Here is a 72,089-nt window from a genome sequence, read left to right as displayed (position 1 = left end):
AGGTATGATGAGCTGTTGGGGGGGGACGAGCCGTGAGTGTGATAGACGGGGATATCTGGTCCTGGTCTCTACTGTGTCGGGTTGTGGAAGATTGATGTGACAGGTTGTGAGAGATCCAGAGACGGGTTATGGAGGATATTTTTTTTTTATTATTATTTCGGAGGTTAGACGGATATTTCTTGTTAGACGGGTCCAAGGGGAGATTTTTACCCTTTTTTGTGGTTAGATGAAATGTTGATTATTTTCTTCTTGTTAGACGGTGTGTGTGAGAGAGTTATTGTGTGGGGGAACTTTTGTTATTTCAGTTAATGAGGGTTTTGTCTCTGGTTTAAATGACTTTTAGAAGACTTACTGTTCCTGTGTTGGGAATTAACACCTTATAACACTTGATGATCAATAGATACGGCAAGCACCTTGAAATTATTGTTAAGATGATTTTATAATCGAAACCTCAAACATACAATCACATGCGCTAATTTCGAAAAAAAGGTGGATTAAATTTTAACACTCCTTTGAGCGCCACGATGAACTACCACAGCCTTCATTATATGACCACTGCCAGACGCAGGATTCTCTACGTTATCATTTTTTTAATTTGTAATTTAAATTGCATTTGTACGAGAAATAATTACGAATAATTGTTATCTTCACACCCAGTATTTTGCATCAGGCACGCAAGTCATACCTCCCCATCCATAGATTTAGTCAAATTATCTGATGTATGATAACATTTCCATTCACCATCACCCCCCTATGGCTGCCGGGAGTAAGACGTGATGGAGTTCTCCCAAATCACCTGCATTGGAGGCCGCAAGAAAATACACCTTTCTCATTTCACGGCTTTTATCACTTCCGTGAAGGGCAAACACAGCATTAGAGTCTTATCGTGGAGCCCTAATTAAATATCTACTCCCTAATTAACCGCAATCAATTTCGTGTGGAGATCGCGATTGTTCACCGGCCACACAGGCTGGAAATAAATTTTCGTTCAGTAAATTTATATTGCAGCCGGTGTGTTGGTTCAGCTCATAGTTTATGGTTTGGCGGCCAAATATAGTTTATTTATATTCTGGCCACACCTTCCTGTATTCATATTCATCGTACCGTTGAAATTTTTAAGATAAAATCTTCGATGAAAGTCAAGACCAGCAATATATGTTATTATATAATCCATGAAGACCTGCAACACAGTGAATACTCAAACTCAAAGTATATGTTTCCCACGCTATTTGTTGCTCTATTTATCAGTTCATGTTTTTCAACTGTCAATTCAGATTGCAAAATGCAATTTCTTGACCTTCATACGTCACACTTACTAACACTAATTTATTGATCATCATTTATCTTACAGTTACACAACAACAACTGATTCGTAAATCAGATTCAGCAGAGTAGTGTAGTATTCTATATCTGCAAGTCCTGTTTCTGAAATGTCCATACGTTAATTTTTTCTCAAACTGGAGATGTGAGACTCACTCAAGTGTTGGTACAATGTACAACCAAAGACAAAATTCGTGTCGCGGTTTTGTCCGAAGATTAAATATAACCCGTGAAACATTATGAGAGCCGTACCACAAGACAGAGGGCACCAAAAGTTTAGCCCTTCGGCATATGTTTTCACCAAATTCACGACACGACTTTTGTCTTTCACTGTACACACATGGCAGCCAAAACAGTGTCGAACTAGCAATGGGATTCTTCCGTAAGGTGTGTCCTCACACACTCCAATTAGAGATAAAAAAAATATCTACATAGAAATTTTTGAGAATTCAGACCCTTCTCCTCCCCCCTCCCCTGTCATGCTGCAGCTATTGTTCCTCTTTTGTTATATTTTTGTAACGATACCTTTTGTTTTATCTTGTCGATTGATACAGTTGCTTCTTGTCGTAGATGTTGTAATTGTTTTTCCTGTCGATTTTGTGTCTCTCGGCGGTGTCACTGGCTTCGGCTCATGGCCCATTGGCTGTTCTTGCTTGAAGGTGGCCCAGTGTATTATTATTATTATTATTATTATTATTATTATTATTATTATTATTATTATTATTATTATTATTATTGTTATTGTTGTTGTTGTTGTTGTTGTTGTTATTGTTAGAGTGTTTCAATGTGTTAGATTTTCGTTTTCTGATTTTGTCATTTTGTCAAAGCTTACCTTTTTTTTGTCGGATATATTTGGTCGGTCATAACGTTTGTGTTTTGAACGCGTGTGTGCGTGTGTGTGTGTGTGTGTGTGTGTGTGTGTGTGAGTAATTGCATATGAATTTATTTGTATGTATGTGTGTTTGTCTGTCTGTCTGTCTGGCTGTCTGTCTGTCTGTCTGTCTGTCTGCCTGTCTGTCTGTAGATGACACATAATTACAAGAGCCATAAATTACCCCCCCAACAATAAGACACCAGTGACGCGCTGACAGCATAAAGCAAAACAAGACGGAGAAGTTATCATATCTGACCGCTCGTCCATCACCATTAATTACCTGCCGCCTTTACCATTGTCATTAATTGTGCTGCGTCACTTGTACAAAAATAAGAAATACGGCCATTTTGTTTTTCTTTCTGCCCCGTTGTAGTAATTGAAGTTTGTGTAAGTGTTATTTATTCCTTCCTGGGGAAAAAATGAGGATAAGTTGTAATGTATTAAATTAGACCAATTATAAGCTGGTTTTTTCGGGACAGGAATTACGAGATGGTAATTGTTGTTGATGTTTCGTATTCATGTGTTTAATGGGTAAAGTTGCACCTCTGTTACTTGGTGGTTGTTGACGAAGGATACACACACACACACACACACACACACACACACACACACGAGTGGCTGTCCGAGTATTATATTAATTGTGTTTGTGGTTGTGTTTCACACTGTCTCTTATTATTAATGATATTTATGCTTGTCGGCTTCATTATATGCGTCTGTCTGTCTGTCCTTGTGAAGACTGTAATCATGGTGGCTACTTCTAGCTCGTCACTTGTTTTATTCTCTTGTTCCTCGTATGTTTTCACTCGTCTTTTTTATTTACTGTTCGTTGCTTCGTGTTCCAAGGAGACAAACAAGGCTGGAAATGTGTCTGCTTATGTTCGGAAAGTTAGTTGTGTTTTTATCTCGTTTTAACTGTTTTTTGTGAATTATTTTTACATCAGGGACAATAAAAAATGGTCGTTCAAATTCTCATGGAATAAATATACAGTGTAACATGTTTATCTGACTCGAGATGTGATTACCTTACGTTTCGGCTTCACCAGTGTCCTCACACCCCCCCCCTCGCCCCCCCTCCACCCTCTCCTCCCAGGATGTCAACATTGCAACTCCATTCTCAGAGCCGCAAAGTTCCTTGAGCTCTGAGTCTGTCTACCAGTCCATCTTCACTTCCTTGTACCAGCTCATCAGGGTAGCGGGATATATGTACACACTGACTACTGTTAATAAATATAAAAATATAACCCAAAGGATATCTAAAGAAATTGTCTTAATAGTAATAAGTAAGTTTATTGTACCCATTTCTGCATTAGATAACTAGGTAGAATTCTATACGTATCATACTAGAAGGAAAATAATGCTTGACTGAACCAAAAACCATAAAATCTACATACGAACTAAACTATCTCACCAAAAGTTAGTTACATCTTACTATTATTTACTTATGATAAAAACAATATCTTAATTATTTTCTATGTACTATTATCTATATATCTATCATTGAAGTACTATAAATGTACTTAACAAACTTATAGATCAATTCTGTACATAACTTTACATATATTCCCTATCGCTTATCTGTTCCAACTCCTCTTATGATCGTGCACGACACTTGGTTGGAACACAATGTCTCTGGTGACTTGGAGATCACAGGAAGCTTATCCTCAGGTCCCTCATGAAGTACTTTCACTCTATGGTGATTAAAAACACTTAAAATATTACATTTTCCATACCTCGGCATAGTTGTAAATCAAGTATATTTTTCATCGATCTTATTGTCTTCATATTTGTTGCTCAGTGTTGAAACAGTATATAAAAGCTGTATTAAACGACACACCACAGATCACATATAATATTTCAACATATATTCGTTTCATAATAACTATCTATCATATTAATTAATTTGACTGATATTAAAATGACTATGAGGAACCGGTTCTTGAGCACTGATTTAGTCGAGCAACAAGATTAGCGCTTCTGTTTTGGGAGATCAGTTTTCCGCTAAACCGGTTTCTGTACAGTACATTAGGGGTGGCGTGTGTCGACCGCCAACCCCACCTAACCAACCCCCTCATCTGTGAAAGAAAATTGATGGCTGAGATCTAAGATGATGTTTTTTTTTTTTTAGATTTTTTTTTAATGTATCCTGACAGGTTTTGGTGATTTAATAGAAGTTATCCTTGATTTGTATGTAAACTTAATCTGGGTGTTTTATTTAAGATTTTTTTTTCGTTTTAGGCCCCCAACAGTTACCGTGTGAATTCCAGTAATATTTGGGCAAGGGTGAGACCAAAAACAGTGATAAAAATGTTTAAACACTCATTCGGCAGATCCATTTTTGGAAGGCTTGCGTGGTGCGTCTTTCTACTGAGTAAACCGAAGTAATACTACACTAAAATTGAGTTCATTAACTGAGAAGACTCAATTCGCCAGGTCACCAACGATGACACAAACCTAGTTATCACCAATGAGGGAGTCGTAAACCGTACAGGAGCCACAACAGTTCCAGAGCCTCTTGGTGCATCACCTCGGGCGTGACTTCCCTCACCATTTGACGAATTAAAGTTTATGACGAAGAAAAAAAAACTTTTACAGTCCAACTCCTGCCCGCCGTGCACATTACACATTGGCGCCGTCTTTGGTGGGGACCTTTATGCCGCTTTAGTTCGCTCAATACTTGTTGAATGCCGCTTCAGTGGGCCGTAACTTACACTGCAAATCAAAAGTACCGTTTATAGTGGCCACAAACTTATTTACACTTGGAAAGATAAAATTCTGAGAAGTTGCTCCCTGGCCATGAGCTGAAAAAAAAATATGTAAACGGTGGTCTTAAATGTCATTCTTTTCTTCGATGGATGAAAATAATGAGCGGTAAACTGGAACTGTGGCAGACGCGTGGTAGTCAGGGGGTAGACTTAACTATTCCATCTGGTCATCATACTCTGGATTGCAACCCTCTCTTCATCCGCTCAGTCTGTTTATCTCAATCTCTATTTGCTGTCTCGTTTTCACAACCTGTTTCTGGGAGTAGGAGGAAAACTCAAACACCCGTGATGCTGGTGAGGACAGGAGGCGAGGAGAGGTGAGCTTTGAATCCACTCGACCGCCACGCTGCTCCCCTTAAGTATAACTGTAACGTTTTGTAAGGCATCAGTAGAAACAAGTCTGTGGAGAAATATTCTTTAATTAGTATATCATCCAACGGTGCAGATGACCTTGGGTGTCAAGAACAACTAAAACCAGAGGAGGAAAATTATAATGGAGCTGCTATCTGATCTTTTCCTCTGAGCTTGTGCCATTGGCAGTGAGTTTATCTTTCCCTGCAACATTACCCAAATAATCCTCTCCTAAATTGCCAACCTACTTAGCAGTTACCCACCGCCTTGCTAATAAAACACGATAATGACGGGCGTAACGTAGTGTAGGCCAGCCAACCCATGGTCTGAGCACACCCAAACTGGTCAATTTCCAATTACTGTTTTGCGTTATTTGGCAGGGAGCCCAAAATTGTAAGAGTAAAATGAGTTCATGTTTTATCTGGTTTATTTGATTTATTTGTATTTACTGTAGTCTATTGTAGTTGTATTTTTTGTAGTTTAATCCTGCTGTTGTAAAAATATGTCACAGATGCAGATCATATAAACAAATCTGATCTCATAAATGACAATAATTATTATACTTTGGTAAGCCTTGCTATTGGTAGTAAATCTCTTAAAAAATAAAATGTGAACGGGTCCTAAGAGACAATATGCCAAATTAAATTGAATGAAAAATAAAAATTGTATCATTTTAGGAAGATAATAAGGTGTATAATCTGCATGTTGGTCGCCTCTCATGTCTTTCTGGAACACATGACTTACGCTGGTAAATTCTCTCCTTCTGGATCAGTGTTACGGGTAGCTGCTATTTCTACATAAACATTTAGTTTTTAGTTTTTTTACTTGGCACAACCGTTGTCTCACGTTTATCTAATATTTCAGATTTGTGTTAGTTAATGTTAAAATTATAAACAAATAATAGAAACAATAACTGTAAAAGGTGGGTTTCCCGTAGTCCTTTAAGGATACCGTTGTCTTCTCTCCAGCTTTTTTTTCTTTCTACGTTACACAAACTCGTAAACCTTAAAATTCAATTACTGCGATTACTGAGAAAATCGAGTTTCGTCAATTTTCTAATTATATGTAGTTAGTTTACATTCACAAGTTTATATTGTAGACAGAAGCACTTGATCCTATAATCAAGTCCAAATTAAATTGTATAACGTCAGTAAATTCGTTTTGAAAATTAATATCCATAATGATGATGGGAAGGAGTCACCCGTATCAGTTCTGTCAAGATAATTATATGCTTACAGTAGCCGGAGCGTCCTTGACGAATTGTGTTTATACCTGAACATTACGTCACATCAGTCTCATTAAATTAAGAGATCCAGTAGACGTGTGTATAGTCAACCCCAAAAAACTGCACCTTTATGGTGTTATAAAATATAACACACCGGACCAATAATTCTAAATACTAATTTACACGGGTGATTCCTGTTAATTTCTCTGTATTAACTATATGTGATATAAAAAATACATCATACTGGTTATACAATGCATCACACAACCAGAAATACCAACCTTACCAAATTAACATGGCCTCAGTCAGTGATCGTTGCAGAGGTCATCAGACCAAGAGGTGCAGAACATTTATTTCATGACTGTAAATGACAGCAAATAAAGAAAATTATAGTATACAGAATGAAAGGGTCGCACCTAAAGTGGCCACATAATGACTCACGAAGAAGATAAGAGTTGAGCCAAAGATTAAAGATGATAACAGGAGGAAGTTTCGAGTGTTTGGATGTTGTGTGAAGTAGGAAGAAACCCTTGGGGGGGGGGGGCGGATTTACCCCAATGGGTAAAGAGAGGTTCTGGAAATTGTAATATTGACAACAAAGGCATGAACCTTTTCAAATGTTGTCGGAAGGCAGTGTTGGGTGCGAAGTGGTGGTACTTTAGGCGTGACTAGAAAACGAGATGAGTTACCGTGAATTCAGCACTGCTGGAAACTGCCTGAGAAAGTTGTTTTTCTTGGTTGTTTTAAAATTTTCCCCAAACATGGAGTCCCCCAAACCACATCCAACATAAAGGCAACACACTGCTTCTAGCTTACAGGAATTAATAAGGATAATCATAAAGCTGCTGTATTATATGACCATCCGTTGAGTCCGTCCGGTGTACGACCAATTTGCACCCTACATGCAGTGCATTAACCACTAAAAGTAAACTTGCGATAAAAAATGGTGTTTTATATTCTAGCTGTATGTTATACTGAGTGGAGGTTACAACACACCAACCTAATAATTACAGTTAATGGTGTTGAACTGCACGGCCCTGGCCCGTCGGAGGTGCTCTCGACCCAAGATTATCTTGTGACTCATAACTGCTAGAAGCTTGGCTTCCGGCTCTCGGGGATTTTTTCAGTACCAAAACTCTGGGCAGTTGGGTTTGAGTTTAACTCTTAATGTCAGTATTTACTAATGCGGATAATTGAGTTTTTATAAGAGATTTACTAAAGTCGTTCTTGCTCCAATTCTCGACTAAGGTTAGAACACATACGGCATAAGCTAAGGTGCTCCAGTGCTTCCCGACTGTAAAAAAGGAACCAATAAAATCAAGTAGATAAGTGTTGCCAGTTGAAGGGCTATTTCAGCTCAGAGGGCCTGAGGAGCGAAGTGCCGGTAAGTGCCTAAGGAGGAGTTTAGGATGTCCATTATTAACTCCTCAGCACGAGCGGCACTTACCACCTACAGCCAAGCTCTCTCAGGTCATTTAATGTCCTCATGAACACGTCTGAGGCGATTTTCATGATGGACAATATCCCATTGGGTTTGTTTCCTGTCGTTTGGGGCGTTGATTTGACTGGCTGCATGGGGTGTGACTGTCCTCCTTCTCCACAAAAAAAAAAAGATGTGAATTATCAAAATGAAAATCTGTAATAAATTAAGATGGAAGAAATCTGCCATATCAGACATTCAAAAGTTTATTGGCAGAAGAAGAAATTGTTTCATTATGTAGTTTCCATTATCAGGGTTGATGGGGATAAAAACAGTGATGATTCTTTTGTGTAATATATATCGTTTTGTACAGGAGAAGTGTGCAGTATATTGTAAAGTTTTCAGCAATTAGGAAAGACAGCAGACATTACTGGAAATCAAAGAATGATTTTATGGCTCAAAGGAAATTCTAGGACACTTCTTCCATTTTATACACACACACACACACACACACACACACACACACACACACACACACACACACACACACACACACTTATAATAAATGAACCCGAGGAATAAGGTCACGATAACATGTTGCCAGAGCACTCCACCTAGCATTTTTTTGCCGCAGAGAAATAATTACACAGTTGCTTGTTTATAAGGCAACGTTTCCTTAGGCTTCTGGTATTTATAAGGACGTCATCACAGAAGAAAGAGCACCTGCTTCTTAAGATAATCGTATTGCATATGACTCCACAAGAACTTGCTAATGGAGTAGAATTAAAACAACCATAAAGTTATATTGGTTTTGACTTTTGCGTCGTCTACGTGTGAGAAACTCGTGTTATTGGGGAATATTTTTGGCGTGTGTGTGTGTGTGTGTGTGTGTGTGTGTGTGTGTGTGTGTGTGCGTGCAGGTCATTCTGTGTGAATAAGGTGTATGTGAGTGCGCATGTCTGTGCTCATATTTGCAATGGGTCTTATAATCATAGTGAAGGTTTGAGTCTTCTAATTATAACTTAAATGTATGCAGACAAGTTAAAAAACAAAAGATTTAAGTGATTTTTGTATCCTTCTCTGGACACGATTTAATTAGTTATTAAGGTATAATGAGGAGTGTTGACTACCTCATTAAACACATAAATTATTTTCACTAGGGTTTGATACACAGCTCACGAGATGCAAAAGCCAGTAAAGGTAATCAAGGAAAATGACCGCAGACGACGTATATCTTCAGAACATGGTAGAGACATTTGTCACAGTAAGCTTTAATAATGATGCACAATGCAGTGATTCTGGAGATGAATGTCGGGGAAATGATATACAGTAGAGCAGTGATACATAGCTCTTATGCCACGAGGCCAGAAGAGACTAACCTAGCATGATTTATTTACGTAGAGAGACTTATTAAGCCTCGTCTAATTAAAGGAAAGTTGCTTATTTGGGCCTTCTTACTAATTAAGTTATTACCCTCGAAATGAAGTTTCGACAGAGCCAATTAAATAAAGACCAAGTTCATTAGTTGCAGAGCCCGCCAGGTAGTGGTGTTGGCCTAGGCCGTACTCAATAATCACGTGTTTTTCCTCATCAGTCAACCTTTGTCTGGCACCACACTCAGTCATCATCACCATCATCACCACCACCACCATCATCATTATCAGTATCCATTACAGGGAGCCGACGGAAGAAAGTAGAGCACTCGTAGTTTATAACATCAAATTTAGTGTTTTTACACAGAAACACTTTAGGGCAAATTCAGAAACTGGCACACCTACTGGTACACCTCAGGTCAGAATATCTGTTGACCGGTGGTGCAGTTAAATGGAATAAGTTTCGAATCCCCGTGTACATGAACTAAACAAGTAATTTCAAGAGAAAATTTTTAAATGTGAATGTGATTTGCATTCTATATAAAGTTTCCATTAAAATATGTGTAGCTACTTCATTTGGAAAATAAAAGCTGCCGCTAAAAAGCATCTGCAGGTTGGCTAGATAGCTGACGATAGCACAAGCGTAAGGGAGATGACAATAAACTAGCAATCGTAAATTATCGGAAAAGTAAACGTTTTACAATTTCATACTGTTGAATTATAGCAATATATTCATTACCTCAGTCATAAAACGTAAGTTCTACAGAATTAGAGGGTTGGCTTATGGGTAGCGTTACCGAAGGATATGTATCTTATGAAATGATCTTTTAATTTCTAAATGCCACAGTGTAAAGATATGATTTAATGACCAAGGCATTTGAAGCCCCTTTATAAATTGAAATAAAAACAAATCATCAATACCGTATTATTGATTTTCTCGGTCATTATTTTTAGGCTGGAATATTATAATTCAGAACAAATACATAGTAGGAAATGGTTGGCAATTTTAACTAGTCATCTACAATAAAGTTAATTTAAAATGCCAGATTAAGTCCATGTTATTGTTTTCTTTGCAGGTGAGAACAGGGACAGGAGACAGTTCACGACCATCACTCAGGCTTAGGCTACCCGCACCTCCCTACCAAACTTCAGCTCTCTTTCAAAATTGTGGAAATGCATAAGGAACACACACACAAACACACACACTAATATGAAGGTGGCCAAGGCTGAATAGTGTTTTGCCTTTAATATACTAGTCACCCTTCATTTATGACCTCATCCTCGCTAATCAAATCTACTTCCCAGTGAAATTACAAGTTTTAAATATAGGTCTCCAGTTTAGCCCAGGGGAGAACCCAACGAGCGAGAGTGGCAGAGCGTTGAAAATACAGCAAGTAAATAAGAGTCGTCATCATAGTGACTGTATTATTTGGTTGAATGTAATACAAACTTAAATTACAAAATTACCTGTTATCTAAAAAGCAGTTGTGTAATTGTGGTTGGTTACTTTGGCACTGGTAACTTTATCATCTCCGGGTATTATTTTTCTCACTGTTAGTATGAGTGGGAAGCAGTTTCTTATTAGCCTCGGCAGTGGAGTTTTTATATCAGGTGACTAGCTAATAGCAATGGGTTTTGTGGCCTGGATGAGGAGGCTTCCAGAGGAGTGTATCGCTGTTTTCAGATGTTAAGTGTTGCTTTTGTTCTTACAACACTAATAAATGTTTGTGTGAAATTGGTTAAGTTATTGGTCTTGGCGCTTGACTGTTTATTTCTTTTATTTATTTTTTTACGAATTATATTATTTTCATAAGGAATACGGTTTTTAAGTTCAGGGGCCTTCTATTTATCAGAGGTTTCTATGGTTGAATAATAAGGGTATAATGTTTTAAAAGCAGACATAGATACCGTAAGCCTTAATGTACAAAAAACAAACAAAATAGTTATATACCTGATATTCCACCATTTAGTAAACACACACACACAAAAAGTAAATGTAGGCAGACGTGTTCTCCCTATACAGTGTTTACCACAATTTATCCCGTCTGTTTATATAGTTCTTGATTTGAAAAGTTTATCTCATAATAGTTGACAGTTTAACTTGGGTTTCCACACAAGTGCTGCCAAAGCTATTCCGAAATATATCGAACAAAAAAACGTCAGATAATTACAAACATCCTGATAGTATATTGCGTTTTTAGTGAGTATATTTCATCCTTACGATCACTATTACATTTACCCTTTACAGCATAACTATTACCTTTCATAAATTAAGTAACCATTAGGTGAACTGTCATCGAGATCATATTTGTGGATCTCACCTTGTCATTATCACTTCATCGCCTTCATTTCTCCTCGTAAACAATCCACTACATTACGGTCGATAGCCACGGGCCCCATCGTCTTTGTCCTCGAGGTCAACAACACAGCTCTTACGGTACTCACCTCTGCCGGTATATCGCATTTTGGATAGTTCAGAATCATTGTCATCATTTCCTAAGGTCTTTACTGCCGCTGCCATCTCAAACCTGGATATTAAAGTGCAATAAGCCTGTGGTTGGTTGGTCCCATTTAACGTTGTTCTTTCTTTTTTTTTATTATTATCATTATTCCTAGTGTGAGCGTTACCTTTTGTTTTGCTACTTCTAATTTATCTTTTTTCGTTCGCTTCGTTTCTGTATTTCCTTTTTTTTCTTCTCGCCTTTTGTTGTCTCAAGTACTACAGAATCTCTCTCTCTCTCTCTCTCTCTCTCTCTCTCTCTCTCTCTCTCTCTCTCTCTCTCTCTCTCTCTCTCTCTCTCTTATGTTTGTCTTCTCATGGTTATTTCGTTTCTTTTTCTCTTGTTATTTTCTCTAGTTTGTCTTTTCTTATTCTTACGTTTCTTCTTTCATTTTCTTTTTGTTTTGTCCCCACCTCCCCCCACCCTCTTTTTTTCTCTTGTCTTTTACTCCTTTCTCTCGATTATTTTTCCTCTTCTCTTTTCTATGCTATTCTTGTCTACTGTCCTCTCATCTTTATCTCATAATATCTATTGAAAAAGTTTATGAGTAGAATGGATGATTTAAGTTCCGAGAGCCACTTTGTTTACGACAGTGTGGAACATGATTCATGGTGTAATATACTACTACTACTACTACAATTTTTACTACTACTACTACTACTACTAGTAGTAGTACGTCATTATGCTATCCTCATATAATAGTTCCAACGAAATACAAACGAAAGAAAAAAGTGCTTACAATTGTGATTATTTACAAGACGAAAACCCACTCCCGCTGTGAACCAGCCATGAGCGAGTGGCCATACAAGGTGGGGCCACCCCGAGATTTTATTTGTTAAGCGACTGTTCAACAGGGCGGCAAATATAATTCTCGCTGGTGGAGACTGGTGTGATATATAGATGTGCCCGTGTTTATGTACAAATCCCTGATATATATATGTAAATATATTATGCCGCAATTGTGTAATATTATATAGTCACCTGTATAATGTTGATTATAAGACTCGTAAATCCAACTCCTTGTGACAAGTAATTTACTATCTTAGATCCCAAGAACTAAAAACACCGACTCTGTTTATCTTTCAGCTAGACGATCATCATCCATCTTTTTTTTTAACTAAGACAGGTTAATCTATCAGTTACAGTTCAAAAAGTTAATTATGACTTGATTGCAATCACTTGAGTACATTAACACACTCATTGTACATATCTTTTTAATCTTGTTTGCAGCTTGTCTCATAAATCCTTGTTGTATTAAGTGAAGGCAAATTCCAGTATAAAATCGTGTAAATCTCTACCCTTATGTCTTGTGATCTCTCGTCTGGTTATACTTGGGTACAGAACGTTGAACAAGAGTGACCACGGGTTAACCATAACTTGCTGACAGTCCTGTTCATCAAAAGTTTATCTGTATGACTAAATGAGTTGGTCTGTGTGATTGTTCTTCATAAAGCTAAATGGCACAGCTAAATATACCATGATATCTCTCTTCATTTTTAGTATAATAAGATTTGTTTGTTACGTTGTCTGCAGGTGATTTACTGTATAACGAGATACAGTATTATGTGACAAACTTGTTGCATTAGTCGTCTGCAACAGTCATATCACATCATCATTATCATTTGAGATAATTATTGTATAGATTATGGTCACAGATTATGAACTCGCATCACAACTATCATATAATTACTGACACGCTACACCAACCACGAGCTAGGTCTCTACTTTACTGGTATCTCTGATCCAGGAGGCAATTCTTGTTGGTAAGAGGTTGCATCCCTTGTGTAAGATAACACTTCCGTAAAGGGGGTAACCTATCTCACTCCTTCAAAACTCACTCACTTGTCCGGTAGGTCTAACAGTTTCGAATAGGACGGTGTATTTAACGTTTTTTTTTTTTATATTGTTATTTCTGAACATTATTGATAACCTATTATTAATATTCAGCCAGATTGACACTAGGCCTTTGGGCAGTGGATATAAGATCTCAGATAAAAGGGAGACGTATATATAGAGACTAAGGTGTAGTTTTATTTGATTTAAACCATATAACTTCAGGGGGAACTTATTACCCACGAGCCTAAACAAAACATAGTCTGTTTGGCCCGATTATACATATCAAACAGATATCTTTCGTGGTTTTTTTTTTTTGTCGGTTAAACCCGTAAGGACGCGATCTGATAACAATCTGATTATAAGTGCTACTGATCATACCTTTTATGGTGCGGATGAAGGTATAGATTGCCAGACGAGTATATGTCTTAGGCTGGGCACATATACTTATTGTCTATGCTGATAACCATATAGATCAACATATACATGGATCACGCGCACCTACAGTGATTTATTTGCTTATTGTTTTAGTTTGTTGATAAAGCTCATAGCGGATATGGGGTTAAGACCCTGTTGTTTAACTCGTTGTGTTTATTATAGTGATTCTTGTTAACGGGTTGATGTCCAAGATGGTGTGTGAGGACAGTGCCTTTACGACAACGACCATGTCACTATCTCACTCGATCAGGACCAGCTATAAAGAAGGTTGTAGTCCTTGAAGTTTTTATGATAGGCACACACACACACACACACACACACACACACACACACACACACACACACACACACACACACACACACACACATAAATACAAACCCATCACGATTTCTAAGCCAAATCTCTTGCTTATGATTTTAATTAGGGAAAAAATAAGGAAAGAGAACCTAAACTAACCTAACCTAACCAATAAATTACTAAACAATGTGGTGCGGGCGGCGAAACGAAACACTATACGAATCTTGGGAGGAAGAGTCACCTCTGTACTGCATATTATACTCTAGGAAAGGGAAAGTATTACGTACCTAAGCCAAACACTCGAGTTAAGTATCGACCAACTTCTCACAGTCTTGATAGCCACTTTTACCCGTGTATTGACAGACGAAGCTCCTACCGAAAGCCTCCCTCTACAAAAAAACGTAAGTCTTAATCCAGCGGCCATAAAACCTGGGCCTCAGGAGGTATGGTGGAAAGGGTTTGATTAGAGGTCAGTCTGTCCTTTGTGGTCATGACTCTCAGCCCGTTAATAACACCTGGGTTACGACTCCAATTAAGGGATTTGCCAGTGTCTTACCTCAGTTGGTAGCACTTTATCTAGATGTTATCGTCCACAAAACTAATTGACGAAATGACTGTGGTTGAGGAAGACAGACCCAGGGACCCCAACCAGACACATCTTCAAACTCCCATCCTCTTTTTCTTATGTTTCGTATCATCCTTTTGGAAGTTTTGAATTACTATAGACTTTGAAGTGTGTGTTTTAAGTATATCATTATCATCTGGTATTTTCCTCTATATAATATTGGCTGGATTATAGAAAAATTAAGGGTTTAGAGTGAATTGAAATATATGAGATCCATTTCTGATAATATTGACAACGAGAAACCAAAGAAGTACAGTACATTAATTGCATATAGAAGAGTTAGCTAACGTGTGAAACATAATTTAAGGATTTGAAAACCTGCATAATGAACTCGTCTTGGCTCCTGTGTACCCATGTAAAGTATAAAATTAATTGACCAGTTTAATAATCAGACGAATATAAAAGGTGATAAGAGATATTGTACATTAAATTGCATCTACTGTATGACGAACAGAGCGTTAAGAAATTTAGATACAGCGACAACACGAATAAACGACGAGTAATAGTCGCAATATATTTAATTAGTCGCTGGAAAAGGTTAATCCGTGCTGAAGTTATCAAGGCACAACAAGTTTTTCTATCAAATATCACAAACTAGATAAATCTTATAACTTGGTGTAATTCTCTTTTACTAATCTATTACTGTGCCAAATGTACAAAATATATAGCTAGACCGTAAGAAATAACTCTTCTGGTGTTGTTAATTAAAATAAATCGAAATAAGGTTATATTTTCATATTGTTTATTCGTTTCAAATTGATATATTTCGTATTGTGTTATAATTTTTAGTGTTTTATGTGATACTGCCGTCTTTCCAGCTTATGCACTACTGTATACGGTACAGTTGAATGCCAAAGATACTGTAAACAAAACTGTTACGGTAAGCCTTGTCTTGCTTCCCATTACACCATTAACTTTATGACTCTCCGTTCAAATAGTTTATTGCATACTGTATTTTTTTTAAGTTTATAATCTTACAATGATGAATTTAAATTAACCTATATGAAGCATTACTTAAAATACACCTTATCTTCAAAACCCTTAAATTTGCCTTTACTTTACTTTCGAAGTTTATGTGTCAGTGTAATTGTACGATCTCTCTGATATCGCCGAATCTTCATCAAACACGAAATATGTGCGATGTTTATTCTTATTTAGCCAATTATACTTTTCCTTACACGGTACCACACAACAGGTTCCGAGAGATAATCAATTATTCTCCATTATTGAGTTGGCAGGTTGAAGTTTTAATAATTTTGAAGAAAATGGTTATTACTTAGACTTTTATAATTGTATTTTTATCCCATATTTAAATTAAAATGTAATGTGCATATTATAAAAATTACGCTGAGTGAATTATCTTTATCATCGTTTTTAGGCTATTTTCCACACTTGCATAGGTTAGTCCTAATTACCTGATATCAGTTCTCAAAGTCTCTATATTATGCGATGTTTTGCAGTTTCTCTCGTCAGTTTCATATCTCTGAGGACAGTATGGCATGAGACATTGCTGGAATTACTGTAGTTTACTCTAAGTTATGATTACTGAGACTAATATTATCCGACTTAATTAACTTTTTTTTTTACTCCTGTTAAATGTGCTGCAGATCTGGGGAATGGTTTTCATCATCATCATCATCATCATCATCATCATGGCTGTCATGATATAAACCATTAAAGAAATTTATTTTATAAGTACCGTATTAAAAATAAATCCATATCGTTTGTATGTAATTAAGGAGAGAGGAGGTGGATGCGGATAAGGAGTATGAGAATGTATGCTCTACCTCCGTCAAGTCTGAGAGATTTGGATGCAATTTGGAAAAGACAGTCAGCAGGCATGCTAAACCTGCGTATGTTAGCATGTCAGCGGGTAAGTTGGATCAGCTACCGAATACTGTATTGTAAATCATCATAAGCCTATCGATGTACTTTATGTTGCGACTCTAATGCACACTGAGAGATGGATAAAACTGGTCTTTCAGTGTTTCCAGAATATGAATGGTTGAAAAGGCAAAATAAAGTCATTATAGAAAAATATCACAGATTTCGGAACCCAAAAGTATAGAGACAATTAAATTACCTTTGTGTTCAATAAAGAATCACCAGATACATATTTTCCTATTTTAAATTAAGCGAGTCACCGTTCCTCACCATAATGTTTCATAAGTCTTATCAAATATGGCGCTATCAATACCCTATAATTTGTGTGATTACAGTGTTACAACCTGCCTTGTGTATCATTTACAGTGGTGAGGTCGGTCACACCCTGAGGCTCTTGATGCCATACAGCGAACAGCAGTCGGTGTGAGACCAAAGTCACCGTTCCTTGATGTATCATCATGTGATTGTTCACGAGCTCTCCCTCGTTAGCTAGTCTTCAATAACGTAGGAAGGTGTATTGTTGACACATTTGTTAACTCCTGGTTAATGGTTGCCGAGACTGACACTTGTTTACCTTTGATCAACTGCAGGGCTGTGAAGTCCCTCTCTCTTGAAGACAGGTGTTGAAATTTCACCATGTGACTTTGGATAACTTTACAACATAAGAAAGAATATATGCTAAGTAGAAGTGTTTACGGTAATGTTGTAGGCCTTTGTGCTCTAGTTTCTTCAGCTGCCAGTTTTTGTTGCTTCACCTGCCAGCATCATTACGGATTGGGTAACCTTGAGTTTAGTATTTGAGTGGTAAGAAATATCTTGGCGCATATCTTCATCCAGGATACAACTTGTTATATAGTGTCTAGACTCTGGAGATGTGAGACCTTCACTGTTTATTAATTGACGGCGAAGTATTATCCATAATATAAGATGTTAGTATTATCAAAGTACACTTTAACTGAGGCTTTAAACACGTACTCCTAGTTAGATCCAGCGTTATCAATAGTTAATCCTATATAAATTGGCTTATATATACTTGTCTTGGTAGCTTTCTGCTGATGACTTTCACTGAATTTGATTTCACTCTCTTTGTTGTTATTCGTTTGTTCCACTACTGATAAATATCACAAAAAAATTATGTGATGCCAGATAATTATTGTAGAATTTCAGCTTGTACTAGTTTATATAGCTTTCTGATTTATGTGCTAGAAATTGAAATTATATATTTTCCCGGTTATAAACGAAACAATTAAGATGAAAGTATTAGATATTTATCCATCGATGTTAGGCGCTAAAAAATACAATCATTAATTCCGGTTACAATCGCAGTGTAATCAGATTTAGATTCAACTATTAAAATGGAAATGATAAAATGAGTCTCTCTTCAGTTTTAGCTAGTTAATTGTATCGTAGCTGTTAGAGAACCAGAACTTTAATCCTGGGAGTAAATTTATATAGCTAAAACCAAGTTCACTCCTGTACACAACTCAAAGAACCACACTTAGTTATTTCATTCTTCCAAGCTGAAATCACGAGCAAACATACACACTTTGTCTGTATCTTCCTGTTTCCCTGTCATGTATGTGTTGGTAATACTGCAATAGATGTGCTCTGCCTCGGTGCTCTCCATCCACAAGAGGTCACAAGTATCTTATCTGGTTTACTCCCGACGGTTTATACGATCCATCAACAGTAACCATTCATGCAAGTCGCTGCTTCCTGGATCTTCCTCTCTCCCTCCCTTCCTAACACCCCGCCTCCACCCCAACCAGCCCCCCACCCCCACATCCAACCCCACATCCACCCCAGCCCCCCACCCCATCCGCGTGTTTCTTGTATACATCCTCCTTCACCCACACCCCCCCCCCTCTTTTTTTTGTATCTCTTTCTTGGTCTCCCGCTCTCCCTGCCGTTATCCACGTCTGCAGTATACACGCAAATTTTACCATTGTTTCAACTACCTTTCTCTCTGCAGTGCCCTTACTACCTGCAACAATATTTAAGATTTTGCGGATTGTCTATTATATATTTATGTATTTTCACAATTTGTATAATTTCAGTAATTCACAAGTCTTACACGTGTTAATTAATGGGATTCGCGATTAAACTGAGAGAGAACTTTATCGACGAATGTGTGGGAAAAATAAACGAATCATAAATGTCTATCAAAATATTTATCCATGTATAATTGATATTAATTACGGTATGTCAAGATTTTTTTTATTTGGGTTCATTTTACATTTATACCTAAGCTATGTAAAGTGACACTAACAAAGGCCACCTGTAGCTAGATCACCGTATACCCAGTTTTAGTTTTCGGAGATATGCATTATTCGTGAATCGGGTTCTTGTGGTAGCGAACCAAGAGAGACCGCTGCCTTCCTCCACACTCCAGTGCCCACGTAAAAATATGAAGAATGTGCATTGTTCTTTAACGCTGCCGTGTTGATATATTTGGACCCTGGTCTTTGAATATGATTTTATGCAGCTCCATTTTTCAGACCCTACCCTCTAGCTCATTATTATGATATTAGATTATATTAAGAGTTTTTATATTCGGTTTCCCCTTAATTATTATTATTTTTTGTTATTGCAACATAAAATAAGGAATGAATATGAAAATGGGGTGATTAAAGTAGGATTAGTTTATGCATTAATCCTGATACAGATTTATCTTTTGAGTATAAGAATGTTAAAATTGCCTAGTGACTAAAAATTTATCCCACAAAATATTCTCCCGAAGATAAGAAAAAGTTTACCTATTAAGTTAACTAAAGAAAATTACAACGAAATTAACCTTCCACAGCTTATATAAATATGTAAATATATATTGACTGCTAATAACATGTTATTCATAGGACCTATATCATATACCGTTTATTTACACGTCTTAATGGGTAGGTATGTAAATGTAATAACGTTACTGATATCATTTGTAATAAACTCTCTAAAGATGAGAGGATAATAATGGTGTTCGTTCCAATACGCTCACACTATTCACTAAAGCGCTGTAATTGTTCTGAGGCTTTAGCTTATCATATTAAGTCTGCTGTTGTTAAATCCCTACACCCGTATACATGTTTTGATTACTAATTATCAACAAGGTATACTCACAGATTTCCTTTCACTTTATGTTCGTGAAATATGTCTTAATTTTAAGTGACTGTAGCCATAGCTGTTTTATTTTGGGGTCTAAGAACACCTATTATATTATTAAGTTGTTTAGCTGTCAGAGAATTGATGTAACAGCAGATCTGAGAGTCATGTTGGCAGAGAATTCAGACAAAACCCTCAGTTGTACAATGTCCCTCTGGCGAGAACCTTGACCGAACTGCTGATGCTGCCTCTGGGGATCCTAGGCAAAGACGTCTTAATTAATTTGCATAATGTAGTGTAATGCAACTAAACGAACTGATGTTATGTGTTTGTGTCTTCCATTACTGTATTATGACTTGACAAGGAGCGAAATTGAAGTGAAATTGAAGGGATTTAGTAATGGAGTGATAGCTATGTGGATAAAAAAAAATAATTATTGAAATGAGATCAAGGGAGGGATTAAATACATGGAACCGAGAACAGAAGTTAGTAGAAGTTTTAAGTAAGATATATGGAGATGAGGTCAGTTGAGTTGTAACGAAGTTCTTAGTTAAGATACAAAACAGTTTTAAAGATTATAACTGCAAAGGTTTTGTAGGCAGGTGTTTAAGGGGAGGGGTTGCCCCTAACATAAGCCGTCCCTCCCTGCTTTTGTAATAACACTTCCTTTCTTGTAATCCTTTTGGGTTAGGGTCACCAGGTAGCTACTAATGCTGAGATGCGGTGTCAGTTTTGCCATCAGTTTGGTGGCGAAATAAAACATCATTCGTAAACATAGAATAAATTACCGACCACCATGATCTCGAATGAACAGCTTGTGCAGTGGCCACCTTACACCAGTGGCCACCTTACACCAGTGACCATCTTACACCAGTGACCACCTGGTGTAAGTATCAGTCTATGAACAACGTTATATTTATTTTTTACTTTTGACTTTCCTTCAACACAAACAAAACATGGTCAGTAATCATTGCCATTATAGGTGTGAGTATCGCGTTAAGACGATCCCCTTTTCTTGATAACACAAACATCCAAACTATTTTTAGTTTCTTTACAAACATTGTTGGCAGAAATGCGTGTCCTCTGAGCTTAGTTTCTCATGCCAGTGTCAACATTGTGAGTGTCCACAGCCTCAGCCAAGGCAAACAGAGGTGGTAGGTGCAAGCTGGGAGTTCATGGAAACCGAGTACTGACTGGGTCGTTAATGTTCCTTATAACCCGACATAGACATGTGTGTATCGTGTGGGCAATTAATAAGATCGTGTATTAATTCTCATGGAAGGTGTTCTTACCTTTAAACTTTACATGACCCACAAATTTGGTTCAGTTTTACCTGATTAGTAAGTCTGTATTTACGGGTGAGTAACATTTCACTCTTGGTGTTCAAAATACAGTACGAAGAACTAGTTATAATTAGTGTGGAGAGAAAGGTTCAGTGGCTGGGTACCTGAGTTATGCTTTGACTGTTTTCAAAGTTTTTTTTCTCGTGAAGTAAGGGAGGCAACGAGCCGTGTCTAGATGCTTGCCTGTCTCCATATGTGGTTCTCTGTCTCGTGCCATAACACACACACACACACTCACACGCACAATTTAAATGTATCACTTGGTCTGTCATTTTGTCGTCATTAATAAATATAATTAACAGTAGATTCCCATTTGCATATTCCAGTCTGACCTAAATAGAAATGGCGAAATTAATAAACTCTTAATACGAGGGATGAATTAAAACTAACACTAAGAATCACATTAAATATTCTCACTCTCAAGATCAGATAAAAAATATGGGTACAATTATATACTATAAAAGGTTAATAAGTTGTGTATGACTGATCTTCCCTCCCCTCCACCCCTCCCCTCCCCTCCTCCCCTCCCCCCTTCCTCCCCTCCCCTTCTCCAGTTACCGCTAATGGCACTTTGAGTTTGACGTCAAGCATTTATTCTCAAGTCACATATCGACCAGAGAAAGTGTTAGTTGTTTAAATTGTACTGTTAGATCCAGAGGCAAGTGATTTTCTATTCTGGAGGTGCGTTGGTGTGTTGGTGTGTTGGTGTGTTGGTGTGTTGGTGTGTTGCGCTATGATTCGGTGCCCTGAGACAGTTTCCTTATCATTGGGAAATAGGTTTTTGGTGGTTTCCAGTTCTTAAAAGAGGTCGCGTAAATCATAAAGGTCTTAGTATACTTATGTTGAAAGTGTGTGTGTGTGTGTGTGTGTGTGTGTGTGTGTGTGTGTGTGTGTGTGTGTGTGTGTGTGTGTGTGTGTGTGTGTGTGTGTGTGTGTGTGTTTTAATTACCTGCAGTCGACAGTTTCATATATACCTTAGGGCACACATCATTTAACTCGAGTCATTACAACACCTCACATACGTCATCATCATAATCATTAAACTCCTGAGCTTGGCCTGAAGCCCAACACGTACAGTGCACGTGTGTTCTCTAGATACCTAATATCCCTGACAAGCCTTTATTGGATGCAATTACTGGCCGATTAACGTCAATTATTTATGGTTTATCAGGTGATATTTCAGAATGTGAGATGTGTTCAAGTATATCGTCTTGATTACTTAAGCCTTAGTTATGCATGCCATGGAGGTTATGTAGTTGATTTAGACCGTTGGTATGATATCTGTGGTATGACGTTTCAATAAGAGTATAAGAAGTTGCATAAATTACTGAATAAAAAAAATTAACTATATTAAGAAGAAATAAGAGTATTATTGTCTTCTTTTATAAATCATTTTAATGACATTATCTCTGAAAGGTGGTTATTTTTTATTATTATTATTTTTATTATTAAACTAAGAAATTGATTGGGAAAGGAAGAAACCTGTATTTTTCACTTTAGGATTTCATTACTGCGACTCATAATTAGGTGAAAATTAGTCTGAATTAAACCTTGACGCTTAACATTAGAGTAGATAACTATTGTGAAGTGCCGGATGCTGTGTTTTGTTCAGTTATTACATGATGACATGTTTGTGGTCACTGGTATGATCTAGTTGTGTGTGTGTGTGTGTGTGTGTGTGTGTGTTAAGAAAATATATATATTACCTGATGAAGTAAGTCTGGTGAAGTGACGCCTCGACGCTGATGGTATCCCATTTTCTTGTTAGTTTCGGGCAGGAACATCCCTTAGAATTTAATGGTTTTGCCTCGAGGCGTGTCTTAGTGGCGAGGGATATTTTTGCTCTCTCTCTCTCTCTCTCTCTCTCTCTCTCTCTCTCTCTCTCTCTCTCTCTCTCTCTCATTTTCTCTGACCTCATTCTTTCTCTCCCATCTCATTTTCTTTCTGATCTCTCTCTCTCTCTCTCTCTCTCTCTCTCTCATCGCCCGCCATTAGCGTATTTGCGTGTCTATTGTTCATTGTATTTCGCTCATGACTAAAGCGTCTCCATTTCGGTTCATTAGCGCTAATTTTTTTCTTTTTAATTACCAGGTATATGATCCATTCAACTCACCCCCCGACCCTCCCTCCTACCCTTCTACCCACTTCTACCCCTCCCTCCCTGCCTCCCTCCTTTCCCTCCACCATTCCTCCCTCCCTTCTACCCCTTCCCTTATGCTATTTGTTTATACTTTATTAATCGAATTTTATTTATTACTATTTCGTATTTTTTTAACCATCAATTTTCATTTTCTTATCATCAATTCTCTTATTTTTTTTATCTTTATTTTTGTTCCTTTGTTTTTATTTCTCAGCTATTGATTTAGAATTTTATTATTATTATTATTTGTTTTTTAATAATTGTGGTTTAAATGTATGTAAAATTAAATATGGTTTTAGATTTTATAAAAAACTTGATAAAAAAAAAGGTCTTTTATTGTTCTTGGTCATCATCAAACAACAAAACTCATTCTATATAAGATTGGAGGGAATATGGCCTTAGTGTTTGATGACTAATAATTACCCCCATTGTAAGACTCAGCTGACGTGTTATAAAAACCTGTGATTAATGAGTGAGTGTGTGTGAGAGTCGAGGGTGTACAGGTGCTTGCGAAGGTAGTGATCAGGGCGAGGGGGATGGAGAAGGAGGGGAGGGGGAGAAGGAGGGGAGGGGTAGGGAGTGGAGGGGGAGAGAGAGTGGAGGGGGGAGGGAGGGAGGGGGAGGGAGAGGGGAGAGGGAGGGAGAGAGAGGAGTTAATTACGTAGGGAGTGACCATCGCCTATAATTTCCTAATAGGCGTGAGGATGTGTCATTATTTTCCTCCATTAACTTGATGAATGGGATTACTTTTGTGGGATTTATAGATGTGTTAATGACTGGATTTGAATGGTTGTTGTTGGAGCTATACACACACACACACACACACACACACACACACACACACACACACACACACACACACACACACACACACAAAATTTATTATAAAGGTTAAATTATGGTTGTTCCATTTAAGAAGAAAAAGGAGAGAAGGAAAACAAAGATGGGAAGGAGAGAGGAGAGGGAGACTTAGATGAAAAAGGAAAACATTAAGAGAGAAAGAGAGAGAGGGGGGACACGGGGGGGGGGTAGAAGCAGCAGTAGCGTAGGGCAAGGTGGTCATGGCTAAGCAATTAGCGAGGTGACCGTGGGTATAATGCAGGCCAGGTATGCTGAATGTAAATCTTGGAGAGCGTCTTCCCCACACCTGTCTTCCACTTGATTACCTCTAGGCGGGAGAAGGAGAGAGGGAGAGAGAGGGAGAGGATGGTAGTGATAGATGAATGGTGATAATGTTGTAGAAGGAGGAAAGAGCGTGTGAGAGACGAGGGGGGATTAGTGATGGGAGATTAATTATAGGAAGACTGAGAGATGTGAGGGAGAGTTGGTGAAGGGGTCAGGGAATGCTATGACTGGTGTTTCTTCAGGTAAATATCCCCTTTTAGGCCCCGTCTTATAAACATTTTTTTACTGAATGATTAATATGAATTAATTATTATAGCTAATCAAAGTTTCACCATTTTCTTTGTTGTATCACATTATTAAAGTTTAAAATAAAGTTAATATACACAAGGATATTTGAAGAGGACTAACAGGTACCTCTAAATAAATTACCTGTCGCTAATTGTGCCAAAATGCTTTACATCTAATTACCGTACCTTAATTTGTGAAAGTGCTCGGCTACCGCTGGTCATTAGAAGGCGGCGAGGAGCTGTAATGAAAAGTAAATGGGCTGAGGCTGCTAAGGTGATAATACTAATGACCACCGAGGCGGCTGCTGGTCCACCTCCAGACACAAGGCCTGGTGGTGGCTGATGAATGAGAGAAAACTGTATATGAATTAACTAACTTGTAAGGCGTAATAAAAGCTAAGTTTTGTATCTTTAATTTCACTAAAGGTTATTAGCCCGGCGCTCTAGGCGAGGGGCTCCGTAGTCTGTCCTTCCGCCAGCGACTATTTATGCAATAATTTTCCCAAGTTGGTCAAGTATTAACCAGGTTTGTTTAAAAAAAAATGTGTGTTTAAACGCTGGAAGAAGTTCACATTTCAGGGAATTCGGTTTACATTTGATAGTTACAACCCTTTAAACGCCAGAAATCGTACGTCATGATATAGTGTGTGTGTGAGGGAGTGAATACTGTTTTTGTTTTATGTTTTATCATTAAAGCGAATATAATATGGGATTCGTAGCTTACGACCTGTTACGGGAGTGAAGATACTTTCTGAACACGAAGCTTTCTGTACACAACGAATTATTATGATTGGCACTGCACTGGACACCCAACACTCCCAACTGGTAAGTGGACCAAGTGCCCATTCACATCTCACTGGGAAACACGACAACGACCCCTTAGGCACGAGGTGAGCTATGTATTCACTCGGCTGTTGACCTTTACCCTCACGATGAGAGTGAAAGTGGGTACAATAGGCATGATACCCATTAGGGACAGTGTGGATAACAGCATAGTCGGCACTGCAGTCGACCGACCTCATTTCCGTAGCTGTTAAATCGGTTACTTATTCACAGTTCACTTCGAAGCAGGAAAAAACAACTCTTGAGGGCACAATGCGAGCGCTGTATCACCTCGGCCACCGCACCCCTTGTGATAAGCTTCCACAAATTTCTGATATAAACGATGGACTTCAGTTTTATTCGCCGAGTATCCTAAGTCAGTGCTGCAGACTCCTAACTAAAGTAATTATGGACGTAGAGGTCCAAATAAGGTGGTACACTACACCCACCTTTGGTATTATCACTCCAGACATCTTCCTCCTGGACATTACACTAAACTCAATACTCTTATCTCCTTTCAGCTAATTGACTAATTATGTTTTAATAGGTGACAAGGAAATGTACTTCATTATAAGATTTATTTTATTTTTTCGTCTGGTCATTTCGAACAGTAAAGGGCTGGATCCTTTGACCTTCCTACCGTTAGGATATTTTGGTCCTCTGGGCATGTGCTTGACCCCTCCGGCAGCATCGTTTGACCGTTTCGTAGGATACATGGCTTAGGCTTACAATGGTATTTAGATTGTCTTGCAGAATGTTTTAACGCTTGCCCAGGATGTAGACGTGTGGTGGGATGTGTGAACAATACTTCGTCCGAGGAGATTTAATTCGTTTTTTATTTATTTTTTTTAATGTCTTATTTGCATATTTTTATCTCTATTAGTTTAATTTTACTAATTTGTGTAGTGTAGTTGGCCTTCCTGATGGTGTGACCCGTTATGTTGCCAATCAATTTGTTCTTGTTTTTGTCATATGTGTTTGTTACAGTTGAAGTCTTATTATGACGTATGAACCAGTAACTAGGGTGAAGTATTGAAGAGAGATAATTCGTCTCCGGGAACAACATGAAGGTAGATAACAAAGGGATACACTGATGACTGTAAAGACAAGGTCAGGGAAGGCGGTGGGAAGGTAAGAGGCTGATGGTGTGAGGTGGCCATAAAGATAATGAGGTATTAATGCACCTGCCAACACCACAGTCGGTAGCGCTGTGTGCCAAGACCTGCCAGGGACGCCCACTCGCTCCTCATTATTGTACCCCATCCCCTCCCCTCCATCCATCCTCTCTCTAGGTGTTGCACTGAAGGGAAGACTCTCAGAGGTTGTTCCGTTTGTTTGTTTTCATTATAGCTTCCTTGCTTGTCTGGGTTATATATCTGATACGTAGCTAAAATTATGGACACAATATTGACCAGGTGCGTTGGCAATTTTTTTTTACTCGTATTTCATGAATGACTGGGGAGGGGGTGGGGCGGTGCGCGTTAAAGTTTGCTACTTGATGGATTTAAGATGTAGATAAAATGGAGAGTAAATTAGGGTTAAGTTACCCCCCTTTTGTTCTCTTATACCTGTATTTAAATAAGCTGTTGGCAGGACCATTGTAGTGTGAAGCTTCATCATCAAAATATTTCAGCTTTGACTGGGATGCCTATGTACCTGACACGACTTTTAAACGTTAATTTACCAGAACAAAATAATTGTTAATTGTATTCTCAAACACGTTCGCGGCATATTGTGGAATCTCCCTCACCGCCCTGTCCATCCATGAAATCTCTTCAAACTTGGAAGGGACAATATTCCTCCCAGTAACATAGACGTGTATAATAATATCCTCGGTCCCGTTATTTCAACCAGAAAATTTCGTGTGGAGATATTTCATGTGTTTTTAACTTCACGGCGGTGGACAATTAATATCTATTGAGTTTAATTATAAAGCTTTTTGACATACATAGATTTTGTTGATGGTCTGTCCATGTATGTGTGGAGGATATGACAGTGAATGAAAACCAACTACAATCTGAGTGAAATGGCCAAACGTTTGTATGTGAGAGACGTGGTGACTTCCTACCCCTCTCTCAAAGGACGTAGGAATAAATTAATAACTCCTGTATTCATGTACTGGCGATTAACAGAGCAGAACAATGGGGGGATACAGAAATGCCAGCCGAATATTTCTACATAAATTGGCTCGGGGGTCATGTTGCGTGTCCAGGGAGGAGCGTGATTTCTTGTTGCTAGAACCTCAACACATTTATATATTGGTTTCTTAATTGATTCTATACCGTAATAAAGATAAATATGGTGCAGGGTAATTCAAGTCCTGTTGGAGTATGTGTGGGTCTTAGGAGTATCGGAAAAGTATGAAAAGATTAAGTTTGGCTCATTTGTTTTGTCTTTAAAAAAATAAATTAAAAAAAAAAGAATTAAAACTGAAAATGAGTAGGAACGTAAAATAGCCAAATTCTTTAATAAATGGGTGAATGTAATGCTTATTGACCATAAAACAAATTTTCAGTAATTTTTTTCTGCTTTAATAACCAGTGTTTACGTATTCGATAAAAAAATACGATGCGATTATTTGTTCATTTCTTTAATACATTGGTAGATTTGATAAGAGCAGGAATTATATGTGAATTTTATTTCCTTGAAGCCGATATTCCTGAGTGGGGGAGGAGAGGAGGAGAGCCCGGCGAGGACCATTGTTGTGAGGCTAATGGGGAATGCTAATTGTAATGGGTGTCTACTGGGAGGGCTAATCTAATGGGTCTGCTACTAAAGAATACCAAGTACCACAACACTCTATTTAGATTTATGGATACTAATTTGTCTCTTAGAATAACTCTGGTTTCAACTTCTATCTATCGTTAGTATATGATGTCAGAATAATTTATGAAGCAGAAAGAAGAAAGAAATCCCAGTATATACAAAGCCACACCCATTCTTTCCTTCTGTGTGACTTAGCCTCCATCATCCGACCAAACCTTTCCCCTGTCAATCGTTAGGTGATTGTTCTCTTTTGTTAGTGTCTCCTGCAACATGGCCACGGTTTGGATGTCTGTTCGTGTTATGTCAACCTTAGTAATTTAAAAGAACATAGATACTCAGTGTATTATAACCGTAAAAGGAAAAACTATTATCAGCAGATATTGTTAAAATAAAGGTTGACTATATCGTACAAATTCTGACGTAGCTGCACTTACATACAAAAAAAATTATAATTCTTAAAAGAAAAAAAAATCATAAAATTTTCCAGCTCTGTGCCCGACGTTAAATTTTCGTCTCCGGAATAGAAGTTTTTCAGCCATTTCACTGATTCGACTTTCCTCACACTATCTGTTTACACTCAATACCCTCAAATATCTTGAGCCTCGATAAAAGAATTGTGCATTTCTTTTATTGTATAAGAATTGCACATTTACGCATGATTCATTGTTAGACTTGACTCACTTAACTATCTAGTAAGTGCGAGTTAAATACTGTGGAGGAGGAGGGTGAGTGTGTGTCCCTACAAGCGGCTGCCACCCGGCTGGATGTAGTGGACAACCCAACACCCAGTTGATGCTTCGGCGAGACTGAAGGCTCGAGTAGTAGCGTTTTATTCTTATTTTTTCCTCCTGAATTAAGGTTCGTACACATTCAAATACCCTGAAGTAAATTGGAATGAATTTTGCGCGGAGTGATTTATTTACTTACTTACCTCGAGAGAAGGAAGCATTTACGTGTGCTGAAGATGACCCATCCCCGGAATGTCCAATGGCTGAGTGAAACATCCCATTTCAGCATTGCACTATCTTTTCCATGTCCCTTGTTTGGAAAGCATCTTTCCTAGGAGGCCTCATGACTGCAATGCCCCTTCTCTGGAATGCCCCATCCTTAGAACACCCTATTCCAGGACTATCTCATACTTGGGACGATAGATATGTAGAGGGACCTGTGTGTGTTATGTGGTAAACTTGAGATGATACGAGACCTCAGACGTTTACTTCCTGGAATGACATCTGGAACTTGCCGTACCGGAGGAAGCTCTTGCCTAGAGTAGCTATCTCAAGCATAGAATCTACAGTACAGTACAATTGGCATATCACTAATACTACAGTGCCAATAATCATCTTAACTATATGAGTAAAGTAACAACCCCTTGAGTACGATGACTTAACTCCTTAGGTACGATTACATAATTGCGTTCGAGGGTTGATAATGAGGAGTAAGGTAGTCATCGGTGATTTCAATGCATCTAAACAAACGATCTGTCTTCTTGTAGTGAGGCGGACGGCAGGCACAAGACGCGTTCCATGGAGACCTTACTGACTCTCTTTCTGATAATTTACCTTAAAACGCAACAGACTCTGCGTCACATGGATAGTGTTTCGTTTGTACTGTCATAACTCCATGAAAATTAGTGTACATTTGTTAACTTTTACCCTATTTCATTTAAGATATCCTTTTCTGTTCTAAACATAACCCATCTTTATGTAATATGTTGGATAAAATCAGTATAATTTAGGTTGGGTTAGGATAGATTAATGATGATGCTATTTATTTAAAGTACATATTAAGTTATTTATATTATCGTCCCCATCTATATAACCTATGTAGTTATGTCGCTTGTATCCTTTAGACGCCCATTTTTTTCATATATTATTACTTCACAAACAACCCGTGTAATCAGAGGCTCCATATACAATGTACACTGCCCTGGGGACTTAACATGTAAGGTACACCGCCTCAGCACTTAACGTGTCTGTCAATCACTGGAGATTATAATGATTATTGTATGTTACAAGACATGACTAACCCACCTCGCCCGCCTTCCTCCTCCACTCCATCTCCTCCCCCAATAGCCCACCTCGCGCTAGCCCACCTTCATCTTCATCATCCACTTCCAACCCACCCTCTAGCACCACTTTTCCAGCCCACCACCTATCTGCCCACTTTTCTCTCAAGTAGGCTTACTACTCTCCTCTAGCCCACCATATATTTGCCAGTCTTCCTCTAGCTCTCCTCCCTCTTATGACCCTCCTCCCTCAAACCCAACTTTTTCTAGCCCACCCCACTCTGACCTAGCTTCTAGTCCATATTCGTCTAACACACCACCTTCAAACCCAGCTACTTTCCTACCCATATTCTTCCAGTCTACCTCTCTTTAGCCCATCAGTCCACCCACCTATCACTCACTCACTAACACACACACACATTTAGTTTCATCATCCCTCTTGTCCATCCTCAACTCCACTTTCCCGGCGCGTTTGTTGATTTGCGAGTCATCCAGAGTTCTTGTGGGAGCATTTCCTCGAACTTCCCGCCGCAAAATTAGACAAAATAAAGACCGAAAATTGTTGAACAGTGTACCAGTATTTCAAACTCTTAAGGCAAGGGAGAAGGTTTTGTCAAGATCTGTCATTGAGGCGACGATGGAGAAGATAGAGAGGTGAAAAGGTATCAGCGTGGGGATAGGAAAGGGTAAAGGGGTGTAGGGTAGAGTAATGGGGTGTAAGAAGGGGTGGGGGGAAGGGAAGGAGAAGAAAATCAATGGAAGGTGGGCGAGGTGGTGGAACTGCGCCCTGAGGGAGTAGCTCAGGGTGATGACGGCTCTCCATTGATTTGTTGATCTGCCAAGCGAATGTAATGAGCGCCGTGGTACACTCCCTGGCAAGACACCCTGGACCTGTTACTAGGACCCTCGTGGTGGGGGTGTGAGTGTGAGACTGGTCCAGCTGTCCACAGGTTTGTTTGCTGTGGTGACTGGTTTGCCTGCTGGTGCTCGTGGGTGTGACGGACGCCTAGAGGAAGACCGAGAACAGTGCAGGGAGGATGTAAAGCGGGTGACAGGAGGGACGTCACACACGTCTCCCACTGCCGCCGTCCGTCTATCCCCAGGCACCGGCATTAATCAACGTCAGCGGCGGTAGGGGCACGCTCACCTTGTCTACACCTACCGCACTCGCCTCATCCTGTCATCCGTCATCGAAGGCCATCCGTCAGGGGCGTGGATTAGGTAGTTCGCGAATCTATACACACCTACACTTTACCATCCTGGTGCATCACTCTCCATGCGTTGAATTTTCCTTCTCGTCCAGTGTGTTGGTCATTTGTTCTTGCATCCATATAATACTGTCCACTTGTCTCATCCAGTGGTAGTGGAATAGAAGGGAAGATATGAGAATGAAAACAAAACAAAACAAAACAAGCAATCAGGTTTGTAGAGAAAGAAAGAAAAACTTACACGCTCGAATAGACAGACAAATAGGTGGAGATAGAAAGAGACATGAAAGATCTATTCATGATAATTACTACTGATACTACAATAATAATAATAATAACTAATATCTTCAATAATAACACCATTAACCACCACCAACAACAACCAACAATGATAATAATAATAATAAAAAGAATGAAAACTAATGAGTACAATATTCAGATAGCTTTGATATGCATAACAAACACGTTTTAATTATCCGCCAGATAGCATTTGACAGTTAACTTAAGTAAGATTAATTACAGCTCGTGTAATGATTAGGTTGGGTCAGCAACCTTTGGAACCACGGCGAGTGTTATTGTTGGCTTCTCAGTGACTTCTAAAGCAAAGTAAGTGTCCGCCTAACGGTATAGGCAGGCTCCGAGAAGTTCTGTTTTTAGAACTTGTGTAAATAAATGTTGGTTATACTCTGAAGCTTGTGACGTGAGACTTGACGGTATAGATAAAGTGTATTATTTAAATCTCGTAACAATGCGTTATCATTATGTGCGTTTTCAGTATAATGTATCGTGTTCTATTATATTTTTGCATCTGTTCATCAATCAACATAATTATGACAAGGGGGAAATTCGAGTGAATATAATTTTGTATTACTTCAGGAAACAAAGTCGAAGATACTCATACGCTATATATTTCTTGATGAAAAAAGTGCATCATCAATCATCCCGAGTGTTGTGCAGCTGTGAGTTACCGTTTAGAAATGACTGATTAGTACGCCATCAACATTTAACACGTAAAAGAATACAAATACAAAACAGAAAACACCCTCCTCCTCCCACCGCATTCTCCCCCTCCTCCACCTCTTTCTTCCCCTCCCTCTCTTCCCCCCTCCCTCTCCCTCTTCCCCCCTCCCCCTCTTCCTCACCTCCTCCTCCTCTTCTTCCTCCACCTCCCTTCCAAAAATTAGTGTACTCAAACTTCTCTTTCCTGATATTAGTTGTTGTTAATGACGACAAAGTTTTTAGTGAAAAGATGATTGACAGGAATGATGGAAGAAAACTTAGTACCCATTAAGGCTTAATTATATAGCGAGTAAGTACATTGTATTGATATTTTTAAGGTAAAATTTATGTAGACAGGTAAATGAAGTAGCTATTGGACATGTTTATAAAAGTTGGTGTTCAGTTTATGATCTGGTTTTATGGTACACAGTTCAGACCTCAGTTGTTGAAGCGCAGTAACACTTTATTTTATTAACATTGTGTGGTGTTACTTTGTAGTGTTGATAGATATCTTGTGTAGAAAATTATAAGAACTTAGACGTTGTATATTATATTCTTAACCTCAAATATCTAGAATAAAGTTGCTTGAGCGATGTTTGGTTTATGTATGAAATTATCGCTTTCTCATAAATTTGTAGTTTTCTCCCTGGTCATGAGATCAAACTAAATATCAATGAGTGTTTAACAAGATATTTACTGCAGAATGACTAGATTTATCAAGGAGAAATATTCAGGGTAATGCACACACGTATACAATATGACCAACAACTTGTGCAGCCAGCAAAAAAAATAAAAAACTCCTGACCACAAACACTTAATAGTCCAACCAACCATCTTTTAGCTGTTAGTTTGGAAGCTCACCAAATCATGATTTATTTTCTTATTCAGGTTTTCCCTGTTTGAGCATCACTCATGTAATTGCTTTCCTGGTGTGTATCCATTAATTGTTTATACTAACAGAGAGCCGCTGTGTCTCTGGAACAAAAATGAAGACTTCACCATCAGCTAGTGTTGATGTTTGAAGGTTGGTGACCGTGGCAGATTATTTTGTTTAGCTAAATTTTGTTTATACGGAGGAAGGCTTGCGTCCCCAGGTTTAAGTCTTTTAGCAGAGGTTCAAAGGACTGTCTGTTGTGTATGCCCCCCACCCCTCATCCCCCACAGTGACCAGCCTTCTATTGTAAACTTTTAAATCGTCTCCCTTTTTTCAGATAACGGATGGAGTGTTCCTTTGGATTATGTAAGTACACTGATCTTTATTTTTAATATAAGTCCGTTTCAGTCCCTTGATTTTTATATTGAAAGGAATTGAATATTATATCAGTATACTACAAGCACACTTCTCACTTGAGGGACTTAAGGGGTGAAGAACCGCCCTACCGTAACTTATATTCGTCGTGAAAGTTACTACGATCGTATTACTTAAACCTATAAATTCACTTTTATTTTAGTTCTGAAGTGTTATGTTGGCGCGCCGTAGAGTTTATACCTGTCGTTTTCTTCTGCCGGAGGAAGTAATTAAGTTTAATGGGAGTTGTTATCATAATCACTACCTTCATTATTAAACTGATATTTATAATTTTATACAGCGCCTGATTATGTATTGCTTTTTAATTGGCATCATCTGTATTTTGAAGTTATTCACGTCAAGATAAATAATTTTCTGGTATATGCGAAAACACTAAACAAACATTTCATCAGACGATCAAGACTGCAGCACTAATAATAGCAAGAAGTAGTCACCGTGACCTATTACTAGTTCGGGAATATAGTACAAAATTCACGAATGATGGCGAGGATTATTATCTATGTGTACCCATGGGAGTGAGGGACGCGGTTCATGACTACGGAAATATCGCAAACGTGTATGTATGGATTTTATAACCTGCTAAAACATGAATAAATATATATACTGTATATATACGTCGGTTACCTGGTAACTAGGGTACCCGTAGTTTGTATTTTATATACTACAGCATCATTCCGTTTTCTATGGTATTAGTGTCCGGCCAAGGTCAGGCCGGAAGTGGTGATGACTCAGGGGCTGTGTGGTTACCGGGTGGCTGCTGGTCCTAACTAGTCACCTGTTGACTGGTGCTGCCATGCTTACTGCTACACCTTCACTCATACAGTACATGACCGGGTAGTGCTCAGCATGTCTTGACGGAGTAGCCAACACTGTTATCGTAATGCATGTGTTGTTAATTGAGGGGCAGGTTATAAGGGTTCATCAGATGGAAGCAGTTAGTTATAAGCAGGACAGCGAGGGACACCGGGGCTGACCAGTGACACCATAAGAAAAAATAAAGATAAAACAGTGTGTCTAGTAAATCTCTTCCTCTAAATATGTATTAACCCCGAATGTCTATTGTTTTCGTGTGTAGGAGTGTGCTAGTGTGTGGGAGTGTGCCAGTGTGTGGGGGTGTGCTAATTGTTCGCGCAGTACCTCAACAATCTCTTTTAATTAAGTATATTACTCAGTACCCTTAGGAGGTGTTATTTACTGGCTGTCAAATCATTTAAGACAGTTTATACCTGATACATTTTGACATTCATATCCTTGTAAGAAAGCCTCATGACTGCTCCTTTTAAGACCAGGAAGGCGTGTTTCTACTGCCTAACCTAAGCTAACCTAACCTAACCTAAAAGAGGGCCGACAGGTAACAGCGCTCCCTCACCTTTTCTCCCCTTCCCAGTAGTCGGTAACTTCAAAGACGTAGTAACTGCGACCATCACGTTTACCAGAGCTGCATTGAAAATAAAATCATGTAAAAGATAACAAATTTGTTTCTGATGGCGTTTAGGAAGACAAAGATGAGTTGATCTTAAGATATTGAGGAAAATGAAATATTCTGGATAACTTTTAGATAACTGTGTTTGTCTTCTTGGACCAACCAGTTTCATGGTATTTGTTGTGTATCTTTTATGTCTAGTTACTCTTCTTTATTGTCTGTCTCTCTATTTACCTGCCAGTGTTTCCTTGTCACATTCTCTCTTATCTCTCGTTCACTCTGTATCATCCGTTTATCACAATTATTGATCTCTCTCTCTCTCTCTCTCTCTCTCTCTCTATCATCCGTTTATCACCCGCACCCCATCTTCTTCACTCGATCCTTTCTCTCCTTTTTATCAGCTTTTTTTCCATCCTCGCCCGTGCACCCTTCCACCGCCTCCCGCTCTCCCCTCCCGCTCCTCTCCCATCCGGCTGCACCAGATCGATATTTTCTCATGCTATTACGAAGTCATTTCCGGACGGGAGTGTTACCAGCTGTTGCCAAGCATTGTGGCAGTAGTCACGTTCTCAGCTAGCGTTCTTATTGCTTATTTCTCTTCTGTTGGTATTTATTTATTTTTTCCTTTGCGTACAAGTTATCGATTGACCTCTTGTATTTATTTATTTATCACTTTAATGTTCTTCTCTGTTTTACCTTCAGTTAATGATATAAATCTTTATATTTCTTGACGTAACTTGAATTTATATGTATTTTTTATAGTATTGTAGCAACTTTTATGTCATTAAGTTCGTTGTTATTTTAACTGTGTTGCTTGTTTCTGTATCTGATTCTTTCCTTTTGGTATTCTTTTGTCCACTTATTTCCTGAGTATTATTTATTTTATTGGGGGAACATATTTTGTCCAATTTATCTGCTGATTTAGTTAGTCTGTAACTCTGGTGATTTATTTTATTCCTTCTAAGGTTCTACGCTGGAAATGTCCCGCCTGACCGTGGGTAAATGTTACTGAGAGAGCGGGTACACATGCACTTACCTCTGTGTGTGTGTGTGTGTGTGTGTGTGTGTGTGTGTGTGTGTGTGTGTGTGTGTGTGTGTGTGTGTGTGTCCATCCACTACTGACTGAGACACTACTATTGGGTGGGTAGTCCTTACTATACTAAGGTGAACTACGCCGTATTGACGAGTAACTGCGGTATGGATGACTAATACACCTTTGGTTGTGCAATGTTAAAAAAACCTCTACTACCTTTGAGCTAAAAGCTGTACAAATATATTGACTGAAGGTAATGAAGATCTTTATCCTACATTAAGCGTAAATTTGAATATAATGTAAAAGTTAGAGATTTATCATAAAGTATGGAAAACTCATGAGAGAAAACCCTTACAAGTAGCATTGCCTTTTATAAATATTTGGTATATTGATGGTTTACAACATTTCCTTACAATAACATCCACACGCAAGCAACACTTACCAGAGGCAGTAACACTCACACCCATGCAACACTACGAGAGAGAGCACCCGGACTCAGCCCCGCATGACGCCACCATCCCAGAGAGTCTCCGCCTTAAGCCGCACTCTTTCACACTCACACATCTTTCACTCCCAGACAACACCCAGATATTAATCACTTTTACACTACAATGCTTCCACCTTCCGCTTGTAAACATTAATGGCGTATCGAGGGAAGGATGTTGACCTCTACTTTATTTCTGGATACTGAAATAACGAAAGAAGCAAATGTTGGCTTAGCTGTTTAATACATGGTATCTATATGTTAGTTGATTTTTTGTGTGTGTGTGTGTGTGTGTGTGAATATATCATGGGCGGAAGATGACTCAATTCTTCTTTGTTTGTCCACCAGCTTGAAACACCTTTAATTAAGTACCGGTACATCACTGCAACAGACTTTACTCATACCTCATGTTGTGTAATGTTGTGTGGTGGTGGCGGCACCCTGCAAGGAGTGTATCCCCCGACACTTGTTGTAGTGAGACAGCTTCCTGTTCTCACGATGGTATCTCGGTATTTCCGGTGGCTGAGGTCAATTACGGTAACGACCAGACCTGTGATTGTATCTATGGTGGTGACGCTATCTTCAGGTGGGTTTGGCTGGTGAGGTGAGGTGCTCTTAATGCGTCGTGACTCTTGGTGATTGTTGAGAAAGTTACTACACTCAAACACTTACACACAGCAAAATAGATGTGTAAGAATTGTGGAACACTAAAACAAACAAACATCATTTTAAGTGATGATATTCATTTAAACAATATACCAGAGTATAATAGTAATTAGATTATAGACATGCAATAATTATAAACAGTCATAAATATGTGAAATTGTCATAATTTATGTTAAGAAATACTTTGATCTTACTGTAGCCTACAAGATACTTCCCTGAAAAGTTGTTTGATATTCCTTAAATCAGGCCGTGCAGATATGTGCAACATTTACTTACTCAGGACAAGTGGCTTTAGAAATTTAATTAACTTGCCCGGATATTGTTGTGTACTTCTTTATGTGATAACTAAAATAACCATATTACAAGCCTCGGTAATACACAATAGTGCATACATTAAAATAATAATAATACAACTAAGAAGTAAACCTGTGTAAGGATCTTTATCAAGTCTTTGAACTTTCCTGTGTAACATTTTTTTTTCACTCAATATTTAGCATCTTCAAACCCACTGTGATTCGGGATTGACTAATGCTTGGAGCTGTTGTGAGAAGGTTGACGGCCATTCTTCCTGACTAAGACAGTAACCATGGGGGGAAAACTCTCACTGGATCTGCAGATAGACGAGGAACTGAGAGACCCGTACATTGTAAATATCAATTAATTTATGTTTTCTTTACCGAGATTATATCCCCTGTGAGAGGGAACTTTTTGTGACTAAAACCCAAACGATGTTATATAGTAAAGAAGAAAAAATTCCCCTACAAATCAAAAAACATGAATCCAGGTCTGGAAAAAAATAAGTTGTCAACGTAGGAAAACATAAGAAGGTAGCTTGACTTAGATTATTTATTGTACATTATTAAAATATCAAGGTTTATTTCACGCTGTACAGAACAAATAAGAGTAAACTCGTGTGTGTGTGTGTGTGTGTGTGTGTGTGTGGAGCAAGTTAATCGTGTGTTTAATTTATGTAGTACATTATTTTATCGGTTAAATTTGTAATTGAATTTCATAAATACATCAGCAAGCAAATAATCTTTATTTAATTTATATTTCATTGGTGCTATTGAATCGGTATTAAGGTCAATAATTATATATTTTTTTTATAAATTCATATAATTATTCTGTCATTAATGGCAAGTCATCAGATAACAGGATATAGAAGTCGTTAATGACACACGTATAAATGTTGACTAGTGTAGGTATTAACCTAAACCATGTATTTTATCACTCTAGCTGTCAAAGTGCAGTAATACATTAAAACATGAATACGACATATGAAAAAAAAATCATTAAGTGTAAAAGTTGTTGCACAGTTCCGACTTTAAAATTGATTGAACAATACCGGTACCTCATGACCATAGCCGCTGAGCCACTATAAGGAAACTGATGATTGTGTTTGGTCCAGCAAATTTATGAAGTTTGATGGTAGAAAAGTTTTTAGAGGAATGTATTTATATCGCAATTAGTTTCTCTTTCGGTGTAGTGCAAATTTGTGTAGAAATATATGAATAAAATATTGTTAGATCCTTGAAAGACCGAACCAAACACAAAAATAGAAACACTGTAATTCATTTAAATACCTTTTAGTTACAGCATGACGCCTCTGGTCTCATACATTATCATCAGTCTCACTCCGAAATTTTCATTGAATTTCTGGTGAAATTTAATTCAGTTCTGTATTCATGAAACACATCGGTGTCTACAATACATTTCCGGTAGCGTAAATAAGACTCAATATTTGTGATTGCTAAGTTAACTTTTTACCTCACTAAGCAAGGGTCAAAGACTTTGGTGGTTATTATTACTATTAAAATCAGTATTTATTTAATATTTTCAGTGTTTGTCCAGTGTGACACCAAGTACTGGTCCAGGGTGAGCAGGATGTAGAACTATATTCGCTTCTTGTTTGTCACGATCAGTTTCTTAAGCTGTTATATTTACACGTGTTATTATCTGCACCAAACTAGTATCCTTATAAGGTGAATAACTAGAAATTCAAACCACGGTAGCTTAGGCATATCCTCAGGTCGGGGACTGTAGTAGTGTGTTAGGAGAGGGTTTTGTGGGGTGTGGGAGTGAGGTGGTTGACGGAAGACGAGGCTCAGCACATTGAAAGAGACATACAGAGAATGAGTGTACCTTAGACACAGTTAACATGCCGAATATATTTTTATTTATTTTGTTTTTAGAGAGAGAGAGAGAGAGACAATTAGGGGAAACTATTCACTTTCAACTTCATCATTCAATCAGCTCTCCCGCCACCAGCACTCGCCGCCACCTCACAGCCTCTCACGGGGTTAGAACGTTTTCGAAAGCTTCGCTCAGCGGGACTGACTTTATATCGTGATACTGAACGAAACGTAGAGACAACATTTAATGCCTCCGGTTCTTTATACGCCACGCACTACTGCCCCCAGAGGTCACTGCCGCACACGCATTCATGTATATGCGTGTGCGTGGTAGTGCACGTACACGTAGCTACTCACATGCTTTGGTGCAACATTACACAAATGCACGGCGTATGTGCACTTTCATCATAAACAGTCTGTATTTCATTTCGTTATTCAGGAGTAATTTTCTCACGTGCATTATGTGTGTGTGTGTGTGTGTGTGTACATATTTGTGCATAGGTATCGTACTATGTTGCATGAATTTCTAAATGTGGTTGTACACATGTACAGTATGCGCGTGACGTGTAATTGCATATGTGTGTGTGTTTGTGTATGATTGTGTAAGTGAAACGGAAAGAGGATTGAAAACATCGCTTATTTTCCCATAGAGTTTTCTTCACAATTATTTAATTTCTCGTCTTGTTAAGGTATTTGTAAATAATCCATTCTAAATTGTTTCAAATATAACTTTTTAGAAACTTTTTAGGAACTTTTTTTTAACCTTTTCGGCAGTTTATACACGCGGTTTATCCACATTTCTCCTTAAATGTCATTAATACAAATTTACATATAATGGCCCCTCTTCGCCAATGTCAGATTCATTCTATTGTATTACAGTATTATTTAAGATCGTCTTTATACGTTAATGATGGCTGTAAGGTTTGTTTTACTCAACTGATAGAATACATCTTTTGTTTTTATCCTGCTTTTATCCGTGTTCCTCTTCATGGTGAACCAGTTTTTGCTGTTTTACTTCTCACTCACAAGTTCTTGGTTTACACAATTCACTCACTTCGTCTTATTTGACTGAAATTCCCTTTACGTATGATGACCTGTGATATTTATGGTGTTTTTTTTTACTTTGATCCGAATCATCTTTGTTTTTATCACTGTATTCCTTTCGGCTCTCATTTAACCATTTATCACAACAAGTTCACCTCTTCTATTTTGTCAACAATTTATGTTTTTTTTAATCCACGTAACACTCACCTGTGTATCTAATTCACATCGACACCCTTGATGGCAAAGAGAAATACTCCTCCTGCGTGTTGACCTCAAGAGATGTGGATGGTGTGTGAATTTTGTCTGGTGAAACACACACACACACACACACACACACACACACACACACACACGAGACCCCTGAGAGAGCAACACTGGAGGACGTCTCACCAGCTGAAGCTATACATCCAAGACGAAAAATTCCGTCGATTTTGTCCGCTCATGCACGGATCATGAGAGAGAGAGAGAGAGAGAGATGAGGAGAACTAGAAGAAGAAGGAGGGGAGAGGAAAACTAAGGCGAGGGGGACGAGAAGAAGAAGACTAGGAAACTATGGGAGGGAAGAAGAAGGTTTGTGGATGGAAGGAGTGAAAATGGAAATAAAAGAAGACATAGAAAGAGGAGAAGGACTTAGAGAGGAAGAGAAACAGAGAAAAGGATGAATTTGAAATGAGAGAGAACGAGTGAAGGAGGAAAGAAGAAAAAAGAAGAAGGGGAGGGACTGAAGAGGAGGAGAAAGGAGGGAAGAAAGAAAGGGAGGAGGGAGGGAAGAAAGAAGAAGGAAGAGGAAGAGGAGAAAAAATAAAAAAAAGATAAAATGAAGTTGAAATGAGAGAAGAGAAAGAGGAAGGAAAGAAGAAGAAAGATAAAAGAGGAGGTAGAGGGAGGGATGACAAGAGAATCAATGTTAAATAATGGAAGAAGAAGAAGAAGAAGAAGAAGAAGAAGAAGAACGCGGTCATCATCAGGGACTTTAGAGGCAATTTTGCTGTCATTTGTATCTGTCTTGCAAGTCTTTGTTTACTATCTTATTTACTCTGAAACCTCTTTTTTTTCTATCCATTTCACTTGCCCATTCATTCTCAATCTGTCTCCTCTAATCTCTCAATTTGTCACTGTCCTCATTTTTTTCTTTTACATGTTACTCTGTGTCTTTTTTTATATCCGATTTTTTTTCTTTGCTTTTATATGTCTTGAATTCACCTTCGCTTTTGTGGGTATTTTATTGGCTTCACTTTTCAGGTGTTCATGTGGGATTTAGTACTCCAACGTTTAACACTATTTAGTAACTATATTTAATTTATTTCTTTAGTTTTTGTTTCTCACATAATATCTGTTTTATATCGTTAAGTAATATACAAACGCGGTATAAGGCGAAATATGGTATTCTTTTACACACACACACACACACACACACACACACACACACACACACACACACACACACACCCACACACCCACACAAAGTACTGCACTGGACACATCGATTTGCCTCTTGTGGATACTTCCAATACCCGGCTTCTATAAACAGTCACCCACCTAAGCTTCCCGGTTTAATGAGTAAAGTTGAACTATTTTTGATAAATACAGTAAAACCTCTACTTAACGAACTATATAGAAAAAAGTCCGTTATATCGAGGGTCCTCTGTCAAACCCCCATTTAACGGATTACACGAAGAGATAAGTCGGGTATAAGGAGAATTCACTAATAAATGTTGAAAGATAATGTAACGAAATGGTACTCTGTCTCTGGTCGACCTTGTGTGGGTGATTTTTACCAACACACTTCATTGTCCCGAGGGAGGTGGAATTTGCAGCTGCCCACCAATGTAACCAACACGTTTTTCCACTTCATACTTTTCACTCTGTTGGCGTTTCACTCTCCTCTTATCTGTTGATTGTTCTCTTTCTGTCTGTCTGTGTGTCTGTCTGTGTAGTGTATGTCTCTGTAGTCTTTGTTGATGTTTCACTCTCATTGTATTTGTTGATTGTTTTCTTTCTGTGTTTGTCTAACTTATCATACTATTATAGTTGTTTGGCTGTGTATATGTATGTGACTTGTTTGTTTGTCTGCTTTTCTCTCTCTCTCTCTCTCTCTCTCTCTCTCTCTCTCTCTCTCTCTCTCTCTCTCTCTCTCTCTCTCTCTCTCTCTCTCTCTCTCTCTCTCTCTCTAACATATTAATTTCCTTCCTATTCCCTCAGTGACTTTTGTTTCACTTTGTCTCACCGTAACAAAATATGCAGGACGTCTTAAAATAGTCCCAACCTAAAGGATGTACTTTAACATTATGCATCTAGATATCTCTGTTCCATGGGGATCCATTTTCCATTCCAAAGGTGTTCACAGATATTTGATGTGTAACAAAGGTGCCTTCAAAACTTAATGTATCATTGTATTTGTGTGTGTGTGTGTGTGTGTGTGTGTGTGTGTGTGTGTGTGTGTGTGGCTATTTTTTTTCTTGTCGCCTTGCGTTTAGTATTAGTTTGTTCAAGAATTTACATACTATAAGATTAAAAATTAGTAAAGTGTGTGGACCTCCTTCAGTTCCTCGAGGCTGAAACTAGAGTCGAGAATGCAGTTAACATTCCCTCACTGGATGGTCTTGTTGGCTTTTACCTTGTAGTGCGTGCAGAGGTAAAATTATTGCTGCCTCCACACGGCTTTTTATTAGTTGTATTTGGTTGTAGTTATTTTGATAGAGCCAGATGTTAGCGTGACACAGCTGCTGCCTCTCATCCTGTTCTCTATCGGTATTACTGCGATTACATCCTTTTACTACTATAGTAAATACGTTGAATTTGTTATATTGCTACAGCTGCTATATTTGTTGTAGCTGTTGTTGTTACTGTTAGTCATACCAATTGTTGTACTGTACACTAGCACCCCTTCCTCCTTCACCCCGTCTCCAGGTGTTGAGGGAAGCGGGTGCCCTAAGGATAGGAGTTCCCAATGGAGGGGTACTAAGTTGTTGCCCCGTTTGTTTGCTTGTTATTACCCTTACTCTATATTGTTTGTTTTCGCTCATTGCAATCAGCGTCATCTTGTCTCACTAATAAACTGTACCTCTTATGTAAACTTGATTAACGTTCTTCTTGGTTACCTTCACACCATATTGGCTTACTATTGTATTCCGTCTCCTAAGGAAGAACTGAGGTATATCTTTTTATCTTCTCTCATCAACACTATTGCCCCATTCTCAGACTCAACATACCTGTATGTCTTTTAATCTGTCTGCACAATCACCTCCTTGATAATATTTTGTCTGTGTAATTTTCTTCATTTCCTCTGTTATTAATTCTTCAAACAACATAAATTTTAGGGTTTCCTCTTTCATCAATCTTTCTGACGTGTATATTTTTTTTTTCATCATAATTTCCTCCTTTTGATTACTCTTCCACCCTCAGTGTATTCACCTGTGTCTTCCACGTGTCTCTGTGGTTGATATTGGCTGAGGTAAACATCATTGTCTTCACGCAGTCTGATTTCTTAAAGCAAGCAAGGTACCACTGTCCTGTTTATATGAGACCCAAACAAACTAAGAGGCATATTTCGGCATGTGCTTTGTGCATTGTTCTCAGGTCTATGACAGGTGGAAGTTTGGCGAAGAGTGTATAGAGAACTTATCCGTACACACACAGACACACACACACACTGATAATAAATCCTACCGTAACATAACGAAGCCAAAATCAAATTAAACAACATTGTATCCATGACTTCAAAAAAGGTAAACAAATAAATACCAAGAGAACACAAGAACATCAGGGAGTGGCAGTACAGACGAGTACACAGGCGTCAACACTTAATAAAAAAATTAAAACAGTTGGGATCAGAAGTCAGTTGTTGTAGTTGAGACCAGTTTGAGAGCGAAAGAAATCTTAAGACAAAACAGTGGTGGCAGGAGGGACCACCTTCTCTCAACAGTGGCGCTGCTCCTGCTACAACACACGACCTGTTGTCTTAGGTGGCCGGGTATTATGATTGTGAACAACGATGACGAACCACCATTAGGCGAGGCTCAAGTGAGAGAGAGTAGCGGGTGGAGGGGATCTGTTGTATCTGTATCAAGGGTGATAATAGTGACGTCTGCAGGAAGAGTGTGGCCTCAGAGGATAATAAAACAACAGTGAGTGTGGCTCAAAGGACAGTCCGAGTAACAGGAAGAGTGTGGCTTAAATGACAGTCCGAGTAACAGGAAGAGTGTGGCTTAAATGACAGTCAGAGTAACAGGAAGAGTGTGGCTCAAAGGATAGTAAAGCAACAGAGTGTCGTTCAAAGGACAGTCAGAGTAACAGGAAGAGTGTGGCTTAAATGACAGTCTGAGCAACAGGAAGAGTGTGGCTCAAAGGATAGTAAAACAACAGGAAGAGTGTGGTCAAGACGACAGTAAACCCAACAACATTAATTTCACGGATGATCCTACAGACAAAGGGAGAGGAGGAACTACACACGTGATAAAAAAGGAGGAGACAAAAGCATAACAGTGATGCTGAAGAAACCACATCACAACAGTGACGCACAAGTACAAACACACGGCCAGGGGGCGAGGCAGGAGAAGCACGAGCCTAGAGTGAAGAGGTCATCCTCGAGCTACCCAGAAAATTGTGGGAAGAAACCGTGAGCCAGAACGAAGGCGGATTTCCTGTACTTCTTAGAATCTTGTAGGAAGTTTCATAATGTATAGTCGACCCCCTCACCGCCGGCTAACATTGTCGCGTCGGGGAAGAAGACCTTACAGGATAAAGATTAATTCATTCAAACTTTCCATGGACGGTTATTATTGGTAAATCTGTAAGGCAGATGTGTCGTGCAGGGGAGTGGTACGAGCCTGTGTTTGAGATAAGGAGGACACGATTAGCTTCCTTGAGCACCTGCACCTCCACAACGTCGGGAGTCACCGCTCGCGCCACCACATCCGCTGTCTAGTCGCCGCACGCGCACTCACACACACTCCCTGACGCGTGTTGCACCATGGGGTGAATATCCGACTACTAGATGATCATCAGGTGGTCATAAAGCTCCTTGCGTTAGAAGTGAACTGCGTGGAAGCGTCAGGTTGTTTTACTATATAATCACTCCCAGGCCGAGCGCAAGACATTGAAACCAAGTAGTCAAGGTGATGCGGGGAAGCAGGCGAGTGAGAGACATCTTTTGGATTGCACTGGCACGCGCTGGGACGTGTGGCGCGAGCTGTACACGTGGCACCCTCTGTGTTGCCTCCTGGCTGACGTCTTAACTCTCGTTCTTCGTCCACCACCACCGCAAACTCTGTTGAGACGACCATGATGAAAGCCACAAGAACATACTGTGTATAATTTTCTGGGAATATGTTGGGTGTGTGTGTGTGTGTGTGTGTGTGTGTATGTAGAAACTCGTAGAACGTCATCTTATTATATCAATTTATTAATATATATTTTGAAGCCCTAACACTTCCACTCTGCAACTACTTTGTAACTACCACCACTAATGTAGTATTTGTCTAGTTTTAATTGTCATAATAATCACAAGTCATTTATAGTTTTGTGTTTTATTACTAAGGCTAAGATAAGTGACCGAGCAGTGGGCTGTACATCATCTTGTTGTTAATGAGAAGTGACCACCATATGGTTACTTGGGCCCTAGTGACTTAACCTTCATTACTGGGTTTGATAGTAATCTCTAGTGAATTGGTCTTAATTTCTTTGACTTGATGTAATGCATTATGAACATCAATAAAATTTGACTTTTTTCGGTAAATTCATTATTTATTAACAATGAGAGGTAATAGATAGCAAAACATTTTTCTTCACACACATAGCTAACAATGGGTGGCCAGTGATAACATCAGGGGAGCTGGTGGTAGAGCGGTACCGTTCTTGCCTCGCAAGCAAGATGTCACGGGTTCGATTCCCGGGCCAGCGGAAGTTGTTTGGACACTCTTCCTAGTCCCCTTCGTCCCTGTTCACCTAGCAGCAAAGTAGGTACCTGCTGTAAGTCGAAAGTTGCGAATTCGTAGTCAGGGACAAGTTGTTGGAACTTCCAATAACTTGCTTAGACATAAGCCGTTGACTCTTCAGGCTTCTACGCCATTAACTCATGAGACATAAGGCAAGCATGAAGTTAGCATGCTTCCCTGTTGGGCGCTGTAAACGCTTCTGCGCTTCACCTTACACAAGGATGTAGGGGGGTGCCCAATAAAAAAAAAAAGTGATCACATCTTCTCAAAGGAGTATAGTGCAGAAATGGACCTTATACCTGTAACACAGAAGGGTAAGATCAGTCCTTACCTCTTGACCAATGTTGAGGAAAAATAATGAGTGTCCCTGGATGGCCTTTGGAAATTCAGCTTGAGAGTTTGAAAATAAAGCTGGACGAGTTTGACATCTGGGAGGCTGACAGATAGACGCAACCTAATCGACACATAACACGCTTGGTCAGTCTTCACCGAGTAATAATGCATCACGCATCAGTGAGCCAGCACATAGCGCCGCTTCCTGGTGGGAGGTCGTGGGCGGTCAGTAATCACTGTTCACCAAGGCATCAGAATCAGTACGGCGCAGAAATGAAGTTATGATTCATTACTTCCTTAAAGCCAAATGTGTATTTTCAGCTCATATATTTTCTTCGGAATTATAATTGAAAAGTCAAGTTTATTGTTCTCTCTCTTCTTTTCACTTCATTTTTCCACAGGTTCAGTAAAATGATACGAAAGAAACACCAAATAAAACGCTTGGGCACCACCACAGTAATCACGAATATACAACAGTACCTCCATCATTACCTGCGGCGACCATCCTTAACATCCAACAAGCGGGAGGCGTAATGATCCTCCAGCGAGGAGTGCGGCAGGTTTCTGAAGCGTGACTATCCCGAGCGTGCCGCATGCGGACTTAACTTGAAGGGTAATTATCTTGCCAGTTTCATGCTGCTAATGGTATTAAGCTGTCATGTCAGAGTTTTGATTGACCTTTTAAAGATGATAGTCATTGAGGCAGCTAATTCTTTCACTACTTCCAGATCTTGGGTTTGTGTGTTTATATAACAAGTGATATGAAGTTATTTGGGGCTGTTTTATAACTTTCAGCTACTGTACCAATATTGATCTTGCTCTTTCATTATAAAATTCGTGCGTTTTAGAAATGTTTCAAGTACTGGCAAGGAATACTTCTAACTGTTAGGGAGTTTACACTTTTTCTGAGTTTGTAGACCAAACACGTTCATGATAATGGAAGACTAATGCTGCCAACAAACACACGCACAAAAACAGACACACAAACTCAGGCAAACACAAAAAATTATGCACACATACACACCTCAATGAGCTAATCACTAAGGTCTTTTGTTTTTTATTGGTTTACATAAGAGTTCAGTGTTCCTATTCTCTGTCATTGATAAAAATAAACCCAACTTTATTTCCTTAAAACCAGTCACACTTTGCCAGGCTCTGCTGAATCCTGATGTCGTATTTACATCCCTCACTTACGGTCAAAGACATGATTTGCTGAGGTTGTCTTATGTGGATTTTTAGATTATGTCTGCCACAGTGGTGTAAAAGTTTCCAAATTATATCCCGCTGGTTACGTGAGGTCCTGTATACGGGAGAAATTCTAAGGATCGGAATTCGAGCGAAAAATTGTGGGGTTTTGGTGGTTATAGAAGTTGACGCAACGAGTTAAGCCGAGGTATTGTTTAAGGGTCGACGGTGCTCCACACACCATTCGTCCTTCTCTGACTGTTGTTCCAGTGTACTTCTTATGGTATTTTTTTTTTAGTAGCTGCGTCAGTCATCTGTATGGAGACGAAACCTGAATGACTAACTGACTTGACTGGCTGAGAGAACTTTACGGCCTCCCCACGTTAATGGAGCTTATGATCTTGTTTAATGGTAGGTAACAGGTTCACTGTGTACGTCTCCTGGTCTTAACATGTCTTATACAAGATCTCCAGAGAACCTCATCGACCCACGGCACATTGACCCAAGTCTATAAAGTTCTTACCTCACTATGAGCCTCTTAACTCAGTGTTCTTACATCACTAACGATACTAACATTAATGATGCTAAATTTACGTATCATAACGATGTTTACATAATACAATATTTAATTTTAAAGAGCGTCAGGAATGAGCCATGTATATGTTAATCATTCTCTTGGAGGATCATATCAACGGTGCAAATGAATCTCGCCTTTTGGGGGCGGCTAAACCACCTGAGCTTTAATGATTCTTAAGCTATCAACTCCTTATATCGTTACTAAAAGCCTCTTTTATTATCTAAAACACGGAGACCTTACATCACACCGCCAAATATTCAGCACACTACTTCGTGAGTGTTTGGTATCACTTGGTGTAAACTTCCGTGTATGAAGTACCATTAAAGGTCTTGTTTGTGCAGTAACGACCACTGGAAAATATTAAGTGAACATCTAATGCTTAATACCCCGTCTATAAACTACATTAACAGTCCGATCTGTGTGCTGAGTACCGCCACCCATGCAGCGACCAACGGCTTACAGGTCCTAAATGATGTCGGCCGTCAGTGGCGAAAGAGACTCAAAAGATGCCGACTGACCAACAAGAGCGATGGCCTGTTTCTGGTGCTGGTGGCGGTGGTGGTGCTGTTAGTGGTGGTAGTGTTGGTGGTGTTGGTGCTAGTGTTGGTGGTGCTGCTAGTGTTGATAGTATTGTTGGTGCTGAGGTAGTGCTGCCGATTCTTCTGGTGTTGGAGCTGATGCTAGTGTTGGTAATGTTGGTGGTGGTGCTAGTGTTGGTAGTGCTGGTGCTGCTGTTGCTAGTGTTGGTAGTGCTGCTAGTGTTGCTATTGATTATGCCGTTGCTTTCTATTAGTTAATGAAGCAAGACCTATACGGGTTACTTTTTTTTATAAATATGTACATTAAATTATCTGAGCGTGTAGGGTGTGTGTGTGTGTGTGTGTGTGTGTGTGTGTGTGTGTGTGTGTGTGTGTGTGTGTGTGTGTGTGTGTGTGTGTGTGTGTGTGTGTGTGTGCCTGAACGTATGTGTATCTAAAGAATGCGTATATATATATGTGTGCGTGTGTGTGCCCCTGCGAGTACATATCTCCCTGTATATGATTAACTTTTACGTGTACCTAAATTACTTCTCCCTATTTAGTAATTAACCCATTACACACATTTAAGAAACGTCCACAAGAACTTGAAATACATATGCAAACAGACATCTTAAATATCCCTTTGAAGAAAAAGCAATTGGAGGCCGAAACACAAATTCTTTTCCAAGTCATTACTCTCCTGTCTCAACCACTCCTAATTGGTGGGTGTTTGCTGAAGACCGGTCCAGATACTGCTTGTTTGAACTGCTGACTCTACTCATGGATCTCTTTATTATGAACTTATTATATTATTGTAATGCTCTATATTGATTCAGAGTTCATTAGAGCACGACTTCTGTTCTGTTCGTGTCAGGTATTAGCCTCCTTGTGGATATTACGTCAGAGAATATTCCTGTTCTATTTTTAAAAGTAATAGTGACTTGATTTTCTGCCTGCGTGTTTTTCCTGGCTGTCAGAGGCTGTCACAGGAGTTATGTTACGTTAACCAGCATAAACACAGAAGTATTTGATAGAGTATCGATTCAGTTTAAACTTTACCTTGAGTTACACTTGATTTATTTCCTTTGTTGCGATTGATTTTGCTTTGTTCTTGCGTTATTCTGCAGTATTTGGATTTTTCAGGCGATGTTTGGTGTCCCGTCAGAATCATCTCTCCGTCATTTAACTTTTTTGCACAATTTATATGACATCTCAGAGGGTATAGAAGAATACGAACTTAAATTTATGCCCAACTTTGTTTTTTTCTGTAGATCTTTAACTCTTGTGTCAGCTTCTTGGCTAACGTTTAATACTGTATCCCCCGCTGGTGAGTCTCGTCTTCAAAACACGATTCAGTTTGGTTTGACCTAAATGATCTTATGATATTGGGGGGCAGGGTGTTCAAGTTTTACCTCCAGATCATTGTGCTCTGGTTTCAAACAAGTCTACATATAGGGACGATCATGTTGATACTAGTACAAGCTACAGTATAAATGAAGAGCAGTATTATTAATTAACCTCCCTTAATTAAGTTGCATTAGTGGACTTAATTAGACGATTATTTATTTAGCGTGACTATTTAGCTGTGTTCATCCTCACGCTATGGCAAGAAAATTCATCCTTTCTCCAAATAAAAACTGAACACATGTAAATAAGCCGCTGTAGCAAAAGGTAAGCAAGCATAATGATAACAGGGAGACAGTGGCAGATGGCACGGAGAAAAATAGTGTGGATTCGTACTTACTGTCGCCTTCATATTACCAAGTATGTGTGTGTGTGTGTGTGTGTGTGTGTGTGTGTGTGTGTGTGTGTGTGTGTGTGTGTGTGCGCGTGCGTGTGTGTGCGTGTGTGTGTGCGTGTGTGTGTGTGTGTTATTAGATTATTGTTATGTTATTATTTCTGCTCTGTTATTGGTGTTGCTGTCGTTGGTCATGTTGTTCTTGTACCGTCGCTGTTAACTACTGCTGTTGAACTGTTGTAGTTTTGTCCTAACCTAACCTATCCTAACCTAACCTAACCAATACACACACACAAAACACTTACGCACACACACACTTACACACTCAAATAACACTTACACACAAGGACCCACAATATACAGAAATATTTAAAGAATAAATTTAAAAATATATATTACGATAATTCTCTCTGGGTCGAGACTTTTCAGATGTTATATTATATAGAAACTGATACAGCTGTTAAGTGTGATGGAGATTGATGGTTGAGTAGAGATGGACGAAGTGGGGCGAAGGAGGAGGAGGAGGAGAGTGACGATGAGAGAATGACAGGTAAATTGACAGGGTTGGCAGGGGGAGAGGGAGGGTTAACGATAGGTGAGAAATATCTCTTAAGTCTTATAGAAAGTGACGTGTGAAGACTGAAGGACAGATGATGACAGATTGAGTGACAGATTGAGTGACGGATAAAGTATACGAAGGATCAGTGACGGGTGAAGACTTGACGGGTGGAGGGTAATAGACAGTGACGGGCAGAGAATTATATCTATAAAAGGGCTGTCTAATTAAATCCATTTAAGACAGGTTAGGTTAGGGTAGGTTAGATTACAGAGGTTTTTTGGGGGGTTTAGAATGGATTATTATGGTATTAACATAACACACCGTCCTGACATACAGTTATCACGTTACCCTTCACAAAATAGCCAGCCACTCTCAGGGTTCCCACATTAACGGGAAAGGAAACAAAAAATATTATTTGATTTGTGTTGTTCTCAGTCAGGTGTAGATCTGGATTGAGGGAAAAAAAAGGGAAATTAAACTCGGATATAGGGACATTCTGTACAGTCTTAGCTGCAAAGACTTACTAGGGTTTTTTTTTCAGTGTAAAGCGTGACAGTAAAATGTAAGGGCAGTATTTAATTCACTATTGTTGAAAAAATTAAACTGGTTGAAATTTATGAATGTTACAGTATTTTATGTCGCTTAAAAAATTACTTGAGGAATATTTTATTCATAAAATATATTAAATCAACCAACTTGTGATTGAGAAATGGGTGATAGCATCAGTTCATTCAACCTCGAATCAAAGAGGACAATCACTTCACTCACAAACACAACTGAGTGAGCTACTCCAAGTCACTCCACCGATGTAACCAAGGAGAAGTTCTGTCTCATGCTCCTGAGTGGATCAGTCAAGAACGTGATGCGCTATGTGTATATTTACCCCCGTGGAACTTGTGTCACACATCCTTCGCTCCGCGTCGACGGTGATGTTGACTCTTGATGCGCCAAACGTCAGTGTTGCCTGGCCTCTCCAGCGACGACCCTCTGCTGCCTTGACACGTGCACACACCCTGACTCGTGAGGGCCTCTCTCTCTCTCTCTCTTTCTCTCTCTCTCTCTCTCTCTCTCCTTGTTAACCAAAATTGCTTCTATCTACTGTGCTCTGGATGCTTCATAGTTGTTAATGCAGTGAGTACAAACACGTAGAAGTTTACGTAAGCAATATGTTGACGTTGCAAAAAAATCACAGCATACAGTGCCATCTTAAAATAGAGATGCCAAGCGTGCTGGTTGAATTACAAATATGAGCATGGGTGGCGAAGCATTGGATGATCTTTAGAAATTTGCCTTCTTTAAGATCAGCACATATATATTACAAGGCCGCGTGGGACATCGGATGATTATTAAATGCAAAATATAATCGTGGACGTCAAAGAAAGGACCCAGGTCACAATACTGCCTCATTGGAGTCGAAATTACCTCTGGAGGATTGTTAAGGCGTGAATAAAGAATGTGATGAGTGATGAGAAGTACCGGGAGATATGGTCATGAGGGGCAGATTGTCGGCTCGTATACAAGAGTGAGGTTGAGTTAGAAGACAGTAAATAGCACCCACAAAGAGAGAGAGAGAGAGAGAGAGAGAGAGAGAGAGAGAGAGAGAGAGAGAGAGAGAGAGTTTCTGTATTTATCTACATTGCCACATTTAAAAACTGCAGTTAATGTCACTTCTGCAGAGCCACACCAGAGCCGCACATACATCCCGCACGTCATAACCTCCGACAACTATCAGGGATTGGTGAGAGCGACATAAACTTTAATAATAGTTGACCACTTCCTTTGGTCCAACACAAACATTCCGGTGATGGAAGGGTCAGTGTGGCACAAATTACCTACCTCCACACCCAGTGCTTGGTAAATGTTGCTCTGTGAATTGGACAGGATAATGCATCACTTGCTGCAGGTAATGCACAAGAACTGTACATAAAGGCTGATTTGATTGGTTCTTTTATCACCCAGTGCCATGTTTGCAAGACGCTTTGGGTTGTCTGTAGATTCTATCCAGGCTCTTGTCTTCCCATGTTACAGCCTGATAGTGAGTAAAATAGCAAAATTATCCCGTTCGTTTTAGTGGTGATAAAGAATTTTATTTTATTTTATACAGCACGAAATAAAATGAACTCGATAGTATAAAGAGATGGAGAGGATGAGTGAATTCATCCTTGGCAATGGACTGAGGAATGCCTTGTGTACAGGTGCCTCATCTGGTTTCACGAGTCGGTCTATGATGATACATTTAGCTGATGCTGACCCGATGGTTATACATGAAGCCGATACCCTGAACAGCATATGTAGCCTGGACTTTGTGGCGATGTTCTGTAAAGTGTTGAGACTGGCTCAGCTGTAAACATTGAACCTTCGCAACGTTGATAATATACCTGCTTTATCACTGTAATCTCTCTGGTTTCTTCCATTAGTAAAGTCAAGGCGGGTCATTTGGTACTCTAATCTAATTCCAAACACTTTCTGGTTTGTGCTTCAATTGTGTTCTTAAATTGAATGAGAGAGGCCACATGTTAAGTGCTGACGCGTCCGTGTACATACAATACAGTATCTCCATCCATTTTGCCTGTCTCATTCAGTCAATCTTGGTTGTGGTAAAGATATACTTGGTTTAATAGATCAGAGTTTTTCACAGGTACCCAGTTGCCATGGTTATATTTTTGGAACCTCCCCAAGGAGGAGTTGCTTCATTTGTGATGGGATTAACTGGTCCTCACCTGGCATGGAAGGTGTCATCATACTGGTGAAACATTGGCGGCGTTTTCTGAAATACAGAGAAATAAAGTTCACAGACGTTTAACTCTCATTAACAGGAGGACACAAATCATGCCATGTATTGTCATCAGTAATGAATGGTGGGACTCCAAATTTTCAGCACAAATGCAGGCATGTACGAGAACTAGATCCACTTCTCAAATTGCAAGAATTCAACTAATTAACGATAATATTCGTCTAATTCTACCAAACACACACACACGACACTAACTGGAACTCCATTGTCATTAGCATTGATAATTTTTTGTTTTAATAATATTGGTTGATGATAACTGTGACAGTAAAGTTATAACCATTGTGTTAGTATTACAAGTTAAAACACAATACACAATAATAATAATAATAGTCTCTCCACCTTGGCTTGAGGATGTGCTAAGACAACATTCATGAATCGCTAACATAATCGATGACTTCATTAGTTTCATTGAACAAAAACAATAGCGAATTACAAATGCAAATCACTGTTCCTATATGAGCAAGTAATCTGCATATGTCTCCAATCCATTGGTAATCTTATTTTTTCTTCAGTTTGACGGTGAAAGACCTTTTGTTATCTTAGTAAAAAAAAATTCCTAGAAGCAATGACCTCTCCGTCAAGTAAAATTTATCTTATTAACTCGTTTCCCTGTCAGTTGTCACGTCTTTGTTTACATGTAGCGGCCGCCAGGTTATGTGTGACTACTTTTTAAGGCATCAAGTAAATAGAGAAGGTGATAGTGGTCAAGGTTGTGGTGGTGATGTGATGTTTGCTGCAGAGTGAGTCAGGCTAACATAGAGCCTCTTAGTGAGTCAGGTCAGCAGAAACCCTCCCGAAGACGAAATTAAGCAGTGTTGGTTGATATATCATAACATCCTCCCTCATTACCCATGGGTAGGTCTTCCTCCTCCCTGATTACCCATGGGTAGATCTTCCCTAACTTCCAAACTGATTGTTCATGTACACTTAATGTAGCATGAACAGTATCGCTATCTTCAGCCTTAAGCGTGTATGAGTATTCCTCCGTAACTTACCCCCCCCCCCTTATCATGCAGACAGTCACTCTATTTTTCCACTTCCAATATGCTTGTGTATGCCAGGCCTGCAGTGCATTTTCTGAATTACTCTTTATGCCATGCAGTGTCTCAATCTTCACCCTTATCAAACACGAGGCATTTGTATGTAAAATAACCCCCACACACTTAAACGTAAGCACCAACAAAACCCCCACCCACTACCCCCTCCCGCCACTCCTAACATTCCTCAGCATCAAGAGCCATGCACCAGAAGAGCTGTCAAAACGTCCCTCCTCTCCATGATAGGCGAGACCGTCAATAGCCACAATGTTGCACCAGATCTTCCCGTGTTAGGCCAGGCGTAAACAATGACCGTGTGCGAGGCGTGAGCACAGCTAGGAGGTTGTTGCTTCTTCTTGTTTTCTTATTCCTTCCCGCCACTGGTGTTTGTTTTCATTTCATGTTGACTGGATATCATGTTGCTGTTGGTAGCTGTCATGGAGTTTTGTTGTTCTCGCTGTCACTGGCAGACGTTTGCAAGATGATGATGTAATTACCACCAACACACTACTTGAATAAAGTAGATATTCGAGGGATTATATACAGACTGATGTCGAAAAAATAGTACACCTAAAATCGAGTTTAATAAGAAATTTTAGGACGTTTGATCAATGCGTTTTGTTGTGAAAAGTAAAGTTTATTTTAGGTGTTATTGTTTTATGACGTGAGAAGTGAAGATGCTGCACTCGGTAACTGGCATCCTCAACTGATTTTTTTTTTTTACCTTCCGCCTAAGTGCAGTTGGTGTGGTGTTGGTTATCGTCCGGTGGTGCTGGGGTGTTTACTGGTGCTGGGGTGTTTACTGGTGCTGGGGTGTTTACTGGTGCTGGGGTGTTTACTGGTGCTGGGGTGTTTACTGGTGCTGGGGTGTTTATTGGTCCTGGTTAATATCTTTCACTTGTACTGCTACTGTTAGAGTTTGACCTCGACTAGAAATAAAACTATTGTTCTGAAGCTTCTCTGTTTATACACATACATAAACACACACACATATAAAACAAAAACGTCACACACACACACACACACACACACACACACACACACACACACACACACACACACACACACACACACACACACACACACACACACACACACACACACACACACACACTCTCTCTCTCTCTCTCTCATTATGCATAGCACATCCAGGCACATTATGGAACCACGGCACGAACACAATACAGTACTTCATTAGCATAACGAAAATAGAGTTCGTCCCTAGATCCTTTCTAACTGTGTTTGATGACGCTCATCCCAACACCTTACCTGTCCCCCCACCAATACCTTACCTCTCCCCTCTCCCCAACACCTTACCTGTCACCCCTCCCCCAACACCTTACCACTCTTATCTCCCCCAACACCTAACCACCCCATGTATCCAACACCGTATAATACCACCCTATCACCCCACAAACACACATTACCTGTCCCTATAGCATGTTACCTGTCCACCTGCTAATATCTTACTTAACACAATATCTGCTTCCCTTTATCACCTTTCAGGCCTCTCTCTCTCTCTCTCCATCATCCCTACCCACAAGTCGGTCATTTCCCACTGTAATCTGCCTCTCTCCCACCCCTACCTACAACTCCCTCACACCCCTTCGCTCCCCACCTACAGCTCTCCTCCTCCCTCTCTCATGTCCCGCCGGTGTTGTTCCCATAACCGTGCACCACCCAGCAATTCGTAGCAATTAGTCAGTGTACCAAGGGCTGTCCACGCGTCTGACACATCCGGGGCGAGAGAGGAAAGTGCGAGGTAGAGAGGAGGCGAGGAAGGGGAGGGGCGAGGAAGGGGAGGGGCGGGGATGGAGAGAGGGGCGGGGATGGAGAGATGGGCGGTGATGGAGAGAGGGGCGGTGGTGGAGAGAGGGGCGTAGATGGAGGGAGGGGAGTGGATGGAGGGAGGAGAAAGGCAGGGATGGAGGGAGGTGAGGAAAAGGAAGTGCAGGGATTGAGGGAGGGAGGGAGGCATAAGAGGGGATAGGATGGATGGAGATACTCGAGGGATGGGAGGAACAGGCAGGGAGGAAGAGAGAGAGAGAGAGAGAGAGAGAGAGAGAGAGAGAGAGAGAGAGAGACGATATCAATAAACGAAAAAGAGATAATCCAAACGAATTTGAGAAAAAAGACTCTTAGCAGTTGGATAGTGTGTAATGTAAGGGGGATTATAATCTGGAAATCGGAAAGGTACCGGAAGTAATAAATGAGGAAGTGGATAAAATATGGAATAAAATTTGCATATATTCCTTCAATGACGTAAACAATAGAAGATGGAAGACAGATAATAAGAAGAATAAGAGAAGAAGGAAAGAGAAACAATGAGATGGAAGGAAGAACAGGAAAAGAAAACGAATTGAGAGTGAAGGAAGGTCGATCAGTAGTAGTAGTAGTAGTAGTAGTCTGCCGTGATATCAGGGTAGAACCGACCCTCCTTCCATTGGACGGTGAGATTTTCCAACATAGGACTTCAATCACATCCAACGAAGCCCGGGTTGACGTCAGTGCTCGAGGATTCTGGACGCTGGGACAGCGAGCCTTTTTCGACATCAGGATTTTAGATCCCATGGCCGCATGTCACCGTAACTTAGCTCTCGATGCTGCACACAGGAGGAACGAGAACGACAAGATAAAGGCATATGGGGAGAGAATTCAGAACGTTGATCAAGGCAGCTTCACTCCTCTAGTGTTCACCACCTCTGGTGGGATGGGACCATGTGCAAGATGCTTCTACGCCAGACTCGCTGAGTTGATATCCGAACAGAAGCAGCAGAACAGAAGTTATGTTACAGCCTGGATGAGATGTCGACTGTCCTTCTCTCTCCTTCGGTCGGCTTTGCTCTGCCTCAGGGGAACGAGAGCTTCGGCCCCAAAGCCGACAACAGTTGCAGAGATTGACTATGAGGCTACAGTCACTGAATGCCGCTTAGATCTGCAGCTCAACTAACTCAACACAGCTAGGATAGCTACTTATGTATTAGGATATTTAATATTAAGGTAATAAAATGGTGGCGAAGGAATGGCTATTGGGGGAGGCTGGAGGCCATTAAAAAAAAGTTTTAGTAGTAGTAATAAGTAGTGATGGTGAGAAAAACTATAATGCTTGATAGAAAACCTGATAAATGAGGAACAACAAAGCTTAGAAAATAATAAAGCATGAATAGAAGTATAAAGAGAATAAAAGACCATAAACAAAAGACGAGAATTGAAGATAAACAGGAAAGGAAAGGAAAGTGGATAAAAGTGGGCAAAACGACTTTATAAAAAACGAAAATAAATCGAAAGAAAGAAAGAAATGAAATGAATAGAGTCAAAAGGGTACGATCGAGAAGAAAGAGAAGCTAAGAAAAACGGATGATGAAAGGTGAATAAATCAAGACAAACAGGAGTGAAATATTAGAAAAAGAAGATGGAAAGACGACGACGATAGAAAGAAGGATATAGAGAAGAAAACGAAGACGAGGGGATGAGAAAACGAGGAGAAAGAAAAAGAAGAATAAAGAAGGAAGAAAATGAGAAATTAAGGAGGAAGAAAAGAAATAGGAGAGAGAGAGAGAGAGAGAGTAATTGACGGAAGAAGATAAAGTAGATGACGGTAGACGCATGAAGGAAAGGGGAATTAAAAGCGAGAGAAAGAAGAATAAGAAAAACCAGAAAAGTGTGGAAGAGGAGTGACCCACAGGAACCCGTAATAAAGGTGATAGATACGGAAAGGGGAATAACTAAGACCAAAAATGAATGAGAAAGAGTAGAAGAGGAGGAGAAAGGCCCCCAGGAGCCCGTAAAGAGGAAATAAAAGAGGAAAAGGGAAGAAGAAAGACCAGAATAGGAGGAGGGACCCTTGAGCACCCTGAGGCAGAGGGACAGGAAGCGGCCCACCTGTGAGGTAGAGGAAGAGCTACACCTGTGGCGGCCGGGGTGAGGAACCCAGGTAATGCGTGCCTTGTGGCCCCTGGGTGATGATCCTTTCTTCCTCCTCCCCCTCCTCCTCCTCCTCCTCATCCTCCACTTCCTCCACCTCCTCCATCTCCATCTCTTTTTTCTCCTCCTCCTTCTCCTCTTCTTCCTTCGCTGTACACCAGAGAGAACGAAAGCCATAGGTCATCTCAGATCTGTATTACATAGAGATTTAAAATACAAAGATCGATCACTACCTTATATAATACATCCCTCATATCATACGTTAGGTTAGGTTAGGCTAGGTTAGGTGAGGTTAGGTTACGTTAGGTTTAGGTCTTACAAGGGACAAATTAAACCATGTTATCAAAATACGAACCAATCATGATCCTCTCTGAAGATATTTTGGTTGACTCTCTTAGATCTTCTCGTCTCCATTTTAAATCAATTCTGAATAATTCCTCTCTTGTTTAATAGAAATTTCGCTTCTTCGGGACTCATCAAAAATGTAATTCAGGCTTTTTCTTTCCCTGTTATCAAGATCCACTTTATCAACAAATTGTGGCCATTTAAACGGGAATAATGAAAAAAAAAGGAATTACCAACACACATTTTGCTTATTCAGGACCCGTTGAACATGCGTCTCAAGCTCGTAGTAAGATGTCATTTGTTATAATTAAGAGGAAAGAATCGGTGCAGTTTGTTAGTTACATGCGTGATTGTTTGCTGTTGCGGGTGAGGAAGTGCAGTGGTGATCCTAGGCGACCACACCTTATTGAAGCGCTGATTAATTTCTCTGACTTGCATTTTGTATAGATACTTGCCCTGTGTCGAGGATGGGTCTCACGGTGTTATCTCTCTCTCTCTCTCTCTCTCTCTCTCTCTCTCTCTCTCTCTCTCTCTCTCTCTCTCATCTGTGGATCTCATTAGCAGTTCCTCGACCTGCAGTCTGTGTTGACCATGTAACAAGCTGCCTCACTTCTTTCTTGGTTGTCTTAATCACCCACTTTTTCATCTCTCTCCTTCTCCTCCCTCGTCACTCCTTCTCTCATCTTCCTTCCTCCTCTTTCTTCCCACTCCTCGCATATCTTCTCCTATTTCACAGTTCATCCTCCTCCTCTTCCTCCAATATTCATCTCCCTTTTTCCCCTCTTCTTCTAAAAATCCCCCCCCGCTTCTTTATTCTCTTCTTTTTTCCCTTTATCCTTCTCCTTCTTATTCTCCTCTCCTATTATTACCTCTTGTGCTTCTCTTCTCCTCTGCGTCTTTTACTTCCACTTCTTCTCCTTTTACTTCCTCTTCATTTCCTTTCTTCCTCATTCTACCCTCCCTCATCCTCTCATCCATCACTCATTCCTTCCCCCTCCTGCGTTATCTTCCTCTTTCTTCTCTCCTTCTCTCATCTTTCTTATTCTTCTTTCCTTCCCTCCTCATCCTCTTCCTTATTCTTGTCTTTCTCCCTTCTCTTCCTCTTGTTCTCTTTCTCCTTCATTTTCCTCATTTTTCTCCTTCTTCCCCACCTCTTCCTCATCCTTCTCCTTCTTCCCCACCTCTTCCTCATTCTTCTTCTCCCCCTCCTCTTCCTCATTCTTAAAGTCTTCTCCTTCGCCCTCTTCCGTCCCTTCATTCTTTCTTCCCTCTTTTCTCTTTCCCCCCTTTCTGCCTCACCCACACCCACTTCCTCCTCTGCCCCATCTCCACTCCTCTTTCCTCCTCCCCCTTCCCCCACCCTCGCTCAAGGGCGGCGCCCCTGGGAGCGTAGGTGCGGGTCCCACGGGATGAGCGGAAGAGCAACACTTGTGGAGGATTAGATGACGTCAGCTCTCTTGCAAGGGTCGAGTCGTGCATCCTGGGAAAAAAAAATTGACAGGTTATAAAATGAACCATAAAAATGAAGATATTTTGTGTGGTGATATAAATGATAAGAAATATGAGAACGCGTGACCTGTCAAGAATGTGGTAGAATGTTGAAGCTTCAAAGTTAGCTACACTGATGATAGTAATAGAAAACGCACAGTGTGTAGTCTGGGAAGAAGAAAAAAAGAGAGCAAAAATATATATGTTCGTAATAATATAAAATACATGCATCGTTATCAATAGCTTTATTAATATTCGAATCGGGAAATGAACCAAAACAAATGAAAAATAGCGGGAAAAGGGACAAAACAGGTGAAAAATAGCGAAGAAATGAACCAAAACAGATGAAAAATAGCGGGAAAATAGCCAAAAGAGATGAAAAATGGCGGGAAAAGAGCCAAAATAGATGATAAATAGCGAGAAGTGAACCAAAACAAATGAAACACGCCATGCATACTCAATCTCTTTCTCATCCCAGGTCCAGTAAACGTCCAGTAAACGTCGCCCTCCAGGAAAATTTGCACCATTATGAAATATTTTTATTCCAGTATTGAGATATCATTTTATTGCAGACTCTTGCTTCACCTGACCAAGAAAAAAAAAAACGAAAATGGGTAAATAAAGAAAAACAAATATACGAAAGGAAGGAAAAATAAGCGAGTATTCAAATCATTAGATATTTAAATGACGTTTATTCTAATTATTTTGTTTATGTTATTTTGTTATTTTCTTAAAAGTTATGAACTAATTTTAGTGATTTTTCTTACAGCGGTTGTAACTCAGAGGGATATTATAATACTGGTGTTATTACGTTACGGTTTTGTGTTGGTGGAGGAAGGAGAGTGCTGGTGGGGGAGGTAGAGGACTGGTGGAGGAGGGAGAGGACTGGTGGAGGAGGGAGAGGACTGGTGGAGGAGGGAGAGGACTGATGGAGGAAGGAGAGTGCTGGTGGAGGAGGGAAAGGACTGGTGGAGGAGGGAGAGGACTGGTGGAGGAGGGAGAGGACTGATGGAGGAGGGAGAGAGCTGGTGGAGGTGGGAGAGGGCTGACGGAGGAGGAAGAAGGCCGTTGGAGGATTGAGTCAAGTGGTGCTCGAGGGCAGGAAGGGCAACACCTGTGATGACCTCCGGATGTTGTGGAGGGTGTGGCCAGCTGACTGAAGAGGGTGTTAATCATCTCTCTCTCTCTCTCTCTCTCTCTCTCTCTCTCTCTCTCTCTCTCTCTCTCTCTCTCTCTCTCTCTCTCTCTCTCTCTCTCTCTCTGTTTATATGTATAACTGTCTATTTTATACCATAATATTTGACATTAAACTATCCAAATGTTCACCAAAACTTCTTGGTTGAGATACTTCATTGGCAGATCTTTGGCACCTCGAACCTCATCACAAGTGTACCCACTCAGTCATTCACAGGTGACATCATAAAATCACTCTCAATTTCTGCTAAAGTTTGAATTGGTAACTAATAATTACAGTTTTAAACAACATCGATAATAACATGTCTACGCTCCGCTGGGTCAGAAAATGATTATGAAAATATTAATAATAGTGGTAGTAATGATAAATATTACTTCTACACTTATTCATAATGATAAATAGTGTGTGAGTGTTGATAAAACAATTAATACTATGGTAACTTAATAATTAATGTTAGTATAGAGTCAATGAAGTGGTAATAATGTTAAGATGTAATAAAAAAGAATATATTGACCCAGAATGGAAGAATGGAAACAAGTGGTGGATTATGACGTGTTTGCCTTAGATAGAAGTGTACCGTAACCACTTAACCTGGACGGTAGGGTGGTGGGGAGCTCCCGTTATCTGTACGTGACTCAGTGTTGTGTTTCAGGCGGTGTTGATGCTCTCACTAACACAAGACGAGTAGGAACATGGAAACAGGAACTTTGTGTCTTATGTTAATTCCTCCACGTCCATTTCCTGCGATAATTATAATACATAATTGTTATTAGTATAAATTATCATGGAAATAAGATATAAATAAAACATAAGCACATAAATACTCAATTAAGTATGCTAGTGATTATGATGTAATTATTGGTATTTCTGATTTTTATAATAATAATAATAATAATAATAATAATAATAATAATAATAATAATAATAATAATAATTATAGTCGTAATCATCATAATTATAATCATATTTAAACCGTGAACAAAAGGTCATAAATAAAATTTCTTATATGATTTTTCTTTTACACAATAAAACAATAATTGGAAGAAACATCAGAGAATCACAATATCTAATGCTTGGATGACTGACTCACTGTGTATAGATAATTAATAAATCCTTACCGTCGAGGTTACTAAAACTACAACAACAACATATCAATGTAAACAAAAATAAACTGTTTTAGTCTTTCAATATCTTGACTCAGATTAATTGCTGGTAATATTACAATACCTTCCCATCAGAGCAATGTTGATCTCAAATTGCAGAAAATGGTGAGGAAAACAAGAGAGAAGACACGAGAGGTCGCCACTCCTAACACTTTCTGTATATGCTGATGCTTTTCTTATTGTACAATACTGTATAGTTATCAATACGAACTATAGTCTAGTAACTCATTGGTATCTTCTCTACAGTGTATGGTGTGTACACTTGATCAATTGTTGTATCGGAAAATAAAATACAGTCCGAGTGTGTGTGTGTGTGTGTGTGTGTGTGTGTGTGTGTGTGTGTGTGTGTGTGTGTCACTGAATAGAGGAGAGAACTCGTGTATCGTCAAGGCTGATTGAAGAAATGTAGAGGGATTCCATAATAAGCTGCACAGTCTGTTATGTATGCTTGTCGGAGTGTTAAGTGTTCATAATATCACTCTTAGTTCATGCACGGGGCAGAAACATGAAGAAATAATGCAGGCCACAACAGGACACATTTATTACAAGTGGACACAATATATGACCGTGAAGTGACATGTAACTTACACAGTAATAAGGGAGAACAAATCTGGTGAAAATATTTATAACTAATTTTGTACCTTTTCTAATCCTTCTGTCACCGTCCCTAACAAGTGCACAAAGGTAAAATATACGTACACTTACACCGTGTACACTAACAAACAGCCTTAACAAAGGTCTCCATGACTGGCTCCGCTCACACAACATGACAGTCACGAAGGAACTGGTCTTACATCTTCCTCGCTAGGTTGAGCCAAGATTTGTCTCGAGGGAATAATATGTCATTTAACACATGCGTTCCCCTTTCCACGCCGCGCCCTGTCTCTTCACCAGCGCCTCTCTCCTGCACACACACCCCGATACCGGTTCTATATCCTTTACGTCTAAGATCCAAACTCGTGACCACTGTAATCGTTCATAAGAGGTAACATTGGAATTTTACGAGAAGGGATTATGGGTTGGGAGGCGTATCATTAGTCGCATCTTCCTTCTGGTGTTGGCAGTGGGTTTCCACATGACTGTTGATGCTCGGGTTTGAGCTAATGACCCATTGGGTGATGGGCTGAATGGCTCCTAATGGGCTTTCATGCCTCCACGTCACGCTCTGTGGCCTCCCGGGTAGTGCACTTCTTCCATCCCTCCTCCCAGCTATTTTTTCCTTGGAAGAATGATGTTACTGGTTTGGGGTATATATATATATATATATATATATATATATATATATATATATATATATATATATATATATATATATATATATATATATATATATATATATATATATATATATATATTCTCATCACCAATCTTTAACACTAAGATTTTGGGGAACCAATCCTGTAGAAACCTTAGACATCCCTAAGTGTTTATGGATGATGATCATAATTCCCGTGTGAAATGACCAGCTTTGGTGCTTATTTCACCAACTCTGATACGCCAGTCAGTCATAATCAAACTTGACCAGAGCTACAGTTATTTCGTTGGTGAAATCTAGAGGTCGTCCTGACCCGCATCCACGTCTGAACTCCTTGACCCACTTTGTTGTGGTGACATATAGGGATCATTTGTGTCATAATCTCCTACTATGCAGTGATGAATTTCCATTACTGTTGGGGAGTGTTGGTGGGATGTAAGACGAGTTGGGTCCCCGTCCCGCATCCTTGTAACATACAGTTGTGTGACGAAAAGTCGTCCAAAAAGAGAAGTATGAAAGTGATTATTACAAAATAATATGAATTCATTTGTAAGAAAATTAGCTAGTTTTAACTAGATACCTAACCACTATAATCAAGACTCAATTATTATCAAGCTTATAAATTTATGCATGAACATCCTGGGTTCTAAATATAATTCTGTGTACGAGATAAGAGCGCCAGTCACAAGTTCAGTCCTGTCACGTTCACTACGTCTCACTGGTTGAGTATCTGAGGGTTATAAACTGCAAGCGGTAGTGGGCCAAGTCATGCATGTTTCTCGAGGCGTGTTTGTGCACGTAGCTGATCCTCAACAAGTGATTAAATAAAGAACCGCAATAAGTATATAATTGACGGTATAGAGAAATGTGTGGTGTTAAGGTCTTGGTCAGGAGCTCTTCAGGGAGAGTCTGCACCTCCCCCTCCTCTGGTTGCCATGGGATGTGGCGGATGTGGTAAAGCTGGAAACTAAAGAGAATTGTCAGCGAAATATTTGTTATGTTATTTTTTTTCAGGGCCGTTTATGTACAGTATATGCGCTATGCCGTATTTTTCCTGCTATTGTTATTTCGCCCTCGCCCCCCGCCTCTTTCACACACACACCCAACTACCCATCTCTCTTTATATATATATATATATATATATATATATATATATATATATATATATATATATATATATATATATATATATATATATATATATATATATATATATATATATATATATATATATATATACTATATATTATATGTGTGTAGGAGTTAAGAGTTTTCAGGTTGAAGGTCATAAATTATGACCTTCAACAACAAAGGTCAAGACTGCCGTAACAATACTTCAGCCTTGACTCTCTGCTCTTGTACCTCCATTCTTCTTAGTTGTTGTGGCCTTGAGAGTGTTTATGGTGTAAGTGGTGGAGGTTGTTGTGTTAAATTGTGGTGTTACTTGTTGAATTTGTTGTAGAAATGGAGATTCGTGTAGGGAGTTGAAGTGGGAGTAGGGAGAGAAGAGGTACCAGGGAGACAGTAAGGATCATGTGGTGTTAATTATCGTCTATGTAATATTATTTATCATTCTTATTTTATCCTTTGGTCTGTTTTAATTACGGAAGATAAGATTTTAGTTGCCGTTTCCTTGAGAATTCTTTCCAACTTGCCACGAGGTATTGAGTGAGTTACATAGCTTTGACATTTCATTTACGAAAGCGTTGAAACTATCCAAGGACTGCAAACATCAAAGGGTAAATGTGACTAGAGAAGCTTATAATCTAACTCAAACCTCACCAGTACTTTCCAAGATCACATTTAATATAAACGTCAAAATAAGTCTTCTCGAGATTAATTGTAGATAAAGGTGAAAATTGGATGATTGTGCTAATTAAATCTTGTTGTAAAGCCACCCGGCCGAATTATACTGACTCAAGTCTAATATTAAATATTTGCGCTCCTGTGCTACCTAACGGGTCTTCAACGTGAACTTTACGAGGTAAGAATTTCACTCAAATCCTTCCTTGAAAATAAAAAAGAAGAAACAAGGAGGAGGGAAAATAAGGTGTGAAATAAAATAATAAGAAAGCTCGTGGAAGAATTAATTGGAAGATGGTGGAGAATATTAACAATTGGAGGAAAAAGGAAATGTAGAAAATTAGTTGAAGAAGAAATTAAGGAAAAGACGTAGAAACAAAAAAAAATATGTTAACATGAACAGTACTTGTCGTGAGTATGTTAAGACCAGTCATGCTCCTTATATCCGAGATCCACCAAGAATATCAGACAGAAACAAAAAAAAAAGAACAGAAAAAAAATGGTCATTGTGTCTGTGGGAAAAAATAGGAAGATGATATTTTCTGCTTTATATGCGTACGAGAGCGACTGTTGTTGTTGATGCGCCAATGCCAAGGTCTCCCAACCCCCACCTTGTGTGTCTGGGTGGGTGTGTGGGGGTGCGTGGTTGGGGGCGTGTGGGTGGGGTGGTGGAGTCGTCTTCTCCCTCTCTCACCGCCGTAGGTCTTGAAGGACGGCTGGTGGCGCATCTCACCACACGTATTACTATAGTGAATTCGGGTTAGAGGTGAAAAATCCTACTGTAGAATATGGTTAAAATTCCTCCTTGTTTAGAGATCTTTGGAGAAGCTTTTGAGTTATTGAAACACATTATATTATTTATATATTGAATCCCGATCATTCCCTTGTGGTATCTTATATATTAGAACATAATTACAGGTGCAACAAATCCTAGATCATTGGATAATAAGCCGGGTTGTCCATAAGTTCTTACTGCTTTAGATAAACTGTACGTTAAGGCGTCCAGTTAACCAAGACAACACACTTGTAATGGGTAGATTCTAGTTAGCATATGAGGTTTAATCCGGTTTAATTAAGTCTTATGGGCGTTTTAAGAGCCGAATTAAGATTGTTTTAATTCAACAAGGCAGCTGGGGGTCGGTCTTGAAAACCTGTTGAAAGTAGTTTGTTCTTCGGCTGTAAACGAGTCTATCAAGTTCATTATTATGTGGAGGACAAATTTTGATGTAATCTTGTTTACACACTTGATATAAACACACACACACACGCACACACACACACACACACACACACACACACACACACACACACACACACACATACACACACACGCACGCATGTATGTAGAATAAAGTTCAAGAATGTGAGGTAAAAGTTTTAAGACAATAACTGAGGGCATGTGGAAGGTAGTGAGTTAGTCCTTCACAATGATGCTTTGGCTTGGTTGGTTTAAGGCGTTTGCTTGACCTTGGTTTTGCCAGAGCTCCACCAAGAGCAATATTTCCCCAAGGATGATAGTCAGAAATTTAATGTGAAGACTTAAAGGCAAAAGACCAAGGCGTTCGACAATTAGCGTGCTAACAAACAGACAAGAAAGCAAACAAGGAAACAAACAATTAAACATAACCGACAGATCAACATCACTGGCAAATTTTTATCCGGTAACAAACAGCCGGTCAAACAAACATAATCGGCTGTTCAACATCACCGAAACATTTTTGCCATATGATAATTCGGTAGATCAACATATTCAGCGAATTTTAGCCAAGTAATGATTGACAGATTATAGTACAAACACCCAGACAGCTAACACACTCTCTCCTGTATTCATTTTACTAGTTTCAGAAACAAGCCAGAACTACACCCACCAAACAAAAAAATAATAATAGTAATAATAATAAATAGATAAAAATTTGAATTTAAATAAAACAAAAATATATCCCTTAATAAAATAATGAACATCAAAGTCCTGAAATAATTTATTATTTAACGATATTTTTAGCGTGAGAAATAATCATGCTGATGTCCATATATTGAGGTAGATAGATTCTTTAAACATGTACCTCTACCATACACCACCATAGAAGGTATTTAACACCATCGACGTGGTGTATTAAGGGTTAACCCGTTCTGAGTTCATTAATTACTACCCCATTGTCATTCATATCAAACAACCATTAGCTATTGATTACACAAGACAACAGCTTGCTTAGTCACTGCCGCGTAGACAAAAGAATTTTTTTCATCTTTTTTTTTGGGGTTCTGGTAGGGCTAACACCACGCCAGGGTTACCAAGGTTCAGGGAAAACAGTGTATGACTATTATGAAAAATTTATAACTCATAACTTGAACTGAACTAAAGAAAAGATAACAAAATGACTTGTGACGTTAACTGACAAAATGACCCAAAAAAGGGGGTGGGGGTTGTCAGTGTCTATACTAGCAGTGTTAATCCAAGTTCTGATACCCCCATGAAGGATCTGTTCATATGGGAGTATAAATGATTGATGTATAATTCATAAGTCCTTTAAAGGGCGTGTTTACTCAGACATTACCATGATACTCAGGCCGTCATGACTCTACCCGCCGGCCGCCCCTACACACCTGGGCGATAAGCAACTCCCTCCTGATGAATACCTGTAATTATTAAATTATAACTTAGGATAAATGTATATACAAAATACATTCAGACGAGCATTAATACATAACGTTAATATAGTGAGATAAGATAGATAGATAGCGAGAGAGATAGAGCAAAAATTCAATATACTTCCTGTTCTGATCATGTTAAATCTATAAACGTTCGCTTTAATGTGTAGTGGTGGATGAAACTGCTGTTATTATAGTTACTGGACGCATGATTCCCTTCAACGCCCAGATGCAAGATGAATTCCTACTTGTATTAGCCTAATCTGGTAATGGATGCGGTGGGCGATCAGATACAATACTTAACTCTTGTCCACCCATGTATGTAGGTTCCTCATTTTACTGTTGGGGAAGTGGAGACAGTCAGGTGCTGTGTGGGCCCTTAATAGATTTTCAGGTGTTCAGGGCCCAATGCAGGTGATATTAATAAAAATCTCTAAAAATATCAGTCGACGATTCTCTTCTTTAAAAGGCGGTAAAGATCGTCTCTCTCTCTCTCTCTCTCCGGTCTCATAATTTTTCCACAATTCATGATGTACATTTCCGCATCAGTCTTCTTTCCTTCATTAAGCTGTTACTACTTGGATTTAAGGAACTGTACACTAAGGTTGGATGGTCAGCTTCAATAAACCATTAGTCGAGCGCTCATTAAGGATATTAGAGCCCCGTCTTCATGCTCGACTTCCTAATCGAACACCTGATATATTCTTGATGGTCAAATGAAGTATTTCAAGCATCAAGCAACAATGTAGACTTCTGTGTTTGCCATCAAGGAAAACCAAAAATTTATAGTCATTAGCAACATTAGCGTGGGATGGTCAAACAGTTCTCTCAGTCAGTCAGTCAGTTAGTGAGAGTGAGTGACGTGGTTAATCAGAATTAGTATTCATAAAGTCGCTTACACAGCAATAATTTCAGAAATGCATAAATTCGATAGATATTGACTGGCTATTATTACAAAAGTAAGTTGTCGCCTTTGACGTGTGTATGAGGAGAAAACTTGCCCAATGGAGGCCGTCAAGGCAGATAGATTTACAATACACGGATCATTACAACCATACTGGAGGTCAGACTCGGATAATGCAGGTGGATCAATCGTGCCGCTTAAGACTCGTGTGTACATGAACTGGTTTTTACACCACTGACGGATAAACAAGAGGAACTCGGAGGATTAACCTAACACATAATTTGGCTTTGAACTGCTTCAGATTACCGTGTACTAAAGATACGTACTGTTTTATATTTCAACCTTCTTCGTAGAAATAGATATTCTTGATGATATTCCGAATTCGTAGATGAGGACCTGATTGTACACACACACACACACACACACACACACACACAGGAGTAAAGGTAAAACTCACCCTTAAGATCCAAAGAACAGTATAAGGCCTTCAATCTATCATGCATAATTACTCTCACAATAACCCATTATACAGCTGATAGTGACTCCTATCCTTGTTGTTGTTGATTTATGGTCGTCATGTACTGCGGTCATCAATACTCTTTCCTGTGTGTGTACGCCCTCCCGCCGGCCTCGCTGAGTCACCACATCCCTCGTCCACCGAGCGAATTTCTGTGTCAAGTGTGGTGTCAGAAGGCAGTTCTTGTTGTGGTGGAAAACAAAAATTTTCTGTTACTTCAAATGTAATTCTGATTTGACTTTTAGGGGCAGCGACAATTTTTTTTTTTTTTACTATAACCTCTTATTAATTAGTTTTTCCTACATATTATATTAACTAGTTACGTCAGTTATTTAGTTTTCATCAAATATTATTTTATCATTTCATTATTTCATTATCGCTTGTATTTTATATGAAATTTTCTGTTAATGTTTTCAAAAAAGTTGCTATAAGAACGAGCCTTCCCGCAGTAACACCAGCTACTGAGGTGAGTGGGCCACCCTGGTGTGAGGTGAAGGGCGCTCTGCTTCAAGGGCGGAACACCGTAATAAGTGTCGACACCTCGTGAGCAAATGTCCATTCAACAGCTCATTAAGTGTCTTAAATAGAGCCATGTCTTCTTGTTTTCTTCTAACACTAATTTCTCGGCAAGAACTCGACATGACCATGACAAGTGGCTTTTTGGTATATTCTTCGTTGATTTTGTTGTTTTTCCCACACGCAGGAGTGAGTCGTGGATTAATGTGTTTACTTGGTGCATATATAATGTACAGTATGTCTTACTTGTCACCATGACGTTTAAGATTGAGGTACACGTGGGAATCTTAATAATAACATGTGACGATCTTTGTGATAAAACACCTTTCATGTACATACTGCACATACTGCACCTGAGAATTAGCCCCCCCCCATCCCCTCCCCTATCAAATGTCACCTAATACTACATTCGAGGATTGGGTTGGGTTAGGTTAGGTTTGGTTAATATTCATTTAAAATAAGCAAGGGGGGGGGATAATATTCAGGTGATAAATTATATATTAATGTACAGTGAACAACAACACTTCTTAGGGCCTGTTGGGTTTATCAGTAAAATTCGTGTTACCTGATAGAGTAAACTTATTATATAAACTCAATATACCAAACAAAGAAAGAGAAAATACTAATTGGATATGGAATTTATAAGAAGCCAATTCGTAAATAACGTGTTAGAAAAAGAAGAACGAAAGAAACTTGACAAACACACAAGAAGAAAATTTCAACCCGCAAATAAGTTTTAAAGAATACGAAACTAAACCAAATGAGCTGTATATAGAAGTTTGGTAACACACTATGATAAATATATAAAGAAGCTTTTCAGTTTGCCCGAAAAAAATCAACAAATCCGCATCTTCTAATAATAATAAT

Source organism: Homarus americanus, unplaced genomic scaffold (genome assembly GCF_018991925.1).
Source record: "Homarus americanus isolate GMGI-L3 unplaced genomic scaffold, GMGI_Hamer_2.0 scaffold47177, whole genome shotgun sequence".
NCBI lineage: Eukaryota > Metazoa > Arthropoda > Malacostraca > Decapoda > Nephropidae > Homarus > Homarus americanus.
Note: the sequence above shows the minus strand (reverse complement) of the source record.